Source organism: Heterocephalus glaber, unplaced genomic scaffold (genome assembly GCF_053883595.1).
Source record: "Heterocephalus glaber isolate CG9 unplaced genomic scaffold, H.glaber_assembly_v1.0 deba00000768, whole genome shotgun sequence".
In the NCBI taxonomy this organism is placed as follows: Eukaryota; Metazoa; Chordata; class Mammalia; order Rodentia; family Bathyergidae; genus Heterocephalus; species Heterocephalus glaber.
In genome coordinates, this window is record NW_028258162.1 from 13,254,874 (window position 1) to 13,325,814 (window position 70,941).

Below are 70,941 nucleotides of genomic sequence, written 5' to 3' on the forward strand. Positions count from 1 at the left end.
TTTGGAGTGTTGGTTTGGCATTCAAGAAGTTCCTAAGGTGCTCTTTGTCATGAAAGTATCTTATTTCTCCATCCATTTTGAAAGATAGTTTTGCAGGGTACATCAATCTGGGTTGGAGGCTGTTTTCTTTTAGGGCTTGGAATATGTCACTCCAAGCTGTTCTTGCCTTGATGGTTTGTGTTGAGAAGTCTGCTGTGATTCTGATGGGCTTTCCTTTGCATGTAATTTGTTTCTTTTCTCTAACTGCTTGTAGAACTTTGTTGTTCTGTTGAGTTTCTGGACTCTTAACAATTATATGCCTATGTGTAGATTTTTTTTGATCAAGGCTATTTGGAGTCCTATATGCCTCACTTATCTGTATGTCAAGCTCTTTCCCCCTGCTTGTGAAGTTTTCTGACATTATTTCTGTGAAGAGATCTTTATGCCATCTGCACGCTCTCCTGTTTCTTCATTGACTCCAATCAGTCTTATGTTGTTCTTCTTTGCATCATCTAGCAGCTGCTGGATTGATTTCTCATGTTTCTTTACAATTTTGAAGCAATTTTTCTTTCCCTGGTCTCACTAATTGCAATCTTATCTTCTATATCTGAAATTCTGTCCTCACATTGGCTCATTCTGCTGTGTAGACTTTTAATGGAGTTTTTCATCTCCTGGAAATCTATTTGCATCTGTTTTATGGATTCCATTTGTTTCCTATGTTGGGATTCCATCATGTTCCTGAGCTCCTCTCTAGATTTATTAATCATGCCTTGTCCGAGGGTCACAATTTCTCTTGTCATCTGAGAAATTATTTCTGATTTCATTTTTTCCAGATCCCCTTTTGTTGCCAGTTCAGTGGGTCCAGGTGGTTGAGTATCAGAGGGTTCCATCTCATTTCCATTTGGGGTTGCTGTAAGTGATCTGGAAGTCTGGTTTTGAGACTTATTTACGTGTTTTGTAATTTCGACTGGGGCGGGGGGCTGTTAGCGCCTGCGTGGATTACCTTCTCTGAGCTGGGAGAGGTGGGACAGGGGCTGGGAGCAGCAGTAGGGATGGTGGCCCAAAAGCCCTTTCCTGTGGGCTGGGAGCAGCGGGAGGGATGTTGGCCGGGAGGCCCCTGCCTCTGGTCCAAAAGCAGTGGGATGGTGGCTCAGATGCCCCTACCTCTGGGCCAGGAGCGGTGGGAGGGATGGAGACCCGGAAGCCCCTTCCTATGGGCCAGGAGCGGCGCGACAGTAGGTGGCCCAAAAACCCTTTCCTCTGGGCTGGGAGCAGCGGGAGGGATGGTGACTGAGAAGCCCCTTCCTCTGGACCAGGAGCAGTGCGATGGCGGATCAGAAGCCCCTACCGCTGGGCTGGGAGCAGTGGACTGCGTACCGTGGTCTGGTGGTCGGCTGTCCTCTGCGTCTTTGTAGTGTGGAACCAGGTGGCTGTACAGAGGAGTGGGGGTTGGGGGGTCCAGTGGATTGTTGCCGGAGCGTGGGCTGATTCGGGGTCTTCCGCATGACTCAGGACCTCTGCAGGGCATGCGCAGACCTGCCTATCTGCAGCAGGTGCTGATTAGGCATCTTCCATGCGACTCGGGACCTCAGCAGGGCGTGTGAAGACCTGCCTGTCTGCAGCGGGCTGATTCGGCATCTTCCGCATGACTTGGGACCTCGGCAGGGTGTGGGCAGACCTGCATGTCTGCAGCGGGCTGATTCGGCATCTTCTGCCTGACTGGGGACCTTGGCACAGCGTGTGCAGACCTGCCTGCCTGCAGCAGGCTGATTCGGCGTCTTCTGCACGACTAAGGACCTCAGTAGGGCATGCACAGACCTGCCGGTCTGTAGCAGGCTGATTCGGGGTCCTCCGCTTGACTGGGGACCTCGGTAGGGCGTGTGCAGACCTGCCTCTCTGCAGCGGGCTGATTCAGCATCTTCTGGACGACTAAGGACCTCGGTAGGGCATGCGCAGATCTACCTGTCTGCAGCAGGCACTGATTCGGCGTGTTCCGCGTGACTCCTGTATCGCCTTTCTACCAGATGGTGTGCACTCCACTTTTGAGCAGCGTGTAAAGTCAGGGGAGAGGACTTGCAGAACTGCTCCAGAAAGTGGCAGGGCAAAAGCACTCAAAATGAGAGGTAGTATTTAGAGGGGGATTCACGACAATGTGCCTTTCACTGTAGCAATTTTTAAAAAATGTAGCCATTCTGAACATTCACTGTATACTCACCTGTTTTATGTCTTCTGAGAATCATTTTCTCTGCCTCTGTGCGGGCAGCTGCCACACCTTAACTCTGCTGTGTATAACACAGGAGGCTGCGTTCGTGGTTTGGGACCACATAGTTCTCAGTAGGTTCAGTCTGCTCTTTGTGCAGATTCCCACTGGAACCCTTTAGGTGATTTGTATGTGAAAATCTGCTTAGTAAGTTGGACAGAGAATTGTCGACTAAAGATATTAATTAGGTAAATCATGTCATCAGCATCAAGATTCAAACAGTCATCTGCTTGTGAAATGGAAATCGTAAGAGTAAAGATTAAAGCCTGACGACCTGGACAGAGCCTTATTAGTGTAATTATACCTTAGACTCACTCATGTAAGGTAAATGTAAGCAGGTAATTACAGCTGAAACGGATGCAACTGTGACCTGTAAGGATGTATAGTGATTATGGTGGTCAGCCAGGTGGCATTTGCATCAAAGTTAGGAAAATTCTTCTGAAGCTTTCTCAGTGGGTAAAGCGCTTGCTTTTATCAAGTCCCAGAAGTATTTGTTGACACCATGAGAAAATGTGTATTAAGAAGCACGGCGCCTCTTCTTGGAAGTGAGAGGCCTGCGACCGCATTGGAAGTGGACTCTTGGGCAAGTCCCTGAGCCACCTCAGTTTACCTGTGGCACAAGAGTGCTGCATGTCATGGGTGCAGGCTCTGTTTCTGGAGAATTCTTGCTGATTTTCACCCAGTTTCTCCTTTGGCAACCTGCGCTTTCCTGAGAGCCGTTTAGCTCAGGGCTAAAGGATCAGGAGGTGGAACCCGATCCTCGTTCCCCAGCTTGTCCTCTGGGGGAATTACTGTCTTGTTCTAGGCTCATTCTTTTCTTTCCAACACACCAGCCCCTTATTTTGTTTTTCCCTTCCGGCAGTCTGTCCACCCGTGAACCTGACCCCGCCCCTTCCGAAAGGTGCAAGCCGAAGAAGCTCCCACAGCTGGTCATGGGGAAAGGAAGACCAGGGAGTGGCACAGGTAACCAGGCTGGCTTTGTGAGTCAGGGGCTCTAGGAGGACACAGTTCACTGTTATTCTGTGCCTTCCTATGGTTCATGGGATGTGAGCCAGGCAATTGGGAGAAATCTCTAGGAAAAAATTAAACAAAACACACAGTCCTGCTAAAAACATAGTCTTCTGGAGATTAAAAATGTAGTCATTGCTACTAAGCCAAGAGACCCATGAGGAAAGATCTTGGGCACCATGGCCAAGAGTGGCCTTTGCTTCCAAGCTGCTGAAGCAGTTACCAGCTGGGAATTGGTTAGTTTGGGTGACCTGGTGATTTGACATCTATTAAGAGGCCTTATGCAGGGTGAGAAGTAACAGCTAAGCACTCTGCTGAACACTGCTTATGTACCACCTTAGTCCTTAAACCACCTAATAAGTAGGACTTATGGTGTGCCGTACAGAGAGGAAAATGGATAATTGTATTATTTGCCTAATGTAGCAGAGCTGATGCATGGGAAAGCCACGTGTCAAACTTGGGTCCAATTCCAAGTCTGTGGTTCTTAACTACTGTCCTTCACACAGAGCAGCAGAGGAGAAGGCTTGGGAATGGCAGAGATTAGGTAATGAGAAAGGACTTTCTTGACAGCAGGCTCATGGCACAGTGTAATTACGAAGCTAACACAAATCGAGAGCTTTACTCATTTAATTCACATGACTTTTTGAGATGCACACCCTTGTTATTCTCTATTTTATAGATACAGAAACTGATCAAAGCCGTTACAGAAAGGCTTCTGCACTGTATCCTATGCGAACCACTGGGCATGTGTGGATATGAAAGTTTGTTTTAAATGAACTAATATTGAATTAGAGTCTTAGTTTCAGACTGAATTCTAATCTTAGTTTCTCCATTGCACTGGCCACTTTTCACATTCTCAGGAGCCACTAAATTGAACAGCTAAATAAACAGCTCCAATATAGACTGCTTCTGTATGCCCAGAAAATACTACTGGACCGTGTTCTCAGGTGATCAGTAAACTTCCCTTCTTTCTGAGCACACAGCTGTACCCCAGAACCCCCTGCAGTTGGGTGTGCCACAGGGCTGACTTCCTGTCCATGGGATGGAGGCAGAGGGGATCTATGCCTTCTCCAAGTCTGGACCATACACACCTCCCAGAGAGATGCTGGGATTTTCCTTCTCCACCACATGGATTCAGTTAAATATGGTAAACTGACAGCCACAAGTGGAAGATTCTAGAGCCAAAAACATAGAAGGAACGAGGGGCCCTGAAATACTGGCTGGAAGAAAGACATTTGCATGAAGAATCCCTGCTTTGAACGTGGTGTGGGCAAGGGATATGTTTATGCTGCGCTCATCAGCCGATATCCTGGTGTTTGGTTGTTACTATAGCTATCCTGCCAAGACGCAGTCACATCATCAGTGAACTTTGAAGCTGTGATTTGAACTTAAGACATTGAGAAGAAGAAATTTGCTGAAATCAGCAAGACAGACATGCAACACAAATGTGAGTTGACAAAGAATAGTTGGTGAAACTAGCAACTACAAAGTCAAGTACTTCTCTTTTCTTTCAGGATTAGAAAACTCAACAATAATAATAAAAATAGCAAAAATTATTCACATTTTTAATTCTATGTGCTGGAGAGCTATGCATTCCTGCATTTAATTCCTAACAACCATATGTAGTGAGTACTGTGTGTGCGTGCGTGTGTGTTGCTAGGGATCAAACCTAGGTTCTTAAGCATGTGAGACTAAGTTACCACCCCCAACCTGTAAGTACCATTCTAATCCCCATTTCATGAGGTACTAGCACTCAGCAAGTTTGGGTGACTTACCGTTTTCAAAAACTCTGATATTAGTGAGCAAACATGGAGTGTATGAGGGATTTTTCTGGCTGTGGCTGTTACAGTGCTGTTACATAGCACTCACTCGCAGGCAGGACAGAGGTCGGATGAAGCTGGACTCAGTGAATGGCCTATGGTGAGGACCAGGCCTTGCCTGCGTGAGAGCATGTGAGCAGCTGTGCAAGTGCCCTGTGTGGTTTGTGTGCACACGTGCACATGTGTGCTACAGTGTAACACGGAGTAAAGCTGGGTCAGTGCTGTCCACAGTGTGATTCTTTTCCACTCATTTGTTTTCTAAAGCTGTCAGTTAAAAATAAAACTTTAATATTAAATACATTCATTCCTGTATTCCCAAACTGAATTTTATAAAAATGACTAGAAGATTATTTTGTTAGAGGCTGCTCCACAGTTGTCATCTTGATAGAAATAGAAATTAAAAGAACGACTGAAAAGAGGCTGTTCTCCCTCTGGGTCTTTCAACCTAAAACATTATTCTTGCTCGTTTCTGTGCTGAGCAAACAGGGAACTAAATCAAAATGTTCCTCATCCAGGTGGTACAGCAGATCAGTCCAGAAAGCTTATGTGTCACACACAGAGCAAACCCTAACTCCAGCCATCTGCAGAACCAGTTTACTCATCCCAAAACACATCCCAATTATTGTGTTCCTTTTTCATGGCAGAATACACATTTCATGGATGAAGGCAAACAGAAGAATACTACTTTATCATCTTTTCATGGCTGAGAAAATAAAGAATGACCTAGAGAACATCCAAGGTCATTTTATCTTACATTTGAAACCATGAATGAAAATTGAAGTATGAACACAAGGACACACAACCACATACACATCATTCAACTAATCCCAATGCACAGAAATGTGGAAGGGAAAATCCCCAAACCCAGCAGCACTCGATGAGATATAAATTGAACCTATCAGAAGAACAAACAAGATCATATTAAATAGTGATCAGCATCAATTCCTCCTTGTAAGCGCAAACTTGCACTCCATTAATCATACTTTGTGATAATAATTCTTCACACTCAGCAAGTGAAAGTAATACATAAAAACACTAACGTACAAGAAAAGAGATTTGTTCTGTGCTTGGTAATGTATAGCTTTAAACAGCAACAATCAGAACAAAACATCTGTCCCAGATCTTCAAGAAAGGCTTTGAATAATGCATGTGATGCTGCTTTGTAAGTTAGAAAGAAGCAGTATGCAGGCGGTAGGATGTGGTACTTAAAATATATTATCTGTCTGGTGGGACTGACTAGCAGGGGAGAAGGAATCCTGCACTTCACAGGACTGACAATCATGCAAAGTGTAGAAAAATCTTGAGGGAATTATTTAAATTATAGTGAAATGGAGGAGCCACAACAGCATCAACCTATTCTCATAGATTCTAGAATCTATAGTAAACCTCTTGTGATTTGGAACTTAGCTTCTGGCTTTCATGAACGCTATATACAAAAAGCAAGCAAGGAAACAAAACACTCGGACTGATTGATAAACCAAGGAAGAATGAGGAGTGTGAGCTAAGGGTCGTTGGTGGCAAGAGCCAAGGCTGTCTGGGAGGGCAACCAGCCAGAAGTTCCATTCTGTCCAGAGGAGAGGAGACCTCCCACTGTGTCCTGATGACTCACAGGGCCACACTTGTTTCCTATCCTAAATCAGCAGATTTTAAAGAGAGATGAATTAGAAAAAGTAGAATATTTGTAAGAATAAGGAGCACTCTGTCATAGAACAGGCATGGCAGGGAGGCAGCCCACCGAGCAGATGGATGTTCAGGACATACACTGCATGGCCCCCAGCACTTTCTGCATGATGGAGCTGCCTGTGCATCCACCTATGCACCATGGCAGCCAGGGTAGCTGTGGGAGAGGGTGCATGCGGTAAGCGGGGAGCAACTGTTGAACTAAATTCCAGATTTCATTTAAGTTTTTAAATTTAAATAACCACATGGAACTAGTGGCTCCTATACTGGATAGCACAGATGCAGACATGTTATAATATTTTTGAAAATTACAAACAAATGTCACAGTTATTTACTTAAGAGTTTTCTGGAGCCCATAACATATCTAGTACTGTACAAAGCACTTGGCTTCCGAAATTCTGGCTCATGTCATCATACCGAACTGCAAACTTATTCCAAATAACTCACATTTTTACTCAGTGAGAAATCATTAGCATGAGCAGGCCAAATATTCTTTCATTTTTCTTAAATATTTCTGCCTGTCTTGATCAGAATCTCTAGAACCTCTAAGCTATTCAAAGACAAATATGTGATATTGTCATAGATGACTTTCATAAAGATTGGCAGAAAATAGAATACTTGCAGAGGTAACTTGACCTGATTTAAGGAGAAAGTTGTAGCGACTGAATGTACATAATTTTTAAGAAATCTCAACTGTTTGTACATGTTGGGATGAGAAAATTCAATGACTATTGTATTTCAGGCACCACTATACTTGCAAGAAATCATTTTACACGTTCTATTTATATAGTGCAATTTATTTTCTCTTTCTCCTCTCTCTTTAGCTTTCTGTGTGTGTGTGTGTGTGGTGTCTAGCTTCAAATGTCATGCTGGATTACATTTTTGGAATATCAAAATCATGTCTGTGGTCATTGCTTAAAAAGTCTTTGGCTACAAAGAGAATGTATTTTTATTTTCAGAAAACAACACTGAAAAATAGTTCACTAATACTGCTTTCAGGGTTTTTCACTTTGGCCCATTCGCATTCCTGTCAGAAATGACCCGCTGCGGGAGGAACGGCAGACACCTGCTGGGGACGCGGGGCCAGCAGCCTGTGGTGTGGAGCCGGCGGAGGTTTCCCCTTTCTGTCCTCGGAAGTTGAAACTAACCCTATCTCCAGCATGCAGAGACCGACAGGACAGGAAAACACACTTTTACCAGACATGGCTCTTGGGGTCAGGAGGGCTGCTTTGTTCTTGGAGCATAGGGACCCGGAAGGCACTTCGGGGGAGCCCAACACTGCTCCCAGCAGCCCTTTCCCTGCCTGAGTCAAGTCTGGTGCGATGCTAGAGTCCCGTCTGCTGCCACCAGCCGCCTTGTGCCGGTTTCTCTGATACCGGAGCCGAAGAGGCAAGGACATGTGGATTTAGCAGGCTTTGAGTGTAGCATTAATTAGTGAATACTATTTTATTTCTTTGTATGTATATGATATCATAGATAGATGGATGGATGGATGGATGATAGATAGATAGATGGTTTTGGGTTTCCCTGTGTCTGGCCCAAGGTGAGCATACAGATATTTATTGAGCGAGTGAATGTTCTAATTCACGGTAATATTATTACCAGATAAATTACCTGTCTCACTCCTTCACCTTCAGGGGCACATCTTTCTTTCTTCATAAGTTTGTTTCTTCATTCATAAAAATATTGCTTCTTAATGTCTTACCAGTGTTTGAAACCAAAATAGGATTTAATTAAGACCAATGTGTACTCTGTTTCTGATATCATTGACAGATTCTTCCTCTAACAATTACATGGGTATATAGGACAGGTATAGTGAGCCCCATCAGGCAGGCAAGAAATAAAGGGATTTAGTGCTCCCTAAAAGCACATAAGTTCCTGGTGCCAAGTAAAGGAGCTGTGATCCACGTGGTCTGCATCGTCCGCATCGTCTGGCTGGTGGTGTGGTCCACTCCAGCAGGTCTCAGACTCGGGGCAGTACAGCCAGGGCCCACGTCCTCACTGTTGCCCTTGTCCAAGGGAAGACTTAACCCATGCCACACTTTAGAGACCTAAAGGCTCTGGTGCCCCCTTTGCATAGCATAGAATCTTCTTGCCCTTTCCACATCCTTATCTTTAAAAATCACTCATAGTTTAAGTTGCCTAAAGAGCTCATTTAAACTATCATCAAATATAGAACATAGAGCAATTCCATATTTTCTAAAAGTTATGAAATGCATCTGTCACTAATACATCTTTCCTAAAGCCGCTGCAGTTTTTATTTATCTGGCTTAGTCGTGGGATTAGTTTCATCAGCTAATGGCAGGAATCATGACTTACTTTTCGTTTAGAACATATGGGCCCTGGATGAAAGAAACCCATGTATTTTCACTGAAGGTGAAATTTACATTTTTCATGGCAGGTAGTATTTTTACAGTATTAACTTTTCTGAAAATCATGCTTGCTTTTGCAATTTCAGGGGGTATGATTGCGTCCTTCTGATGACTGTCCCTGTTTTCTACAGTGTGCACTCCGTGTCAGCTCAGTGTGGGTGTGTGCGTCTGTGAGCTGGAGCTGTCCTGTGGGCACTGTGAACATTGCACGTGCATGTGCACACAGACACACACACACACACATGGGCCTTCTCTTGAATGAAGCAGCGCAGCCTTAGGGAGCGAGGGGTGTGTGCATGTGTGTGCGGGTGCAGGTGTAGAAAGCCGAGAGCTGAAATGAAATAAACATGGGAGCTGGGTCCCTGTGACACTCTTTTAGTCAAGATGGCCTTTTTGGAGGAGCAGCTTTCTGTATGTACTGAAAAAAAGTCACTGAAAGCGTATAGGACTCCGTCTGCTCTGCTCTGCATGTTGGCTCCCCCACTCGTATGCTGACACCTAGCACCCAGTGTGATGGTATCAGGAGGCAGGACTTAAAGAGGCAGTTTGATCTTTGGCAAAGCCCTCAGGAATGGAACAAGAACCCTTAGAAACAGGATCCCGGAGAAAAATCCTTTCCCCTTCCGTCCATCAGGTGAGCACACAGCCTGTTCTGAACTAGAAGGCAAGCCATTGTACACAGGAGTCTCCCGCTGGCCTTGGTCTGCACACCTTGGCCTCCAGGCTCCAGATTTGTAAGAAATAGTGTCCGTTGCTTACAGACAATGCAGACTATGCTGTTTTGTCACAGGAGCCCAAACGGACTAAGGTAGTGGCCACGGAAGGGAAGACTAGCAGGTGATTAAGGAGGTGGAATGACAGTTTGGCCGACCCTCACTTCACAGGCTCAGAACTCAGTGGAATTCCTCTTGCACTTGGCATTGAAGGCCACTGGTCTTGCATCTGTTTTCAGCTTTTAGGTTGGGTGAATTAAGATGAGGTCAGACTTCTCACTGATTTTGCAAGAGCAAGGAGCCCAGTCACTGTGGTTGGGGTCCGGCTTAGGAAGCTTTCCTCGGTGAGTTGCCAAGGGAGTTAGAGTTAATGGCTAGCAGCTGAAAAGTCCCCATATGGGTTTCTCCTAAGAGCACAGATCCATCTAAACACTGAGTGTGAGTTCTTCAGAGACAGCCAGAGTCTTGGGCTGAGTGACGGCTGTCCCTGGGGAGGGGGTCTCCAGGACCCACCACACGTACCCAGCAGAAAAACTCCACATCGTTATCACTGCTCATTATAGAGTCCTGTTTACTCTGTCTTTATGAAACTATTTTTCCAAATGTGTGTCTATCCAAGGTGGTAAAACGAGGTCTAGATTACATCCACAGCCTGGCCCTAGAAGGCATTTGAGTTTGTGAAAGGCCTCTGAGTCTAGCAGTTTCCAAATTCCCTTGTCAAGCCAAGTTCATTGCAATGCACTTAAAGTTCTCGTGTGTCCCCTGTGGGCCTTAATTCCCACCCCAGTGTGCTCTAAGCTCATGGAGCCTCTTGTTGTCAACCCTCTATAGATGCTCTACCTTTACGGCCTTCCACAGGGAGTACACCTTTCTGTCCATTTTAAATGACAGACTCTATTTGGTTCAACTTTGTTTGTAACTTACACCCTGCCTATTTTCAGAGTTAACTTGGTGTGGTCTTGTTTCTACTTCATTTTTGTCAGTGTTATTTTTCACAGCTTTCAAACTCAATGGCACTCGTGGTTTGGCTTTGTTGTTTTATGTTCATTTTTTTGAAACTTAAGGACTACAGTCTTATTCAATGGCTTTGGAAATCAGCTTCTCAGTACAAGTGCTTGTTTGTAAGATTGGAATAAGACTTTGACTGGGGAAGTTTCATGGGATAGAAGCCAAAAGCCAACTGGACTGTGAGATTCTTCATGTCAGCATCTGGAATCTAATCGTGTCTCTAGCCATGGAATAGACACAAACGGGAAGAATTACTCAGGAAGATCATTGGATCCAACAGCCCTAATCTTTTCCAGAGAATCTGCCCAGGCTCAGCAACAGGAATCAGCATTCAGAAAGCCCACTGGAGGCGCGTGAGGTTTTCCCTGTGTGCTTGCACCCTTGGAGAGTGGGTTGTGTGTCTGCAGCCTCGTCTGACAGAGCCCACCGCCCTTGGGCCCACCTCTTCACCAGTGCTCACCCAAGCTCTCTTAACTGCAAGGCTGGAGAACCATGCAGACTTTCTGGAAGTGTTTCAAAAGTGAGTCATGAGTCTTGATTTAGGAGATGTTTTCCATTCTAATCTCAGGACACAAATGAAGCTGCACACTGACAAACACAGACACAGGGCAGTCATATACACTCGATGAAGATCCAAAAACAGTTGGAAGGAAATGTAAAGACAAAATATAAATCAATATTTCCTTTAACTTGGGATTATTTTTTTATTGAACTATAGGGCAGTAATTTCAGAACTGAGAGATGTGATCAAAATGACAGTTTTACCTTGTTATTTAAGAAATAAGATGATAAAAAATTTTAAGTCTATCATTTCTTTGTTATTCCTCCCTAGGTACATCAGTACTAGAAATCAAATAAAATTTAATTCATTTTTAGGATAAAAGGCATTCTTATATTTTATGCATATTTCTTTAAACTCTTTATGTGCACATATATACACACCCACACATCAGTAATTCTCCATCAGTCAGAGGTAATTTTACTTCCTTGGGAAGTGCTTGGCAGTTTCCAGTGGTGTCCTCAGTTGTCAGAGTGGGAAAGGAGATGGCCTAGCGTTGTGATTCTGGAAGCCAGGGCTGCTGGGGAGCATGTAGGATGACCTCCACTGTAGGGCCTGACGAGCGCCTCCAGTGACATAGCACAAGGGGTGAGCCATTCTGACGTTTCCATGCATGTACTGTTACAGGTGTGCTAACATATACACACGTAGACCTCAGAGCACACACAGTCGTTGCTCCCCATGGTGGGGAGATTGGAAACACCATGAATTTGTCCACAGAACCACAAGCAAGTGCTCAATCTTACTTCCAAAATAGCAGGAACTAGAAATAGAAAAATAGAAGTTGTAGGTTTTCTGTTTTTCTTTTTATTTCAGTGAGGGTTTGGAAAGAGTCCTTATGCAAGTACTAGACTAGAATCACAGAATTCTCAACTGTGTCTTTACTTGCCAGTTGTATGGGGGCTCTTACCTTCTGAGCCTCAGAGGCTTCACTTTTATTTATTTATTATCAATGTAATTACTAAGAAGATTTTATTTCCACCTTTTATCATCTTTTATTTATTTTTATTAGTGCATGTTCTTCCTTGTGTGGAGTTAGTACATGTTCAGAACATGCTAATTCACTGTTAAAATGAGACAGAATGAACATACAATTCAAACACATATGGAAGCCACCTTTTAAACCCAAATGTCCTTGAAAAACAAAACGTGAGCACATATTTCAAATATATTTTTAAAGATGTACATATATGTACATCTGAGGATGGTTAAAGTCTGAGGATGGTTTAGAGACGTGATCCCCCCGGGAATAGGAACACAAACAGTTCCAGGGATTGCGCGAGTCACAGGGTGTCTGCACAGGATGCCAGGTGGAAAGCAGAGTGAGGTCAACATCCAAAGCAGGTGAGAGAAAGGCGGGAGAAGCAGGCCATTATTTGAAGTGGAGTGAGTCGGACGACAGAAACGGGGAGGAGAATGGGCTGGGAAATCTGACCGGGGCAGCTGATCTCGGGACCGCCAGGGCACGTCTGAGCCTGGGATACTTAAATTGCACACCTGCACACCCTTGTCAGACACGGCCACATTGTTAGGGAAAAGAGGCCTGCGCATCCATGGCTTCATTTCCATTCTCCGATGTATGCCTGGTGATCTCAAGGGCAGAGGAAGGAATGAAAAGATTGTTCTTCGCATATTGGACAATCAGAGAGAGACTGAGCCCAGATGGACTGGCCATTTATCAATTCACTCATTTGCATTCTTCATGCATCTCTCTATATTTACTGGAAACAATTTAAAGTTGTTTCTGGTAGTCAGCGGGATTACAGATGTAAGAAAACTATTAACCTTGTCCATTTGCCAATCCTCCCATTTGTCATTGCTCCATTTCGGTCCAGATGACCAATACTTACATCCAGAATATTTGCTGTGGGGTCATTTCAAATGTTCCATAAAAGAAAGCAGTTTTGCCACAACTCATGAAAACAGAAACTCGGCATCAATATTCAAGTGTTCAACCAAATAGTATTTTTTTCTGCTTTAAACCAGAAAGTTATATGATTTATTGAAATCTTCTCACTTTTCTGTAAGTGAGGAACAGCCATTCTATGTATTTGTTTTCTCATAAATCTGATTTGTAGCTGTCTCTCTGCCACATTCCTCAGGGAGAACAAATATCCCTAATTTAGGTAAATACACTAGCCTAGACTATGGTTTTAACCAGAATTGAAGGTAGACTGTTCTATATTATTATTCAAAAATTTGAACAGCGCACATAAAATACCCATGATAAAAACTGTACAGTGTGAATTAATTGACACACTTGTGTTTGATAGTGCACACATTGGTTTACAAATAAGGAAAATTACATTTCAAGGGATAGAGTCACGCAGGCCTACTACTAGCATGAATTTTTCAACAACCAAGAGTTGGTTAAAAAAAATGACAGAGTTGGACTTTCAAGGTGGTTCTGGCCATTCCTCATTTAACTAGGTTTCCTTCTTACATCTAGAGAGTAGGAAAGGATCATTTTCTTAACTGCGAATGTATTCCCATGGGGTGCCAGGTCGTAAGTCCCTTCCATGTTATCTTCGCAAAGTAAACCCTGGGAAAGCATCTCGTGAACAGGCTTATGACAGCCATAGGACTTAGGGGAAAATGATTGGTTTCCATGGGTTTGGAACAACAACCAAAGACATTTCCCGTGTCATCAAACAAATGAACAAAAGCAAAAAAACAGAAGAAGAAAACTAAAATATAGCGAATGATCATGCAAAAACTCGTCCAAAAGTGGACTTTAATTTGAAAAGATAAGATATAATTTGCTTCCCTTAGTGAAGGTTTTACCTCTTCAGCTGGGTCCCGTCACAGGTCTGTATAGAACTTTCTTCCAAGTGTGGAATATCAATTATTTATTTATCAATTATTTATTGATATTGCAGGAGAAAAGCCTGCCCTTTAGTGCATCTTTTGTGAGTAGGCAGAGAAGACTTTGGCTGAGGTGGTCTCATTGAAGAGATCCCTGGAAGATTTCACTCTGTCTGAATGTTTCCCATCTGATGCTTCAAAATCCATCCCTGTAATACCCAACCCAGTGAAGAGCTGGTGGGTCGCGTGACGTGCACGCGCAAGACCCTGCTTTTCTCACTAGCAGCCACCAAGACTGACAGCCCACAGGCGAGCCCTGGAATTTCAGGCTAGAAAGCTTTTGCTGCAAGACGCAGAAAGCTCCTGTTTTGAATGAGCTCATCAATAGCTCTGCTGACATATTGAAGGGGTACCTAGTGGGGGCTCACGAAAGGGTCCACTACAAAAGATTATTTCTGGGAGTGTCCTGTTTTTTCCTAGCATTTTTGGAAAACTTGATCCTGATCTACAGTATACATTTTGATTATTAAAAGTTATCTGTACCTCAGACAAAGGACTATCTAGAATATATATACAACTGAAAAAAATCAGACCCCTCCAAATTTAAAGACCCAAATCAAAAATGGGCATCTGAAATGAACAGAAATTTCTCAGACAAAGAAGTAAAAGCAGCAAATAAATATATGAAAAAAATGTTCAACATCACTGATCATTCGAGAGATGCAGATGAAAACAACACTGAGATTCCACCTCACCCCACAAAGAATGGTTGCTATCAAGAAATCAACCAATAACAAATGCTGGTGGGGTGTGGGGAGAAAGGAACCCTTCTCCATTGTTGGTGGGAGTGCAGACTGGTGCAACCTCTGTGGAAATCAGTATGGAGATATCTCAAAGAACTAGGCTTAGAGGTCCCATTTGGCACAGCTATTCCTCTGCTGGGTATCTTCCCAAAAGAATTAAAAGAATCATACCACAGTGATATATGTGCACCCATGTTTATAGCGGCACAGTTTGTGATAGCTAAAGCTTGGAAACAGCCCAAGTGCCCATCAACTGGAGACTGGATAAAGAAGATGTGTTTTTTTTTTATAAAATGAAGTACAACTCAGCCATAAAGAATGAAAAACTAGAGACATTTATAGCTAAATGGATGCATATTGAGGCCATACTCTTAAGTGAAATAAATAGGACAGGACACACATGTGTAAATACCGAATAGTCTCTCTAGTGTGAGAAACTGAGAGTGTAAATAAGGATACACACGGATGAAATGGCCTAATACATATTTCTTGGATTGTGTTCCCATCGCGTGTCATATGACTGTATCGAAATTTAAATTAGGGAGAAGCTTGGCTTATGTGGAGTCTGCTAGTTAACTGGAGTTTTTTTCCAGACCACTATTTGTTCAGTGTTGGTTTTGGGGATCTTTCTGAAACAAATCACAACCTCTGGTGTCTTGTTGGTGCTTGAGATGCTTTTTTAAGTTATATGGAAAAATGTTTAAGTGCTTTTCAGTTTTGTTTTGGTTGAGTTCTACTGTATTTGAATATTATTGTAGTTTTTTCCCCTTGCATTGTTCTTCTTTGAATGGTTTTAATTTTTGTATGTGTGTGTGTTTGATAATAAAGTTATTTTAAAATTTTTTTAAAAAGTTATATCTTCCCCAAAACTTCATGTAAGTCTGATTCTTTCTTCCACAGAATTATAATTTTTCATGTAGAATCCTGTTACAACCCGATGTTCCAAAATTATCATGATGAAATTGGTGTATATAAACATGTAAGCTTTGAACGAATGTATTTACATTATCTGGAATGAATAAAATAAAACCTTAAATGACTGGACTAAGCGAAAATGCCTCTTAATTTCCTACATATTCCTTTCCAAAAATAAAGCCCCAGAACATACAATTCATTATAAAGTTTAGTTGATCTGACTTGAATGGACATATTCCTTCTGAATGAAGACTGTGGCAACCTATGAGTCAGCACTTCACATGGTTAATTGAATGCCATTTAGCAGACAGTAGGGGACAGAATAACAGTGTCTCCCAATCACTCTGCCAGTCCAACCTGAAATCCATTTACAGAGCAGCCACGTGGGCTGGAGAATCAGCAGGTGGGGAAACCATCAGCCACCCAGTATCACTGCGCATCATCTGCTTCCTAACTACCCCGTAATCAGATCAGGGATAATTACTTCGATTTCTGTTATTGTTGCTCAGAATCCCTTAAAATCTTAGAACTATAATGTCGTAAAGGAATCTAAAGCTCATAAGATGGATGAGCCATTCTTATTTGAGGAATGTAAGAGAGTTTAAGTGACCTGGCCAAGATAAGGTCACATGGAGAGTTATTAGCAATATTTAAATTTATTATATTGCTAAATAATTAATATTCTTAATCCGGCACCAATATTTTAAGTGTAGAATATGTAGATGCAATTAGGTATTGGCCTGTGGACAAAGACTGCCAGTAACTTTGTTTCTCCAGCACATTTCCGTCTTATTGCGTGCTCTGTCCCGTTCTGCAAACTGTTACTTGTGCACTTACTTTTAATCAGTCCCTCTCCACCTCTGGACAGTGAGAACACATGTCGCAGGAGTATTCAGCAGCCTCCTCCTGAAGTAACTGGCCAGGCCTCTGCTCAGAACTCTGGCATGCACCTCTGTCTTTTCTTTAAATCGGCCCCGTCTGCCCGACAGAGCACTGAAATGTGCCAATGTGAACACCTGGGGCCCGCGGTCTGAGCCCGCCTGGGCCAGTCTCTCTGAGGCGCCCTGATCCTCAGATCCCTCGCTGTGCAGGCCGCTCCCGGGGGCCCAGACCCACTAATCTGTCAAGGGCTGCAGGAGCCGAAGGTGGGCAGGCGCAGCAGTGCCCATGCCACGAGGTCGCCGTCTCTCTACCCACCGCTGGGGAACCCCAGCCTGTCCCCTGGGTGGCGGGCAGGAAAGAGGAATTCGAATGACTGACCTTACCTTGTAAGAAGTACTACATCACAGGCATCCAGGTAAACCCGCTGAAGAAAATAATAGGCTAGAACTTGGGCGCCAGAAGTGACACAACTCTGACTCAGCCACAGAAACACCCCAATGGGCACGAGGTACAAGGCATTCCCAGTCCTGAAGGCCTCAGATGCCTCCTCCCTGGGCTGCCCTTGCTGTTCGGGTGACGCCATGACGCACACACGCAGTTGTGCTTCCTAGCAGGGACCTGTGCACTCCTGGCACGCACAGCGAGCTCCGAGACTTTGTCAATGCTTTGTCTCAAAGACACCCACAGATGGTTTTCTCACTCGGGGCTTCCCATGAGGTTGGGAAATGTAACACTTTCTGTAGCAAATACGTCAGCCACTCGGACGGTTTTGCAGGCTGTTGGCAGAAGGTAATTAAAGCAATGTCCAAGTGAAGAGGGAAACGCCTGTTGCTATTTTTAGAGTGTTTCCGAACAGACTCTGCTGCCTGGCCCGGCACAGCGAGCCTGACCTCGCTCCCCTCGCCTGCATTCATCAACAGCAATGCTGGCTGTGAGAAGCATTTTCTAATGGTTGGGCCCATGGCTCTTCTGGGTGCTGTGATACGTCTGTCCCGGCTGGGAAGTAAGGAATGTAGCTCAGAAACACTTGCTCCGGTGCGCCTGGCCTGAACCAGTTCTAGTGACTGTTTCCCTGCGTGTATGTTCGGCTTTCCCGTTCATATTTAATTAGTTTAACTTAAACTTTAATATTAGTCTTAGCCAGTAGGCAAACGCCAGTTGTCATAGTTAGACCTTGATTATTGAAAATATATTAATTTTTTGAATGTTGAGTTTTCCATGGTGGCTAGGATTTAATTTATTAAGCTGGCAGCCAACTTCCTAGCCTTTCTAGATGGATGAACAAAAGGTGTTATATCAGTATTGGAGTCGGAGAAGTGCAGATGCTGGACAATTGTGGAAAAGAGGCCAGCTGATAACAAATTCATCTGGATTTTTTTTTTTTAGAAAGGGACTCACCGTGCAGTTCAGATTGGCCTTGAACTCACTGTGTCTCCCAGGCTGACCTCGAAGGATCATGGTGATCCTCCTGCCTCAGCCTCCGGAGTGCTGGGATTACAGGTGTGCACACCACGCCCGGCTCCTCTGGGTTGTTAACCCTAAATTAGCTTGTGTTGGGACATTCCAAGAGGCCCTTTGAGGGTGAAGCACTAATTAGACACGGATACAAGTAGGCTTGATGGGGGTGGATACTGCCAAGTGCTTACATCTAGAGGGAGGGATGTAAACACCAGAAAGGAAGAGGGACTGAGAACCTTTTTCTGAGAAAGCTGGCTCACTTCTGGGGAGGTGGTGCAGACCACAGCTCCATAGGAGTGACACAGCCTTCCGGGAGCCTATTGTGAAGTCACACCCTTACCTTAATGTATTGTGATATAGGTGTGTGCATGCATGCACGTGTGTGTTGGATACAGACATTCCTCGTTTAGCAACCTACTTTTAATGACCGTTTGGACTTAGGGCTGAGGTGCATGCCCTGTTTGGACTTATCAGACTCAGACTTAAGACCATCTTCATTTTTGTACAGTTCTGTACATCCTGTTTACAGAGCCCAATGTCTGTTTTTGTACGGTACACCTTGTTTATGCAGCTCTGTAGTTTTTGCTGATCGTATTGTACGGTACAGCACATAATTTTATGTCCTGTTATACATCACAGTAGTGCATGCAAATAAAGTCATCAAGTTAGAGCTTCCTACGATCATTTCTTTGTTCTGAATACTGTAAAGTACGTACTACATCCAATTCCCTGTGGTGGGAACGAACTCTCTCATTAAATGGGGAAGGTCTGTACACAACCCTAAAGGACAAACACAGTTTGAGTAATGAGACATATTTGATGAGGAAATAGAAAGCGAATACATATTGCACTTTTGTCTCTGTAATTTCCCTTTTTTATAGCCTTAGCAAATTTGAGATGCGGAGTTCCTGGACAGCGGACATGTACGGCATACTGGCTTGTTGCGTTCGGTGGCTGCAGGGCCTGGTTCCTCAGGTTCCAGGCTTTCATGCAGGACACCTATGAACCCCAAATGCCAGTCCGGGTCACTTTCGCTGTGCGGAGACCATGTGTCTGGGGTGTTGCTCACTCTCCTTAAGTCAGTAATGACTCCCAGCTTCTCCTGACTCATTTCGTAGCAAGAATATGATCTATTGGAATTGGCAGAATTCTACAACTTCATTTGTGTTCCCCAGGGGCACAGGCTGGGAGCTATAAGTGCAATAGTTTTGAATATAAAACACGGTTGTACTTACATCTTTTAAATACATTCCCATAAAGTATCTGCCATTCTCTGTAAGTGCGCATGTAAGTAGACACTGCTGCTAACTCGGACAAAGCAGAGATGGCTGCAGTGGGGACAGAGCCCCTAAAGATGTGCAGGGAATTGAAGGCAGACTGGTCTTGAATGAAGATAGACAGCCTTAGGAGTTTGCTTAGAGTCATGGCTGGGCTGTAGAAGTTTCTCTGTTGGCACTGCCCTGTGTGTTTCCAGTTTGGGTTGTTGTCTGAGGCTGCTGAGAGTGTTGACTGTGACACTTCTCATCTCTGGCAGAGGAACTGAGGAGCTGGTGTCAGGCTGGGGTTGGGCAATCCTCGTGCTCCTGATGATCACAGCTTCTCTGCTCACAGGTGAGGGGAATACAAGGCCAGGATGACAGCGGGTTATCCCAAGCAGCATCTCCATTTAGAGATCCAACACTGAACACGGGTTGTTGGTGTCATCCTTGTGTCCATATAGTGCACGGAGTGTGGGTAGAACAGGCGGTGGAAGGGGCAGGTAGAGAGCAGCAGGTAGAGAATTCTGTTCTGAATTTTTTTCTTAGTTTATGCCTAGAAACGATGCCTGAAAGGCCCAAGCAGGGATGCACACAGAAGCACCACTGTGCTAGTGTTCAGGACCCTGTTTTGCAGCAAAGCAGCCCGGCTCCTGGGAGTCTCCTGCTCCATCTGTCCAGCTATTGGACTCCCTTCTCCCCCGTGGGCAGCCCATCTTCGTTCATAACTGGAAGAAATTACAAGTGTTGTGTAAACAATTACAAGTATTGTACAAACAATGAGCATGCTGGTTTGGTCAATCTATTTGTAAGAAAAACATGTGGGGTTTTATGGAAATGAGTTACAGCTCCAAGCTCCTGGCAGTCACAGACAGTTTCAGTGCAAAGCCCAGCTGATGCATCCCTGCTGTCCTGAGAGAGCAGTGTGTGCCATTACCAATGGAATTCCCATTTCATGTGCTAAGGATTTGCCAACTTACAGTGTCAGTAAAACTGTTTTCCCAAAGGATACTAGAAATGAACATGGCCACTTTCCCAGCAGTCCAGGGGCTCTTTGATAAACATTATGACGAGAGGACGTTCACTACTTCATTCCTAATTTTCACTGTACGTGGAAATGTCTCAGTCTACTGCCAGGTTCATCCGGAACTCCTAATACAATATAAACCTCTTTGATTTCCCGATCACTTGAGGGTGTGTCGATGGCAGGTGTCTCGGGGCAGTGGTTATGGTGTTCAGAAGCTGGCTTGCTGTGTGACCCGGGACAAACTTCACTGTGGCTCACAAGGCCCTGATGTGACAGAGTGCTATAAAGCAGGGAATAGTGTGCTTCCCGAACCGAAATACTGAGAAGCCATGAAACACGTATCGTTTGCTTTTGCATAATAGAACACAGACTCCAGTATCCAATATGATTCTTGCTGCACTGAGAGCTGAAGAACTGTTGAGCTGAGTACTTGAACACTGCCTGCTTTGAGTGACATATGTCCACAACATCACTCTGCATCAAAGTAGGAAACTATGATGAGAAAACTTTTAACTCTGTAGCTATGGGGAGTGGAACTACATGGGCCTCCTTGTAAACTTGAGGGTGGTTACTGAATAGAATCATTTGGATGCTTTTTAGAGAAGCACAGTTTTATTTTAGTTCTTTCTTGCTTTTAAAAATATTTTACTTAAACCAGGTGTGGTGGTGCACGCCTGTCCTCCCACAGGAGACTGAGGCAGGAGGATCACTGAGTTCCAGGCCAGCCTAGCTACATGGAGACATCCGGTAAAAAGAAAATAATCAATCAATCAATTTAAATATTTTACATTAAAGAAAAATACAATCCATGGTATTCCACTGTATTGGAAAAAGTCAGAGAATAACTGTAATTTTTTTATTTGAAATGAGCCCCTAAGCGTTCTATGCAAACAGAGTACCTTGAAGACTGCCCCTCCATCCCTCGCAGTGATTCTCACCTGGCTGGTTTTTAATTAATCATGCATTTGCTCAGTAAGTACTTACTGAGGTTCTCCTGTGTGCTGAATCGGTAGGGCATGGCCCTCAGTGCTGGTCTTTGAGATTATTGTGCCGGTGTGGATGGCAAAACAGAAGACCTCCAAGCCCAGGGCCGTGTCCGCCTAGGATCCCGGAAGCCCAGGCCTGCTGGACATGGGCGGGCTTAGGAGTGTGCGGGAAGCCCCAGGGCAGGGCCGGGAACTGGAGATGAGCGCGGGAGGCTGAGTCAGGCACCCTGTGGAGGGGTCCGAGCGCAGCAGGGTCTCGCGGGTCCCGAGGCCTCCTCTTCTATGCGGAAACCCTCACGCGCCTGCTCTGACTCTGACTGCCCAGAAGGGCTCGGGCATCTGCAGGGCCTGGTGGCTGACGCGGACCGCGGAGGGAACCAGGCCCCGGGATTACAGGCCCAGCCGAGATCTGGCCCCGGCTCGGGTGGGAAGGCCTGCGGCCTCCTTTCGGGAAATTCAGAACTTGATTTTTCAGGCCTCAGAGATTTAGGTAAGCAGGTGTTCATTTGAAGCAGGGTCCCCGGGTCTCAGCTGTGACTCGGCCGGACAGCGACTTACTTTGCTCACGTTGCATCTACAGCCTGTGGCGTCAACATGAACTTTAACGGATCTCTTCAATAAGTAAAGAAAGTAGTTTAATAGAAAGTTTTCTTTTTAAAGGAAAAAAAATTGAATTACACTGTTTCTTGACTCTAAATTAAATCAACTTTACTTGAGCAGAAACAATGTGCTATTTAACATCACAAAGACAGTTACTGCTTAGAAGAATCTTCCCATCTTGGCCGGCAGCGAGGTGGCTCAGACCTGTAACCCCAGCACTGGGGAGGCTGAGACAAGACAATCTCTGGCAGTTAGAGGGCACCGGGCTACGAAATGCATTCAAGGCCAGCCTGAACTACATAGAGACTCTGTCCAAAAACCCCCCAAAACAAAAAAACTTCATTTTCAAGCAATTAATATAGGTAGAAGGAGATCTTGAATCAAAGTTTAATTCCAAGAAATGAGTTGTGTGATTATCTGTTATTTCAGTTACTTACCTTTTTAATGTGTGCCTCCATTCTGAAACTGTAATTGTGGTCTACAGGTAAGTAATGAGCTGTACATTTTTCCATTTTTACTTGGTTGTCTGTTGGAAATGATATAGAATGCATCCCCTAATTCGGAGGGAAGTTCTCTAGTTTAATCTAGTAATAGGCTCTAGGAACTGCACTTTCTGATAAATTTAGAAAAAACAACAATATTAAAATCACTGAAAGTAAATCATTTCTAGTTTATTTTTTAAAAAGGAAACCACTTAGACCAATTTCTAGTTTGTAATAATTCAAAGCCAGGGTTTCCTGTGCCATTGCTCATTTTTTAAAAATATTAAAAGATTCTGGTGAATTCTTTCATTATTTATTTTGGTTTTTTGAGACAAGGTCTCGCTGTGTAGTTCAGATAGGCCTTGAACTCGCTATGGAATCCCAGGCTGGCCTCAAACTCCTGGCAATCCTCCTACCTCAGCCTCCCAAGTGCTGGGATTACAGGTGTGGCCACCACACCTGGCGATGATTTATTTTGTGCCCTATTTTTACCCCACATTAATTAGAGCACCCACATTTTAATTTGTAAGATGTGACATAGGACCATTAACTTCATCAACTCCCTGTAACACCCCCATAAGTAGATAGACCATTTTGTGATTTGTTTGTATTTTCAGGGTAAGAGAATTATTAAATTTTAATCGCCTTTCACTTGGAGCTGCTTGTGCTGTCAAATCGAATCACTCCTGCATGTGGCTGGCTGTGTAGGGTATTTTGGTGTGGGTCTGCAAGAGGCCTGAGAATCAAGTTGTAGAGATTATTAGAGAGCTGGAAAGGACCACCTGACTTGAATCCAAATATTACCACTTTATTCTTTTCCCTTGGAGGTTTCCAGTAAATTGTTAAACTCCCGGTAAGTTGATAAAATTGTGCTGAATATGACTTTTCCTACCAGGAAACTGCTGAATTTAATTAAATAAGGGTCCACTGGGATAGTTATGCTCCCTGCTTCATGATCTGAATCTGATGCCCAATATTAGAAAATCGTATCTCTACACTTTTAGGAAGCCGAGCCAAACATGCTTGGAGGACCTTATGGATCTGTGGTTCAAAGGATTTCATGTTAGCTAAGCGTTGAGTTAGCCAGGAGAGGTGGTGCTGGAGGACACTCCCCTAGTGAACTCAGCCCCAGTGGGAACTTGAGAGGGACATTCCTGCCTGCAAGGAGGGTTGGAAATCAGGCTGAAAGGCAGCGCTGTGCTGATGAACCATCACTCAGAAACTTTATGAGCTTCATATAGATTTTCACATTATGCAACCTAGCTGGTGGGGATCAAGTTCTCAGGTTAACATATTGTAATAAGTAGAATTATTGTTTCTGATTCTGTGTTGAAACAGAATGTTGATATCAGCAGTTGTTGCAGGAGTCCGGGAGTGGACAGGGAAGGTGTGCACTTGGAGAGGCAGGCCCTTGCTTTTCATCTTTCTTACACTCCCTGAGAGGACTTCTCAGTTGGAATTTGAGTGATAGGAGTGGCAGGACAGTCTCTGGCCTGGCCGCTGTGCTGTGGACAGCTGTGCCATCCCTCTCTGGTGTGGAGCACCCACTTTTTAGGGAAGCAGAGGGGTGGGTAGTGGGTTAATCAGTCCTGAGTTATTGTGTATCACTGTGAGATTTACTCCGCCAAGTTTCTGGAGTCCTGTCTTAGCACCCTTAGGCATGATCCTGTAGGCTATTATCTAGCTCGATGTTCCAAAAGTTCCATCACTCTTCAGCTGCAATCTGTTTAATAGATAGTGTTAACTTCCACCTTCCTGGTCTTCACATGCAATTATAAAAGGTATGGCGAACTGTTACCAGCCAGGCACTGGCTGATGCATTACACCTTAATGCACATTAAGTTTATATACATTAACATTATTAAGTTTTACGAGAATCCTACTGAGCAAGCGGAATGTTGATTCCCACTCTGTACATAAGAAAACTGCCATGCAAAGAGTTGGAGCAGCTTGCCAAAAGCCGCAGTGCTGCATGTGGCAGGGCAGGTTTGACATGTGCAGGGCTTGAGCCATCTTCCTCTAAGCGTTGCTGCAGACCCATCCTGAGCCATCAGTGCGCCAGGTCCTGGTGAAAGGGGCCCCTTGTGACCTGTGCTGAAGCTGCCAAACCGTGGAGCATCATTTCCGGGCCCTTCCATGGATGGTTCATGTCTCTAATAGTGAAAGATCCAGACGGTTGCTACCGTAAAACCCCAAACCCATCAAAGCACAAGACCTCTTAGATATTTAAAATGTAGACAAGGGCTTAGAAATTTCCTTCTGATGCTACAGAAGAGGTGATGGAGGCCCGGAGAACAGAATAACTGCTTCACAGGCACACAGTCTGTGCCAGAGCCGGATCAGCAATCTCACCCCAAGCACCTCACAGAACGGGAGCATCTCGGGCTCCGCCAGATCCTAGGGCAGCACAATTCCCACAGCTGTGCCGGGCGGGTGCGGGTTTCTGCAGAGGGCCAGCTGTCAGATGGAGGCGGGAATCAGATGGAGTAAGGGAACGTGCTGAGAGGACCTAGGCAGAGGGAGACTCCCAGGAAGCTGGGCACCTGAGCGGCCCTGATAGCAAGGCCCAGCCTGGCTCCTTGTCCAGTTGGATGAGGTCTCCTGCAACCCGCCCCCGGTGCTGGACAGTCCTCTGAAGAGCTGCCCCTGGAGCGCGGGGCGTCGCCTATCCGTTAGGTCAGCACCCTGCCTGGGCCGTGCGCACTGCACTGACTCCAGACAGCCGCCTGCAGACCCCAGGGGAAATCAGGGTTCCCTGGAAAGTGGACACCTGACGCGGAAACCGGACGCCGGGTGTGTCACTAAAGTCACCCACCCCCTGGGTGAATGGGGCTCACTGGCTGACCAAGAACTAAAACCCCCTTTGTTCAAAGACAGTAAGCCTGCGTTTTGTTTTCTCATAGGTTCCCGTGCCTCCTTCTTAAAATGGAGACTCCAATTTGCTTTTCAGGCCCTGTTCAGATTTCCTCACTCTTCCCTGCGGAGAGACTTTCCAGACCTGCTCTTGTGTTTCCTTCTTCTGTAAGGCGTACACACGCACCCAGGGGGTAGCTAGGCATTGTTTCACTGAAACAGATTTAAACTGTTACTTGTGATTAGTTTCATCAGATGAATTTAATTTCTCCCTGTGCTGTTGACTCTTCCCAATGTTTGCTTTCCAGTAAATGGAAGTAACGCTGAGTAAGAAGATAACCTCTGGATGATCAGTCTCACTTGAAGAAGGAAAGAGTCTGTTCAAGTTAGAGAGCTGGGTGCACGATCACGTGGAAACGTCAGGATCGATTAGCTCTTCCTGGTGGAGACAGGAACAAAGTGTCTGCGTAGAGGAGCTGTCACTCTTAGATTACCACTGAGAGGAAGAATGTTGGAAGGTATTCACAGGGAGGCTTCAGTATGTGTGACAGGCCATGGTTTAAAATTGTTAGAATACACACATGCACACACACACAAGTCCTTCTGTCTTCCAGGATTTGGAATATTTTTTACATAATTGTGGGTATAGCAGCATCACACATATTTATGGGGCATCTTCCATAAAACAATATCCTTAAGAGTGTAACTATTGTAACTCTTGCCCACTGTTAACATTCTCTGAAATTCTATTTGTGCTTTCATTAGTTTTAATGAACAGCCGTTTGTTGCTGATAATATTGATGCTGCTCCTGAAATGTTGTGTTATTTTAAGAGACTCCCATCTTCCACGTGGGCTTGGAAGGATCTGCTCAGCCAAGAATGTACCAGTGAAAGCCACACTTCGCTCTTCTCAGTTTGAGTCCAGATGGTTACGTTTATGGACTAGGTAGTGTTTCAATTATGTGCTGTGATTTAATTTATTTTATTTTAAATGTGTGATGAAACTAATTATTATTTTTTGTATATCCTTTTATTATTACATTTTAGGTGTACAATATAATGACATTCATCACTGAGAATATGCACCTTTATATAATCTATCTTGGTTCTTATTTTTTCCACATTCCCCTGCCCTCCCTTCAACCCCTCCATCCCTCCCTATTTACAGAGACTTTGTTTCCATTCTTTCATTTTCTCCTATTAATTCCGTTCCCTACTTTTCTATTCCCTAGCCCTCCCACTTCCCCTTCCCCTTTGCCCCTTTTCTTCCTATTTCACATTATCTATTATACCTTTTAGTCCTTATTTACACTTTTAGTTTCTCACACTAGAGAAACTATTCAGTATTTACACATGTATCCTATTTATTTCACTTAAGAGTATGGCCTCAATGTGCATCCATTTAGCAATAAATGTCTCTAATTTCTCGTTTTTAATGGTTGAGCAGTACTCCATTTTATAAAAAAACCCCACATTTTCTTTATCCAGTCTTCAGTTAACGGTGATTTGGGCTGTTTCCAAGTTTTAGCTATTACAAACTGTGCTGCTATGAACATGGGCACACATATATCACTGTGGTAGGATTCTTTTAATTCTTTGGGGAAGATCCCCAGCAGGGGAATAGCTGGGTCCAATGGGACCTCTAGCCCTAGTTCTTTGAGGTATCTCCATACTGATTTCCACCGTGGTTGCACCAGTCTGCACTCCCACCAGCAGTGGAGCAGGGTTCCTCTTTCCCCACAGCCCTGCCAACATTTGTTGTTGGTTGATTTCATGATAGCAGCATTTCTTTCTGGGGTGAGGTAGAATCTCAGCATTGTTTTCATTTGCATCTCTCGAATGAACAGTGATGTTGAACATGTTTTCATATTTTTATTTTCTATTTCTACTTCTTTGAGAAATGTCTGTTCATTTCAGATGCCCATTTTTGGATTGGGTCTTTAAATTTGGGAGGTCTGATCTATTTAAGTTCTTTATAGATTTGAGATAGTAGACCTTTATCTGAGGAAGAGCAGGTGAAGATTTTTTCCCACATTGTGGGTTGTCTCTTCACACTGCTGGTGGTTTCTCTTGCCGTACAGAAGCTTTTTCGTAAGAAGAGATCCCACTTGATTGTTTGTGCTAGTTCACAGACAACTGAGGTTTTGTTCCTAAAATCTTTGCCTACACCAATGTCTTCAAGGGTTCTACCTAACCTCTGTTCCAACTGGTTCAGTGTTTCTGTTTTTATATTTAGGTCTTTCATCCATTTTGATTTTAGATTAGTGCATGGTGGGAGATATAGGTTTAGTTTTAGTCTTTGGCAAGTTGAAACCCAATTTCTCCAGCACCATTTATTAAAGAGGCTATCTTTCCTCCAGTGAGGGTGTTTGGCTCCTTTGTCAAAGATGAGGTAGCTGAGGATGTCTGGAGTTGTTTCTGCATCTTCTAATCTGTTCCACTGGTCCTCAGGTCTGTTTCTTTGCCAGTACCATGCTGCTTTTATCACAGTAGCTTTGTAGTATAGTTTCAAGTTGGAGGTTGTAATACCCCCCTGCCATGTCTCTGTTACCTAGAATTGCTTTTGCTAGTCTGGGTCTCTTCTTGTTCCAAATGAATTTTTGGATTGTTTTCTCAAGGTCTATGAAGCATGCTGCTGGGATTTCAAATGGGATTACACTGAATCTACATAGCAATTTTGGAAGTACGGCCATTTTCACTATGTTGATCCTTCCTACCCAAGAACAAGGGATGTCTTTCCATATTCTGATATGCCCTTCAATATCTTTTTTCAAAGTGCTATAATTTTCAGAGAAGTGGTCTTGGATTTGTTTTGTTAGGTTGATTCCTAGGTATTTCAGTTTTTTAGATGCTATTGTGAAAGGAATTGTTTGCCCTATTTCTCTCTCAGTGACTCTGTTGATGTACTAATTATTTAAGACAATAAGAACTCAGAATGTATGTCTAAGGTGCTAAAAGTTAAAGCTCTTTAAATGTGCGTGCATGTGTCTATGTACATATTTCTGTCAGAATATTTTGAGGTTACTGTTGAAACCTGTGTGTGCACAGCATATTATCAAACAAAAAGTTAAACATTTTCTCTAGGTGAATTATTGAAATCTAAACAAAATCAGCTTCATCAGAAATCTACTTTCAAGAAAGAAAATCTTTAAAAATCGTGATCGAATTCTTATATAATTCAACAAAATTATACATAGTCCATCATAGAAATGTATAACAAGGTGACTTTACTCATTGATCATTATTTTGAGAAAGTGACAATGCTATGCAAATGAGTAAAAACAAGTCAATTTTTCGATCATTTTGCTTCAGAAAGGATGTCTCAAGGTCTTCAGATGTTTGTCAGTGTTTCACCCTATTATTTTGCAAAGTACAATCTCTTAATCATTTCTAAGCTGACATACAATTTTTTCTCACAAGCTTAAAAAGTTGCAAACAATGCAAATATTAGTTAACTATAGTATAGACAAATAAAAATTAAACCATGAAATTGCTCTCTTAAGTGCAGTCAGTGAGATAATAATAAGAGTGATTTAACACTGTATATTATTAAAGGAAAATATACAAACTCTTCAATTGGGGTTGGGGATTTAGCTCAGTGGTTTCACCGCCTGCTGCGCAAGCGCAAGGACCCGAGTTCAATCCCCGGTACCAAAAACAAAAAAAGCCAAACAACAAAAAAAACCTCCTTAATTGTAGGAAACTGGATATTGTTCCATTTTCTCTTTGAACTTGTATTTCATTTTTATTCCTCTGTAGGTCTTATCTTAATAGCATATCTTTAATATTTTTTCAGTTTTATTATTCCTTCTGTGATGAAAATATGCAAATTAAAAATAAAATATTTAAATATGACCATGTAGCTCTAAATGTTGCATTTCTCAATATTGAATTCTCATACAATTATATTTTTACAAAACTAATCAAAATAGCACATACATTACCCAGTCTTATATTCAGCAAATGAAAAGTAAAATTTAATTAGAAATTCATATCCAAACGAAATATATGGAAATTTTTTTTCTGTTAGGGTTAGTTTATATGTCTGTGGGAAATTACTACTTAATGGGTAGAATGAAATGAGGATAGGACTAAATCTATTGTTAGTGGGGTTTTTTTTGAGGTACATTCTGAGAAAATATGGAATATTGTAGAATTTCATCAAAGTGTTTAAAAGTTTCCTCACCAGATGAAATATAGCAATGATCTGTTATTTTAACAATGTCATCTATCAGGCTGAGGAAGGGACATCACAAGTTCGAGTCCAGACTGGGAAATTTAGTAATTTGCTAAGATCAAGTCTCAAAATCAAAGATCAAAAGGGCTGGGGCCGCGGCTCGCTGTGGAGGTCCTGGCTCAGCCCTCAGTAAGGGGAGAAAGCAGTCAGCCCAGCGTGGGGGGTGCAGTGCATAAGCTCAAGCCCCAGTGCCCAAAACAATTCTTTCAAAACCAGATTACTGAAACCGTGTGACTTAAAAAGGAAAAATGCTTATCTGGTCATGAGATTACTGTAAGAATGTTCCTATCGCCAGCTCTTTGTATATTTGCTTATCTGTCCTTATGGGACGTACTTGATCTCGATCTTTTCTGTGATTTTACAGGGCCTGAAAAGGTGCACTGCATCTTCCTCCTTTTCCCCACCTCCCAAGTCTTTTCCTCTTCCTCACACTCCTCTTCTGCTCTGCATGTTGGGCTCCGCTTGATGTTTTCCTAAAACATTTTAGGTCATTTAATACAGCATTGCCTCTCTCAAGCACACGGCAGGCCAACAAGAGAATCACTTTCTAATCTGTATACAAAGACGCCCACTGGTGTCCTTGTCGATAAATTCCAACAGTGCTTCAATGATGTTTAATCTTCACTTTTAAAACATTTTATTCTATTTATAATTTAATGTGCAAATCAATTTGTTGGTTTTGATCAAAGGGGAGATTCTCGGTCCATTCGCAGCATGTGGCCTTTTGAAACTACTGTTAAAAGCTCTGCCTTGGGAATCAGCCATTCGCCTAAATCCCACTGAATGAGCCACAGGACCGTCCTATGGGGATGTGAGCATCACAGCAACTGGAGGCCTCTGGTAACCAGGCTTTCTGCAGAGGCCTCCATTGGTGGCACGGAGTTTGTGCATTTGCACTGCTGTGGGCCGGCACAAGGAATGGCAATCCCATGCTCAGAAGGAAGATGACTTGAAAGGTTGCGCTTCCTCTTGGGGATTGGAAAAGCACTTGACACCTGCCCTTCTTTGGTCCGAAGTCTGTCCCAACAACAGGGTCTGAGAAGGAGTGTTCCCCTCAGTTTGGACAATCTTTGTTCCTTGAATTGCACCTTAATTTAGAAATGAGTGTGTCTGCATTTTTGTTTGTCTTCTTATTCAAAGAGATATGGACTTGATAAAAGTTACCTGTCTGGGGGCAATTTACATCTTTCAAGAGCCATAAAACTGCAAAGTGGAAAGAGAAATTAAACTTACTTTGTAGGGGCTGGGGGTGAGCTCAGTGGTAAGGCGTTTGCTCAGCATTTGTGAGGCTGCGGGTTTGATACCTGGTATTGTAAAAATGTCAATACATAAAGAAGTAAATGAATGAATAATAAATAAGTTAACTCCATTTTCCCTCATACATTTTTTACACTTTACTCATTCAAGACTTTTGAAAGTGATATATTGCATAATCATAATTACTTTCATAAGATAGGTGCATCACATTTTGTAGAGCCTGAAACATATATTTTTGAGGCCCCTCTAGAAACATTAAAAAATAATGAGTGGAAAATTAGTATAAAATGAAATTTTATTCAGAAAGAGGAAAGAAATACAATTGCAAACTTTATTAAGTTATACAAATATGACAATATTAAAACAACTCATAAAATGAGTATAATCTCATTTGAATAAGCTACCTAACCCAACTCTGGAACATTTAGAAAAATTTGTATCATAGCCAATTATTAGCTTTTCAAGTGAAAAGATTTCTTATATCATTGTTTATAAAATGGTTAAAAACATTTAGTTTCTTCTTTAACATGCTTCATAGAATGTCTATTTTATTTTTAGTGCTGAGGATCAAACCCAGGGCCTTGTGCACACTAGATCCTCTGAGCTGTATCTTCAGCCCTGTTATTTGAATGTTTTTAAATAATTGAAATAAATTCTTATAGTTTTACAACTTATTACTGGAAATGATATGTAAATTTATGAGTGTGTAGTAAAATTTGTGAAGACCTCTATCAAGAAATTAAACTCTATGAAAAATATCAGTTACCTGTTATAAAAATAAATAAATTATGAGGTTATGGGGTGTTTCAAATTTTTCTTTTTGGGTTTACTTTACTTATGATTGATGGAGTTGATTGATGAGCTTCATTAACTAGTTTGTCAAAAATGTTCCATTTCTAGTGGCACAGTTTATATTTGATACCAACTTAATCAGTGCCAACATTTTGTGTCAAATCAGCAAGAATTCAAAAGGTTTTGCAATTTGTTTAGATTATATATTTCTCTCTGTATTAGTATTATCAAAAAACTCAAAAGCCTTTACCTGGCTTCTGCCTAAATTTTATTTCTTAACTTTAAGAAGTTATTGCTTTTGGTATAAGCTGAAAAAATATTTACTACAGTTTATTCTCAATGTCTGAATAAGTATTCTACTTTCTATATATACCTTTTTGGTTCATATTCAATTCAATTTTTGCCTCTGTTTCTTTCATTTACTATATAACAAATACATTTTTTTTTTTTGGTACCAGGGATCGAACTCGGGTCTTCTGCTTGTGAGGCAGGCAGCAGAACCACTGAGCTAAATCCCCGGCTATAACAAATACATTTTAAAGTGATTGAAACATGCCTATTATAAGTATGCAAGTGAGGAGCTTGTAACTTGCTTCCTTGGAAATTTCTAAAACTCCCTTTTAAGCTAGAGCTACATATTCAAGTTTCATCTATCTTTTAGATCAACTTGTTGTAGCTCATGTTTGAGTTCCTTTGCTGAGTCCCTAAATTGTATTTCAGAGCCCTTAAACTATCATGGAAATCAGGTGCAAACACTGTACCGCATAGACCATTTTGTGAGAATAAAGGAAAAGCCAACTTTTTATGTAGATTTAATCTGAGGCCATGACTCTGAAAAGAAAACATAAAACTTGTAAAATGCTGAAGAATTCAATTTCATAACTTGTTACTTTTCCCAGTAACATTAGAGAACTGAGCTGGGCACAGCGTAGCCCGGCGCAGGGTGTCATGCCATCGGGCTGTTGGCACGCCTGAGGGAGCGGGAGGGAGCAGGAGGCCGGGCACCGCTGGCCCTGGCTGCTGGGGCTCACACAGTCTAGGAGCTGTGGCCTTGAGCACACAGCTGAGCTGGGATCAGGCCCACATCTCCCCTGCTGTCATCGCCTGAGGATCACGGGGGTTGAGGTTAATATATCATTCTTACTCCGCTCAGGCTGCCACGGCGAAATGCCGTAGACCCCGTAGCTAAACCGGCAGAAGTGCGTTTGCTCTCCCTTTTGAGTGCTGGAATGAATGTCCAAGATCAAAGCGCTGTGTGATTTGCTTCCTGGCGAGGACTCTCTTCCTGGTTTGCAGACAGCTGCCTTTCCCCATGTCTTCACGTGGTGGAAGGAGAGAGAACTCTGCCAGCTCAGAGTTCCACTCATAAGCTCTCGTTAGTTTCTGACTCCAGAGGGTCAGGCAGGGAGTGAAGGCTTCAGCATAGCAACTTGGGGAAACACGATTCAGTCCACAGTACCAGGTACATCGTAAGTGTCCGCAGAAGAAAATTCTAAAAGCCAAACTAAAAATTCTTTATGTTCTGAAAAATTGATTAAAATTTATTATGACTGTTAGAAAAAAAATGTGTACATACTCACACACTCTCCGTGCAAAGCACACTCAACCCATTGCCTCTGCGTGTCTCATCAGTGTTGTTCTGTGAGCTCAGCTTCTTCGACTGAGTTGCTCTTGAGCTGAAGACCGATGAGCTGAAGACATGGCATAATGGTGGGGTGGCACCAAACAATCACCACGCACCGTCCATGCACAGCCAGGCCCCTGCGAGACACTGCTTCTTATAAATTCCGAAATCCCAAGAATGAGAGCACTTCCTCAAGTGAAGTTCAAGATGTGTGAGTGGTTCTCCATGATGCCTGCCTCTGTCTTCTTGGCTTTTAGCTTTGCAGATTCCTCCTTTGACCCATGAAATGCAGCCAGTGCTTCCAGCTGAGTAGTTGCAGCCTCTCTATGGGTGGAGAACATCTATTTCCAGTGCATTTGAGACTCTTGGTTTTAGCCTGATCCCTCAGTATCTCTGCAATTTCTCACTGACTGTGTGCTCCCCACTTCTACTGCCAAAATCTGAAATAATTATTGAGTGCTGCATAAAAATTTCCTCAGGGCTTAGTGGGTCAGTGTTGCAATATGCACTTATTATTTTTTGAGGGTAGATTAACTAAGTTGAGGGCCTCCAGAAATTACAGTTCAGGATGTCGGCTGGGGCTTTAGCCTCTGACGCTGGGCTGGGGATGGAGGATGAGCCCTGAACAGCAGCTCATTCACATCGTGGGTAAAGTTTTGCTGTCGGTAGTAGCAGGACTCAGTCCCTCTCCACTGGCTGCTTGACTGTCCTTGAGATATGGTAGCTGCTCTTCCCCAGAGTGCACCATCCGAGAGGGCAACCTGGAAGTAGCAAGGTTGTCCTGGCCTCCCTTCAGAACTCACACAGCATCACTACTACCATATTCTATGCATGAGAAACAAGTGATTAATTCCAGCCCACTTTCAAGGGAAGGAGAAACTAGGCTTCAACTTTCCATGGATACATTTCAAAGAAATGTTATACATATTTCCAAACTACCACATAGTAGCTAAACATTACTGGGATGTAAGAGCCTACACAACACATAAGTCTAGAGGTGGCTCCAAATTCAGTTCTGTTCTGAGCAGAAACATCAGTCCACTTTCTGTGATTCTCACGGGTTTGCCTAACCCCGGGAATAATTTTTGTTTCCCTTACAGTGATGAAATGCCTGCAAAGTCTCCAGGAGCCACATTTGCATTCTATGCTATCCAGTGGAAGAGAAAGAACATATCTGAAGGAGCTTTCAGTAAGACTGGATTAAAATAAAACTTGGCCAGAAATAGAATGATGCTTAATTATCTCTAATCAGGATACATGTGCCATATCTCCAGTGAGAAATACACAAACTATTGACTCTATTATCACATGATCACACTTAGGGGATTTATTAATAAGATCAAAGCATGACTCAAGTCTTAATTTTTAACCTGAAAATGCAGACAGCTCAACGGTTATTTCCTATGTTGTAAGGGTACACCATTTCAATATGCTAATAGTAGATTGTAAGATCTACTGATACAGCTCCAGTCTATAGGAGAGCCCAGCACACAGCGGGTCCTGAATGAAGAGGTGTTGGAGTAACCAAAGAGGATGAAGGAAGTGGTTGATATACGTATTATGGAACAAAAAGCAGGACCAATACTCGAGTAAGCTGTGGGATATTGATGTTGATCAGCCTGCAGGGTCTCTCCAGTCCTGGCGTTGTCTTGGCTCTGGTCACGGTTCGGTTCTTCTCAATCTCAGTTCCACCTCTTCCTCCCTCCAGGCCCCGGGACCCCTTAACTTCCTGGAGCAATTTATACAGGCACTTCCTTTTCTGCAGTGGAAGGGAGTAAGGGTATATGTTGGCACACACTGCCAAATGCCAAGAAATTCTATCTGTGTCTTCTGCCATACACCACAGGAAGTACAAAAAATTTGCACCTCCTCAGCATTTTCTGGACTTCAGCAGCAAGCTATTGTGTGTTGATGACTTCATGCTGATGGATCTCTATTTTAATGAATCCACTAAAATTATGTAAGTGATGGATATTTTTCAAAGAAAAATTTAAAGAAATAAAATATGCGCTGAAAGCACATCAGTAATGGAGAACACCATTAGGCCCTTTTAACTGTGTGCATTCTGAGGCCTCCACCTTTGCATGACATACACAGCACAACCTTTCACTTGTCAGATGGGGCAGGAACCCTGTGTCAGCAGGCTCGATGAGGCTAGGCAGGGACGCGCTCACAGTAGGCGATTTGGTGGCAGGGCTGCCCCAGCAAACACTGTGGGCTGGGTGGCACAAGCAACAGAAGTTTATTATCCCACAGTTCAAGGAATTACAAGTCCAGAGTCACTGTTGCAGATTGGCTTATTCTGAGGCCGTCTTTGCATGTGGTACACACAGGCGTCTTCTCCCTGTCTTCATGTCATCATTTCTTTATATGTCATTGTGTCCTAATCTCTTCTTATGAGATCATCAGTTTCTTGGGTTAGGGGCTACCCTGTTAACTTCATTTTACTTTAGTAAAGATCTTATCTCGAAACTCTGAAGTATTGGGGAGCAGGGTTGTACTGAGTGAATTTGGGGGAACAAGATTCAGCCCATTATACCATGGCTTTAAATCATGTTTCCTTGAGAACACGAAGCACTACTGCCCCTGGGACCCTAGTGTGCTCACTCTGGGAGGGTGTGTGATTTTAGCAAGCATGCTGTTACATGTCCTAAATAGACAAGGGGCAAAGTGACTTGCTACAAACATCAGTTTTTACTCAAACAAATGAAGTTCAGCAGGCAGAACAGGCTATGGGAAAAATTCCTCCCCAGTAGAAGAGAATGTCTTAGAAAAACAGCTCTGTGAGGTTCTTCCCACCTGAGAGATATAGAAAATATACTTGATTCTTTTCTCCAAATGTTGAGGTCCTCAAATTTTGAGTGTTTTTCAATTGGCCAGTGATATGAAATCCCTTCATATCAAGGAAAACAATGTCTTGTGCTTAATATTGAATTCTTTGCAAGATAAGAAAAATTATTAGAATGGGTGGAACACATCTAATCCCTTTTCCATCCTTCCAGATTATTTGGTAAGATATGTGGGCAGGGTGTTGGGACATTCAAGCTGGAGAACAGATTTTAGCTCTGATAAAATTGTACACATTACAATGGTTTTGAGCTTGTGCAAACTCAGTTTAAAAACCTTATTTTCTGAAATAGCATGTTGTAAATATCAGTCAAATTCAGCCCAGCCGAGTGTCTATTTTGTCTGGAAACTGGTTTCTCTTCTTTCTCTTCTTAGGAAACGCAGAATGCTGGCTTACCACTTTGTACTCTTGATCCATTAATGCTCTTCTACTCATGCCTTGCAGCCCAGAGAACGGAACCAGAAGCTCATGAGTGCTGGGTCCTGAGCAGCCACTCAGGGTTTCTCCTGTTTAAGTGTCAGGTTGCCCCACAGTCTGCTTGGGGAAAATACTAGAAGAATATTTTAGAACATTTAAAGCTTTGATTGGGAACTAAATTTTAAATAACATCATTTTTATATATATATGTATATCTTCTATTTTTAACAACATGCCCTTGTAGTAAGTAGCAATTCATTTAAAAGTGAACTCACATGACAGATTCCAAACATAGGTTTTCAAAATCATTCTTAGACATTTTGACTTGGAAACAGATAATTTCTTTCCAGGATTTTTAAGCTTTTCCATGTGATATGTGATTTTACAACATCTAAATAACCTGGATCAAAAGAAGATCAATATTTAAATCTACACATCCATTCTCCAGATTGTCACACTACATTTTAAGCTTTTTTTGTTTTTTAAGAAATGAATTGCAGTGGAGAGTCTTACTAGATATTTGGATTTGTTCCTCTGAAGACTTATGTAAGAGTTCATGTTGGGAATTTACAGGGACAGCCTCTGGGTTAGCAGCAACATTGAAATCTGTCAAACAAGAGCAGCTGGAAAACCATAATTACAAGTGAAACTGTTTTTTCTTCCAGTCTCTACTTTTGTTTCTGTTCTTATCCCTGCATTTTAATTAAGAGCTGTATAGCTTATACTCACATCATCTATTCCACTGTCCCTGTGATAATGTTCTCGGATTTGGTTTATGAGATTAACCTGCATTTACCCAACACGTTGGAAGGGTTTTAGCCTAGCTTTTCTTAAACTCTACTATTAACTTGGATTGTGAAACTTGGCTTGGTCCAGTGAATCCATGCTAAGGTCTGAACGGTGCCAAAGCTACAAGAGCTCAAAGCATAGAGAATATTTCATTTTTAAAGATCAGTTTCATAAGAATGACAGCTTAGTATGTGGTGAGTAAACACGGCCCTAATAAGTAATTACTATCCATTCTATATTATACAGGTAGAAACAATGATTCACCCGCTTTTAGGATGTGCTCGGTATCCGAGGAGATAATTGTTAGAAGAAAACATTAAAGGGAGATACTGCTTTGCGCTGCATGGGAATAAGCACCCGCTTGGTTGGAACTCAGTCCATCCCGACAACACACAGCAGGCACCCGCAGGTATCTGCTGGCGGAAGGCTGCTGAAGGAAGAGCCATGAGAAATTCACTGTTGCGCTTTCCAGTTCCAAGCTGCGAGTCATCGCCACACGGAGAGCAGTATGCTCACTGACAACTTCTGCTGCAAGCGTCCTGAGGAGATAGTTACAGAATCACCGGGAATCTCGCACAGCTTTGCTGCTTAAGCCAGAGGGGCAGCGGGGGCACCCGGCAGTGGTTTGGGTGACTGTCGCAGTGTGTCAAGGGCTCAGTCTCCGGCTGAGGCACCACCCAGAGCCCACCGGGCGCAGGTTAGGTCTTTGGAGGCTGTGGCCTTGAAAGAGTTTCTGTGCCCCGCGGCCTGTCTACGCGCTTGGCCAGGACGTGCTTCCCGGCTGTGCGCCCGAAGGCAGCAGAGCCAAGTAGCCGTGGGCGCAGCCCCCGAACCCATGGACAATCGGTTTTCCTCTTCCAGTCGCTTTATCCTGGCGTTTATTACGTTAAAGGAGCACTGACCACATCTACACTCGATTGGAAGCCCAGTATGTAATCGGCAGTGGGCACCAATCCCTCACAGCACCCATGCCGCTCCCGCAGGGACTCCTCTGCTGGGCTTCCGCTTTTCTTTACCTGCAGACGCCGCGCGAAGTCACCCAGCCTCATCAAGGCTCGGTGCGCCCAGCAGCAGGCGGGAGGGCGGGAAGAAGAACAGCGGATGTGATGAAGGCGTCAGCGCGGGCTCATATTCAGATGCAAAATCACCGCACCTGCCGAGGAGCATGAAATGGTATCGGTGGGTGCCACGTGCAGAGCAAGCGCTGCTGCTTTCCCGCCGCCTCTCTCTGGGTGTGGCTTCTCACTGATCCGGCGCTGTCACCCCAGCAGCCCTGCGACAGCCTCCGGGGGGCGGTGACCGAACCCCACTCTTTACCATTCTGTGCACTCCCGCTGGCCCGATCTTCCCTCAGGAGCTGCACTCGTCTGCCTCCTCGTCAAACATCTTTAACCACTCTGTTCATCACGCTGCATTGATTTGTGGCTCCACGCTGGCCCCTCCGTGTCCTAGGAAAGCCACTCTGCCGTTCTGAGGAGGACGGTCCTTGATGGAAGAGAGCCTAGTTTTTCCTGGACTGGTCTGACACTGACTCGGGAGGGCCTAACACGCAGTACACATTCCTGTCTGCTCTTCGCATCTGGCAAGATCGGGTCAGATTAGTACCTCAGCCCCGAATGTCTCTGAGACCTGACATCAGCTCTTAGCTGTCATGTTGCTCACTGAGTTCTTAATCCTTAAACTACTTTATCATACTGGCCTGGATGACACTTTACTCATTGTTTTGTGGATGTTGGCCCCAGAATGCAATATAATATAAGTAATTCCTTACAGAGCAAAGACCATTTATTTTGTTTCTTTATTGTCACTGATGGAGACAACCAAACAAAACAAAAACCAGAATGAAATGAAAAAGAGCCAGAAAGATTCCGTAAATGCTTGGTTTGGCATTCATACATGATAGCTAACCAATCTTCCACTAATATTATCAATAACCTGGAACATTCCAAATTCAATAATGGGAAAGCCAAAAGAAATTGAAATAAACATCTTAATTTCATAGCCTTATTTCAGATTTTTGAAGGTATGCAAATAATATGATACTGTGTCATAATGGTATGGATTTCCAGGAGGGATAACCATTACCAGGCTAAGACACAACTTCTATCCTATTACAGCTCTATCACATAGCTGTCAAGAAATCCAGGAAACAGATGGCTGTTCCTTTACTGCAAGAAGGAAAACTTTTTTCTCTTCTTTTTATATACAAGGCTCTATTAAAGCAGGCAACTATAAAAAGTCATAGATAGTCTTATTTTCTAATGGTTAGTTACATTTTAATTGGTGTTGACACAAAACTGAATATGGCCCTATTTTCATAGGAGGGGAGCCACATTCTATTTGGGCATCTTTGATGGTGTTGGGTAAGAGCTGCAGGAGCATTATGCCTTCATCTATGTCTACTATTTTACAAAGTTTCCCTGAAAAACAAGATGGCTTTTGAAAGGAACCACCCACAGGCAAAACCAAGCTTGAGAGCTCCTAGCATATGCATACTAAGAGAACTTCCCCCAGTGCTTTGGAGCAGAAAAACTGGAGAGAGGAGCCTGGGAGAGAGAGTGGGTGAATGAGGAAAGATGGGCCGTGCTCTCTGATTTGATCAGGACTCCTTAGTGGGTCTCTCCATCATTTGGCTAGATGCTATGCGCCAGATCCTACTTCTGTACGGGATCAGCTGAGCTGGCTAATGAGTACTGCAAATGATGAATGCAGCGAATGAGGATCAGCAGATTTGATCCTACCACTACATTCATACTAATCATGAGTTTGTTGAAGGGACTTTATGTTTGTCCTGTTTCCCTGTAATGGGGAAAATCCATTACTATGGCCCCAGTCTGGATAGACTGGCTCTGTGTGATTCATGTGGCAGCCCTAAGTAAGTATGAATGTCTATAGGTGTTCCGGATCTCTGCAAAGTTAGAAGAGCTTTGCCTAGGGTCTTGTGTGATCTCTATTCTAATCCATTATTTGCTTCCGTTTAATGCTCTGGGTAGCAGAGAAGGTGGTTATGTGTCCTTGTGACTACAGGTGGAAATCTTAACCTTATTACCTTTGTGTATTCATAAAAGCATGAGTGTGAGTCACTGTCAAAAATTAAGAGGAATGGAACTTACTATGTAATCCAAACACTCACACTGTTTTAATGTAGTGACGACATTTTGTGGGAAATTGTATGAATGAAAATAACCTTTTTCCTTTGAACAGTCTGTGTAAGAGTCCAAATGTTTGCACTGTCACATCTCACACATCAGCATCAGCATTTTAAGGAGAGATTTTATCCCTATTTATAGGCATTATTAATCTCGTTGTGCAAACAATGAGCCTGAAATTTGGAGCTATTCGTGAGCATCTCAATAGCTAACACTTAGTACTTACGTGCAAGGTGCTATTCTGAATGCTTGCAGGCAGCGATGAACATTCTCCTCAGATGAAACCACCAGGTAAGTCCTGGTCTTTCCATTTGGAGGATGAGGGATTGAAGCACAGAGTGTCGAAGCACAAGCCTAATATCTGTTGCTCAGTTATTCTCTCTTCAAGGCCTATGTCTCGACGACTCTGCTGTATTCTGCTGTTATTCTTATTCTGTACCTGCTGCTTAATTACACTTGTCTGTTAACACGTACGCCATCCCTTTATAGAATTTGAACTACTTGAGGGAGATCATTTATTCCACTCACACAATGTCCCAGCACAAATCTAGTATTAAAATGTATTTACTTGAATAAAATAAAATAACTTCATTAAAACTGTAAAAATAACTAATTTCTGAAGATTGTTTACTTGTGAGCCTTTTTGGCTTAAATGTGTTTTCAAGGATTATTTTTTGCCTACAATGGAAGGTCACAGTGTTTCCTGAACAACGTATTCCTGGTATCAATTTCAGCTGTGAGCATGCATCATTTTCTTAAAACGCTCAAGAGCAGGTCCACTACACTTCCCTCACTGCACAGTGTAACACTGTCGATCTCAGAAATTCCTTTTGGTTGTTGCCTCAGTTCTCAAACCATAGTCAGGAACTTCTAGGCCTAAAGAATTGAGAGTTACTTGGTTCTTTAAGGATTTATGACTGTTCTAAAAGGTTTCTAAAAATTTTATAAAGCATTTATTGCTCAATTGATTTAAGTTTATTAATTGTAAGAAAGAAATACATCTATGTTTAAGAACTACTTTTACATAAACATCTATTTATGTGTAGTTTTAGGTATTAAAACTCAGGAACAAACCCATGGCCAGAATGACCCTCTTGACAGGTGGCTCAGTCACCCACGGATCCCACGAGCTCCACGGCCAGGACAGCATCAGCTCTGCACCCACCGTCAGGCAGAGAGGAGGGTGGCATGGTGTGTGGCCCTGCGGCCCCCTGCAGTTCCCGTGCTGCTCAGCGGCCGGATGGAGCCCTCGTGGCCTGGGTTCTTCCCACCCCCGGCTCTGGGGTTGTGAGCCTCCTGGTTCACAGTCACTTGCTGGGCACTGGGCTGGGGTGGCTGCCTTTGACCAGTGCCCCAGCCTCAGCCGTTCTCGGCTGGTATCAGCCACCCCCACCCCACATGGCTGGGCTCCTGGGCAGGACTGGACTAAATTCTCCTACCCAGCTGACAATTTCTCTGACACTTGGTGTTCTTTCCCACTCAGGACTCGTGGTCATCATCTCTGCGTCGGGCACTGGCTGCTCCACCTCGAGTGGATTCCTGTGTCAATGATTCCTGGGTCCCAGCTTCTCTTGCAGAGCTTCTGCTGTCCTTATGCGAGCAGGTCTCAGCCTAGCACTGGGCCCTGCATCACCTTGTGTTTCCAGGAGGAAAAGCCGCGGCAGCTGCAGTCCACAGGGCCTCACTCCGGGTGTGTGACAAACATTCGGCACCTTTCACTATATACAGAGGCTGCAGCTACGTCTGTAAATGTTGCAAGATCTTGTGCACTTACGTTGGCAATCAAAAACATCTGGATTATAACCACAAAACTGCTTCTCGCCGTCAAATCTGCGGACTGAAAAAGTGTAGCAAAATGACTCTTTCTAGGGGTGTAACTTGCTCCCACATTTTTGGAATACAATTTGCTCACACAGATAAAAATCTTCACAAGGCTGTCCATTCAATAGTACAATTACATTTCTTGGCATTAGGCCTATGAATACAGTCAAATTCGCAAAATTTTATAATAGTTATTACTGAAAAAAGAAATAAAAAACCAAAAATTATTGGTGAAATAAATCCCATTATATTTGTGCAATGCACAATTATCTAATCATTACAATGATCATCTTCTCTAGGTCTGTATTCATTGCCATGTGATGATATTCATAGTATAATCTTATCAGTAAAAGGAGATAATAAATATGAAGGAATACATCCCATTTCTATGAGAACGACTTCGCTACCGGAAGCCAATGTACAGCACGGGAGGAGCCGTTCATATCACACTGGGGTTAATTGCAGTGCCATTCATTTATGTTAACTGTATCTATCTGATCTCTCTACATCTCTCCTCTCTATACTTTTATTTTCTGATTATTTATCTGTGTCACTGTGGTTTCTGAGAGCAGGACTCCAAGGAAAGCTATGGGATCATTTTTCAGCTGAAATCTTCCCAATGCCCCGAGATCACTGCTGTTCTAATCCCCATCCTACAAATGAGGCTCTGGGAGTTGATCTTGCAGGTACATAAAATCGCTGACTGGTGAAGCTGGCGTGTGACTCCTGGCCATCTTGTGTGATCATGAATTCTTCTCATAATCAGAAAGAGAAAGGATAAAATATTCTTACTTCACTCAAAAAGAATAAAAGGCAACGTTTCTCTCCAGTCTTCACCTTGGATGGTGCTTACCCTCTTTATTCTTAGAATACTGAACGGAAGCAAATGCAGAATCAGCAAGGGAGTGCCCTGGGTTTTGCTTTTCCTCCCTTGCACTGAGTCTAGGGTGTTTGGTCGTTAACTTTCTAGTTATTAAATATCTAAGAATGGAACAGTCTTTCATCAGAAGGGATGATAGTTGCCTTTTGTTTCTCCGCTTACGGAATACGTGTTCCCAGAAAGCGTCTTCCCAACTCTACCCGCGGGCATATGGCAGAGCCGGCCTGCGGCCCTAACGGCAGAGCGAAGGGAACGACGTGGCCGCGCTCATGATGTGTGAGCGGCGTGTGGGCCGCTCTGGCTCCGACGCTGTGCAGATCTCCTGGTCGCGGAGGCCGCTGGCTGACCGGCGCGTGGCTGCTCTGCAGTGGCCATCTGCTCCCGATCTCTCCAACCTCGCGCACACACTGGCAGATGCAGGGGAGAGACGTTTCCTTTCCTTCGTGAGCTTTATCACCCTTGAACGGATGATACCCACATAAACACACAGAAATACACGTAAATAGGATCTTGCTGCTCCTCCTAGAGAGGCGGACGAGTCCCAGCTTCATTCCCACTTGAAACTGAATGGAGTCCAGGTGTCTCCCTGGGGCGCACACAGCTCACGATGCAGCCGGGATGGAAACTATGCTTACCTCCTACCCGCCCCTCGGGACGAGTCTCTGTCGGGTGCACAAAGTTACAGGAGGCAGCAAAGTCAAAGCCTTAGCGATGAGCCAGACAGGAGGGGAACGGGAGGGAAACTGGGCTTCTGTAGGGAGCGTGGAACAATCACACACACACACACACACACACACGGGCACATGAGTGTGCAAGGCCAGGAGACCAGGAAACATGTGCAGGACAAGTCCACCTACAGGATAAACCAACTGCATTTTTAAGGCTGCATAATATTCCACACATGGAATGCTATGCCATCTTAAAAATGCAGTTCTATCATTTACCACAATATCAATGAGCCCTGGGGATTGGTACCGAGTGAGACACCCTGGGCACAAAGAAACAAATACTGAGGTGTTCTGGCAGTAGACAGCTCACAGAGACAGGAGGCAGCCCGGCGGTCACCAGAGGCTGCAGAAGGCAAGGGGAGCCACTGTCTAACGGGCCCATGCTTCGCTCTGGGGGGCGAGTGCTGCACACACCGTGTGCTTCTCCTGCTTCTGAGGCTTGCGAAGATTCAAGGGCAAAAGCAGGCAGCCAGGGCCAACGCAGCTCTCCCGAGGCGGGGCTGCGGGGCACAGCACGCAGCCCTTGCTGAGCGCGTCCTTCTGCACCCAGGGCCACCAGTGCCTTTGGTCCCCGGTGGCCGGCCGAGGCCACCTGAGGTCCCCCCTGTGCCGCATCTCCTGCAGCTCCGGCCGCAGGAAGACCTCAGCAGCATTTTCGGAAGAGGTTAAGTGCATGCTCAGCTTCATGCTGTTTGCAAGACTTTCTTCGCATTCCTCTAATACAAAGTGTGTGCTCACTGTGTGTGCTCACTGTGTGTGAACATTGTGTGTGGCTCGGGTGTACGCATGATTGAGTGACGGGTTAAGCTAGGGTCGTCCTGGTAGGGTGTGTTATACAACGCTGTGATGGAAATAATGTTCAGTTACAAAGAAATATTGCATATAATTATCTGTAATAAAAATGCATTACTTGGCTGTCTTCAAACAAAAACAAACCATTGTGAATGTACGCAATGTCTCTGAACTTTTAAAATGGTTGAAATAGTAAATTTTATGTTGTGTGCATTGCTCCACAACTTTTTTAAAAAGAGAGTAAATTTGGGGAACGGTAGAAAACTAGCTTCCCACACCCCGTGTTAGAGACAGCAGCTCGCAGGTCCCAGCTGGACCGCCCTTTGGTTTGCTCTGCATTCAGGGGACAGTACTTGCTGGGCCCCTGGCCGGCCGCCCTGGGAGCGCTGGGCCATGGATGGCACCCCCAGATGCATGCAGGGAAACAGCTCTGCTGCTCATCCATGGTGGCGCCACTGCAGTGTCTGCGCTAGAGACCATTACCACAGAGCCTTCTCCGGAGCGCCAGGCCCTGCCACCAGCCCTTCCTTGGCGAACCTGTTCCCACTTGATCCTCTGCTCTGGATTCTGCTCCTGACTGGTGACGCCACTTTCTCTTGCTGCTCCTCCAGCATTACCATCAAATGTCAGGAGCCTTGGGCAGGTCCTATTTGACTTTATAGCCCCTGCACCACGGGGGATCAGAGCTCCCTGCTACATTTCCTCTGTCCAGAGGACAGATTATATATTGATTATTAATAAGTACTGTTGTGGAGTCCAAAAAGGTAAAATTCCCCGTTTATCCTAGAATGAGTCATTAAATTGTAGGTCCTAACATTGGCCATTTGAAAATGCCAGGAAGTACGCAGGGCCAGGAGCCCCAGATGGACTTGTGCCTCCCACTAAATTCTCAGGTTTGAGTTTAATGAAAGCATCACCCAAGAGCTAAAGGTAGGTGATGGTGAAACACAAGCTTGGATTTTTTTATTGGGAAGGAGACCAGAAGTTCTGAACAATTGTTCAACTCAAACAATGCATTGCTACACTGAATCACGGTACACACATGCACATACACTTTCGTTGGCCACAGCACCACTGTTTGCAGCCTCAGGGTGAAGTCTGAGTCAAATGTGGCCTGTGGTGACAGCTGGCCTCCTCTTCAGGACATCACTGACAGCAACGTAGTCTGTGCAAAGGGGGCGAAGGCTCAAGCCAGGAAGCCAGGCGGTGAAGGGTACGTGAACGGCTACACCTCCATCGTGAGGCTGAGCAGAAATAAAGGCTCCACACAAAGGCAGCACCTTGAAGAATGGAATTCTGTAACCGGGTGTGCCTGCAGGGCAGCGGACGAATAATACCTCCGGATGGTCATAAGAAGTGGCCCTAACTTCTGCTTGTAACACTGTCTGAATAAACTTCCAGGCAAATTGGAAATAATCATTGAATTTGTAGTAATATACTGACAGAAGTAAACACAAGCTCTCTTTAGAAAAATATACCTCAAATGTGAGCTTTACATAATTTCTACGGAGGCAAGTTTCAAGGACTATGAGCTCATAGCTAAAAGTTACAACACTTCAACAGCGAATGAGTAGAAGCAGCAGATATGATGGACTGTAGAATCAACAGTGCAAATGCTTAGATAATGGAGCTATCAGATGGAGTATGATAGGATAGGCTGGGATAGGAATTTAATAAAGTTTTAAGTAAGTATAAAAGGGAACTAAAATTTATGTCATAAAATAATAAATTCTCTAAAAAACAGTGAAACCTTTGTTATTATTAGGTTTCTTGATGATGACCGTTCTCTCTGGAGTAAGATGGAATCTCAGTGTCGTTTTAATGTGGATTTCTCTAAAGGCCAGTGATGTTGCGCATTTCTCCAAGTATTTATTTGCCACTTACAAGTCTTGTTCTGTGGAGTGTCTATTCATTTCACTTGCCCATTTTTTGATTGGGTGTTTTATTTTAGTGGGTCTAATTTCTTTGAGTTCTTTATATATTCTAGATACGAGTCCTCTATCTGAGGAATCACTGGCAAAATTTTTTCCCCATTCTATAGATTGTCTTTTCACTCTGTTCATTGTTTATTTGCTGCAGAGAAGCTTTTTAATTTAATATAATTCCTAATAAATGCTGGAGAGGCTGCAGGGAAAAGGAACTCTTCTACAATGTTGGTAGGAATGTGAAGTAGTGCAAACACTGTGGAGATCTGTGTGAAGAATCTTCAAAAAACTAAAACTAGAAATTTCATTTGACTCAGCTATTCCTCTTCTAGATGTCTTCCTGAAAGAGTTGAAGACATCATATCACAGAAATATATGCATACTGATGTTTGTAGCAGCATAATTCATAACAGTTAAGTCTAGGAAGAGGCCCATATATCCATCAACAGATGAATGATAAGGAAAATATGCTATTTATGCACCATGGAGTACTACATTGCTATCAAGAAAGGTAAACCTGGGTCATTCATAGGAAAATGGATGCAGCTTAAGACCGTAATGTTAGGACAAGTAAATCAGACACACAAGATAAAATATTACATTGTTTGTCTTATATAAGAAACCCAGAGAAAAATACAGAGCAAAGTGAAAGCTGGATAATAGGAAGTAGGAAGAAGGCTGTTCTCACAGAGGAAGGGGGTCCAGAGCTGGAGGGAGGGGAGGGATAAGGGATGAACGGAAGGAACCGTGACGTGTGCTGTGTGGGCACCAATCCACGCAAGGAAAGTCAACACCACGTGCTGCAAACAGGTGCAGCACAAGGAAGGGGATCAAAGGGTGGTGAAGAGGGACCGAAGGGAAGAAACAAGCGGATGAAGAAGAAATTAAGATGTGCTCTGGACAAGTAAATACTACGTACCATACACATGTACTAATAAACTAAATTTTTTTTGGCTCTTTTCAGTTTATTGCATGTAGGAGTTACACTAGTCCAAGGGAGAGTGGACCCCAAATGGTTACATTATACAAGCCGTGAGGCTTTTAAACTCATGACCAGGGACAGAAGGGACATTCTACTCATTGCAAGGAAATCTTCACTTAAACTTTAATGAGCCACAAGCACTTAAAACCCATGAACCTTCAGCTGATTGTCCTTAGCCAGTCCAGTCTCTACCAGGAACTGGTATATGTTCTTGTCTTGGTCACCCTGGAGCTGGAGTACTTCTCCATATTCTGGATGCTCGATTACAGTACCATTGCAGGCAAATTTCTTCTTAAACGCCTTCACCAGTTTCTTTTTATCATAGTCATCAGCGATCCCTTGGACAGTGGTAAGGGTCTTCCTGCCGTTTCTCTGTTGGATTCTTATATGGATATAATCCTCAGTGGTGGCAGGAAGCAGGTCATCACCCCTACTTGCATCAGCAAAGGTGTCGAAAGAGTGGAGGTTCCGGATAGCGGACATATGATACGATTCCTTTTCTCCGGTGGAAATGGCCTGCGGAAGGCGGCTGCTGGAGAAGGTGGGTGGAGGGTACGGATCGCCGAGAAGCAGGGGGCTCAAGGGGGCGGCAGCTGAGTCCTCAGCGGCAGCTCAGTGACTGGGGCTAAACTAAAATTTTAAAAAATTAAAAATTCAAAAAGTCAAATTTGAGTTGAAAAGTGAATGTCAAATTTCTGAAAATAAGTAAAATAGCATACATTTAAAAAAATCTAGTGTTCGATTGCAAATTACACAGTTCAGGAGGCAGTTAGTGCATTGGAAAACAATATAACTTACAGTAACCTAAAAAGTAGAGCTGACAAAAAGGAATTCAAATCTTATGGTGAAGAATGTGGGGAGCTCCAACACTTATCTATTCAAAACCGGAGAGGGAAAGGGACAGTGGCCGGATTAGCCTGTGAGACCTTTTTCCAGATCTGCTCAAAGAGACTGGCTCTGCAGTCTGAAACGCCTGTGTCAAGGAGAATGCAGGAAAAAATCCACAGAGCAAGTATTCAAGCTGAAATTTCAAAAAAAATTTACTGAAAACTCTCCGTGAGAAATCAGGATTGTCCTCAAAGGTGCAGCAAAAAGGGTTGAGGTTACTGCTCAGTTGTAATAAGGACGATCAGGAAACAGTGGAAATCATTTCCTACCTGCATCGAAAAACATCAATAATCTACCCAATTGAATCCTCATTAAAGCCATGTTTAATAATGATTATGAAGGCATACAGAGCACGTGCCATCAACAAAACCTGAATAAAATAAAAAGTTGATTTATAGAATTTTAAAAGTTGGAACTAAAACAGAACAAAAAATACTACAGATAATATTCTTAGGCCTTTAGATTGTATTGGGAGAGGGAAAGATGTGATTCAACTGGGACTTCTTTGTGAAAACCAAAAGAGAGCTCTAAATATTAAAATAAATAAGAAATGTAAATCAAGCACAGAAGAAATCTAAAAAGGGAGAAGGAGAAGGAACAAAAAGTAGTCAAAAGATGTCAAAAAGGAGGAAAGTGGGAAAAACAGGAGGCGCAAAAGAAAGTCATAAGATAAACCCAAATGTACCAAAGCTCCCTCACGTTGAGATTGACGGACGGAAGCCCAGGCTGCTGGTCAGGAAGCGGGGAGGGGCCGCTGCCCCTCTCTGGGGAGCCCCAGGCGCGGCCCTGCCTGCTCCCCACCCCTGCTGCCAGCCGCCTGCTCCGCAGCCAGTTCCTCCCTGCGCCCCACGCACCGGAAGCTGGGTGTGCTCTTTGCCCCAGTGCCTTTGTCCTTGCTCAGTTCTGCTGGGCGGCAGGAAGCCCGGGAATCCCTCAGCTCAGGAAAGGCCACAGGTGAAAGAAAAGAGTGCCGGACAGGGAAGTTTGCGGCGTGTGTACCTGTAACCCCAGCACGCTGGGAGGCTGAGGGAGGAGGGTTAAAGGTTTGACACAGGCCCGGGGAATTTAGAAATTTAGGGAGATCCTGTCGCAAAATAAAAATACTGAAAGTGGGCCAGGAGGGAACTCCATCCGTGAGGGCTCTGGGCTCATCCCCAGCACACGCGTGGGGAGGATGCTGTGCCGTCAGTTAGCAGGGTTCCCCGCGGCATGAGAGGCAGACACAGCCCCAGTTCCCCTCCCCGCGGGGGCGAATTCGGGACCCACCCCAGGGACGTCTGAGACCAAGCACGGCTCCGAGCCCGCCTGCAGCCCTGGCCCGGAGACACCCAGGCTCTCCTGGGTGTGAATATTTTGCCCCGAGGGTGAGTGGCATCATGGGGGACAGGACAGGGAAGGCCACGGTCTCGGAGCGGCTCAGAATAACATGCAGCTTAAAATTTAGGGGTTGTGCATTTCTGTGATTCCTCATTTAGTGCTTTGGGCTGGTGGCTGACCATGGAAAACTGAAACTGGAAAGAGAAAACGAGGGTCGTGGAGACCAGTGGAGACCAGGCATTCTGGTTTCAACGTGTACATTGTCATCCTACAGTGAAAAACTCTAGCTGATTGGGATTCAAAGGGACATCCAAATCATAACAACTTAATTTGGTAGTTAAAATATTTTTCTTTTCATAAACTATGTTATCAACTGTTTATGTTATGAACTGATACATAGATATATTTCTTGTAAAAATAAATACATATATATGCATGTTATATATATACACTGACAGAAATATGTACCAAACAAATAGTAAAAGAAAGCTTACGTATACTGTTATTATGAAGAAAAGAAAATTAAGAGCGGAAATCATAAGATAAATCATGAAGAGGGACATTATATAATATAAACATTTTAACTTTCTCAAGGAGAATATACTTAAATTTAATTTCTCAAGAAGAATTTAAATTTAATAATACAATTTCAAAAACAACTATTGGCAAAACAGAGAGAAACTGACAGATTAAACCATTTTGTTAGATTTTTTAAAAATGTGCTTGCTCTACTTTCTAGCTCCATAATACTGGGCTATTACTTGAGCTCTCTATGATTCATAATGGTAAATGGTGAAGTAAGATGGATACTGCTCAGTGTTTCAAGTAAGGTACAGTGATGAGGCACCTAGCAAAGTATCTTGCATGCAGGAAATATTCTAGAAAATTAAATATTATTACTGGCACCATAACATTCTTTGATAAGAACATAGGGCAATTGTACAGAAAAACAACTTTAATTGCACTATACAGTTATAAAAAGCATGAAAAACTTGGAAGGGTAGTGGGGATGGAATGGGATATCTGAAAATAATTTAAGTGGTCCCAAATAGAATATAATAACTTTTTCATTTTAAGTTGCTTCTATGACCACAAAAAAAGAAAATATGAAAAAATGTGGAAAACAAACAAAAGTCTATTTGATAGTAGAGTTCATTGCTCTAATTTGCCTTGAAGGCAAAACATATTGCAACAAAATTCATCTTTCTCAGTCTCTAAATTCTTCAAATTTTATATTTCAATATCTTCACTGCTATGAAATCCAAATTTTATTTCCTGCCTGAGTAATATTCTGAAACTAACTCACCATTAGGTGTTGATTCATTACTCTGCAGTTTTGTAAATCTATGTGAACATGTAAAAAACAAAGAGGAAAACCGGAAATACAGCATCACCAAGGGGAAATAAAGCGCACCTCTCTCTTGGATAGTGTGGTCCATGTGGTCCAACTGTGGGCACTGCTCAGTGGGGAGGCATTCGGCTGGTCACTGGGTACCACTGACAGTGTGAGCATGTCCTTCCACACAGGTACCCAGACTCTTCTGCATCTACGCCGACTGTCTCCAGGACCACAGGAGTCAAAAGGAGCCCATGCATTTTTTATTTAGTTACATGTGACTGTCTGGCTTAGGAACCAATATCTTCAGTGTCACTTGAGTTCAGATGGTTTCTAAGTCTCTGTGAAAACTTCAGGCACACACGAGAATGCGACCTTACTCTTGGGTTTGCCAGCTGATAACCCTACTGCTTTACGAAAAGAAAGTGGTTGTGCATTTTTTAAGGCGTACGTGGTTGCTCTAAAGCCGAGCCATAAAACTGCACTATCTAAAGGAAGAAACAGTTTGTTTTGCCCTTTTTATTGCCAGCTAAATGCCAGAAGACTTTTAAAGTAACAGCAACCAGTGCAAAGGAGAACAGAAATCTAATAAAAACTTTTATGATCTTAAAATAAACCTACTGCTTTTTCCTGTTCCATAGTTTTACAAAACTTTCTATACCTTTTGGCATTAGAAGCTACATGTAATGGTTCTGCTCTGCAGATGCCGGCAAGGCACCGTATAAAATTATGGCAGTAGGAATAGAGATGCTCTACGACCAAGCAGGGAAACAGACAACTTCCACAGAGAAAACAGTTGGTGCTATTTCACTTTCAGGAAGCAACATTTATTATAAGAGAAAATAGTACAATCAAATGTGTCCTTTATTATGCCCAAAGAAACCTTTTAAAAATAGTATTGAGGTAGTTCTTATTTTTCAGAAGAGCCATTGCTTATACCTGCTTCCATCTGATTTAACTTCAGAGCAACATTTAGCCCTTTCCATGACTTAACTGAGATCACACATGAGAACCAACCTGGAAGCTGGGCTGTCTCTCAATCTCCGGCCTCCTAGATTCTGAGTCCATTGATCTGGGGCATGCTTGGACTTTTCCTCCTGTAGTTTTCAGGGTTCTCCAGGTGATCCTGCAGATAACCAAGGCTGAGAATCACACCCTTAGAACGAGAGCAACTGCAATCAGTCTGCCTAGTTGGGAACAGGGTGTAGGAAACTGCCCAGGAGTGACACGGACGGTCGCCCAGGAGAAGGTGGCATCATGGTTGCTCCATGCAGTGCTAATCCTGTTGCCCTGATTTTGAGCAACTGCAAAGCTACTCTGGACCACAAGCCTGCTTCTCCCTCTCCTTGGATACTCCACATTTTACTGGAAGGGAACAGAATAGTTGTGGTTTGGGAACAGCACGATAAGAGAAGGACATTTTGAACATTTTGGTATCCAGCATCTTTCCATGTCCAACTCTGGCACACACCCAGGCGAGTCAGTGCTGGTCCCCAGGTGCGAGTCAGTGGCTTTGTTCTGCTTGTGCTGCCTTCTTCTGTTTGTTTTCTCCTGTGCACCTCCACAGCTTCTTTTGTGTCTCAACCATCTTGCATTGCTTATGTTAGTGAGGTCAAGAGGCAGGAGGGGCACTCAGGGCTGGGTAGGGTGGGACAGGGCCGGTGGGGTCCGGAGGAGGCCGCCTGCTGAGCAGGGAGGTTGAGTGCAGACCAGCTGGCTGCCGGAAGCAGGGTGTATGCGTGATTTACTCTTGGAGTTCCCAACATCCGGCAGAGCTAGGAAAATCAAACTGACTAGAAATGGGAATTATTCTAATTTAAATCTTGATGGAATACAAAATTTATCCCTGAATACATCTGGGAAAAATTCATGTAAGGATTGAAAATTAACTTGGAATGGAAAGAACTGATCTCTTTAGTGAAAAAAAAAAATTATTAATATAAAAGATTCTATTTCCTTTGTAAACTTTATCCAGTGGAATAATAAGTTTTAGTGACTTATTTACTATAACTTAGTTATAACAATATATAATAAATAATTGGTGATAATTTACTGTAAGTGGAACAGTGTTTTATTATATGCTAATAGGTAGTTTATATTATCATAAGTGTAACAATTTCTAAATCAGAATAATAAAGTGCAAATAATTAACAGAACCTGAACCCCAAGTGAAGAAAGTGAGGAGAAACGGGTAGCAATGATAGCTACAATGTCGGGGGGCTGCACGGTGCCTTGTCCCACCGTCACTGGTGTATTCATCTGGGCAGGGTCTTTACCTGGCTGCAGGCGGTCGCACTACATCTGGTGTGAGGCGCATGATAAGGAAGAAACGAATCTACTCCCTGTCCTTAGGGTGCTCATCAGCTCGTGGAGGATAGATATTAAGAGCGACCCCCCAGACACAGTACCATGCGTTGTGTCGGACGCTACAGAGGAAAAGGACACAGCAAATGAGAAGTCCCAAACTAAAGCCCTATTTTCATTCAAGTGCTCCGAGGAGATTCTTTAAGGAGGTGACTTTTAAACTAAGCCTTGAATGTTGCGCAGGGGCGATTTTGGCTACGAAAGAAAGGGGTGCATGCTAGTGAAGAGGAAGGAGGTGCCGGCTGCAATGAGACAGAGATGTTTCACAGAGAGGACCGACGCACAGCCAGGCGCACATGCACAGCCCGGCACACGCACACTGGTCGTGTGCACAGAGCGTGGGGTCCCATGTTGGGGTCAGGCTCCACCAGCCCTGCCTCCTGAAGACAGGATGAACCCTGAGTGCGCAGGGCCACGACTTCCAAACACAGGAGCCCACATCATGGAGAGTCTCGGAAACCCGGTGCACTTTGATCTTGGCGACCTCAGAGTCCATTCCAGAACATTTTCCTGGAGTACTTCCTTGCGCTTGCGTAATGTGGTCCGCAAGGGAATCCTTCCTGGGGTGGACTGGGGGGCAGAGCAGGCTCTGGGGCGCACAGGAGGGTTTCTGCAGCTGCAGGGCAGACTTTGCTCTCCCTGGAGAAGGAGGACGACATATTTATGCTGTGACTTTTAATGCTGCTTGTGGAGATATCGGATAGCCAGGAGTCAAAGGAAACATGTTGGCTCTTTTTCTGCAAATGGTCTTTCTAGTTCTGATGGCAAACAGAGGACGGTCTGCAATCACCGACCCGCTTTCCTGTGATTTCTGCACAAGCATTGGAAAGTCATGCATTCTTCTAAGGGTTTTGAACTGTGCTCTTTCCACAGTGGGGAGATCCTGCCATTCTGAGAATACTGCCACGATCTATGATTGCGGTGTAAAAATGCAGCTGCTTCCTTCCCCGGGCAGGGTGGGGGATCACTTCAGTTACTTCAGTGGCTCAGTTAAACTGCACATGCTCCCCTGGCCAGGCCATATTCCCCACTTTGTTTTCTTATTGGTGGTGGTGTATGAATTTGTCTTTTTGAACAGCTTTGGGCTTTGTCTGGATTCCGCTAACTCAGTCTTATCTTACCCCAATTTCACAAGTAATTCTTTAGCTGTGAAAGTCTCCCTTGGCCTTCGCAATTCTCCTGCTCTCTCCAAGCCCTTTTGGTGAATTCATTCCTAACGCCCGCGTGTGGGTTATTTCTAGTTGAAACTATCGGGAGTATTTCAAAATGTGTTGGAGCTTTTAACTTTCTGGTGCCAACTCCAAGCTGGATGTTGATTCCTGGGAAATGGCACAGTCACAGAGCTTCCTCCAGATCTGTCTGTCTCGCAAAAGTGACTTTCTCTTGTCAGGACCGGAAACCCTGTGAGTCACAGGGCTAGCCACCACATCTTTGGGGTGTTGCTATGATCCTTGATGTGCACTGCAGTTAGCTCACGTCTTGCTCAAGGATACAGTTCCCTGGTGCAGAGCAAAGTTGGGCTGCAATTGCCTAGTGCAAACCAGTCCTAAGCTAGAGGTCATTAGCTTAGGTTAAGCAGTCTTTGCAGTCTCTGGCTAAGAAGTGAAGGCACCAGAAAAAGGAGAGTGGACACTAACAGTTGAACAACCTCGCACGTGTGTGGTGAAAGACAGCAGGATGGGCATTAGCTGGGGACGCTTCAGATAAACTGACTCTCAGGCCCTGCCCTGGCCACTCAGTCAGAAATCGCAGGAACAAGATCTCTCGGGGACTCATACACACAATGAAGTCCGCTGGTTTAACGCACCTCAAGAAATCCTCATTTTTCTGGAACTGCCTAGCAGGCAGCCACATGATTCCTTCTGAGGAGATGGTGCCAGTTAGGGCTGGGTGGGGAGTGCAACAGCCGTGCCAGAGGAACAAGGCCTTCGAGCGGTGGGAGGGAGCTCCCTCCTCCGGGGAGAGGCCCATGGGCTCCCTCTCCCAGCCCCAGGGAAATGCTCCACCGTGGAGCCACCACGCCACTGGGAACTGTGCTGTCCTATGGTGTTGTCGATGGATGAACAGAGTTCGAGAACAAATGACTAAACGAGGAAGACTGTAAGAGAAGTCTGACGGCAAAAGGAGAAGCTGAGAGTTGGCTCAGTGCTGAGCCAGGTCCAGTGAGGACAGCTCGGCATCAGGCCTCCCTGCCTGGCCAGGGCGGTGACACAGGCCATGGGAGAGGTTGGGTCTCTCCACCACGGCCAAGTTCCGTTGCCAGCGTTTGGGTTCTTCACAGCCTCTCTGCCTGGGGTGCCAGGTGGAAGGATCCACCATTAGTGGTTTGGGAAAGACAATGTTCAGAGGTAGTGACAGTTTCGGAAGCTTGGGGTGTTTATTCCTGATCTTAAGCCAAATGCTTTAAATGGATCTTTGTCGTCTGTCTACATAATTGTAAGTGCACATACACATTTGACTTTTAAAAAACCTAAGTGAGAATTTTTGAAAAGAGGCATTTTGCTTGAAAGGCATGTCATCTGATCTTGGAAGAAGGGTGGTTAAGAACTGGGGAAGAATGTGTGTTTCTGTTCTGGGATGTGTGCTCCCCACTGTCACATGATAAAGCACATCAGGGCTCAGGGGCTGTGCCTCCAGCTGCCAGTCAGCTCTTTTGGTCTGCTCTCTTTGTCCTCTGGCGACTTGGCTGAGGTTGGAAGAGAGGCCGCAGTCTGTGAATTTTTTATCACATTACTGTCTCCTTGAGCAATCTAGGTTAAAAAACAAAGTATCTTTTCCCTTAAAGTTTTTAAATACCAATTTTATCCCCTTTTTAATTAGAAAGAAAGAGGGGGAAAGAAAGACATTTTTCTTAGCTGTTTAATACTTGTTTCCACTGGCCAAATGGAATTCAGTCATGCTTCATCAAACTGTGATTCTTCTTCCAGGCTACTGAGTGCAGTTATTAGAGTTGAAGAGGAAAAATATAAACTTGAAAGGGAATCTATTTGTCCCTAGAAATCATCTCTCATCTGAAGGCACTTAGATGAATGGCCAACTTGAGATGCTGCCTTCAGCAATGTTCCATTTTCTCTTGGAAAATAGCTTTACTTTCACTTCAGAAGGGTGTGGCTCTGTGGGTATCAAATCCTTGGAATTAATATTGTGGGTTTTCTTCCTGGCTTGACCATAGTGATCTGAACAACTCACTTTCTGGTACCGTCTGTAAAATGTGCCCACATCCACACATGTCCTTCAGTGCTGTGGGCCCCATGTTTTTGCCTCCAAAAACGTGCATGTTGGAACTTGATTCAGACGGTGATTGTACCAGGATGTGAGGCTGCCTTTGATGAGTCATTGGGCCATAAAAGTGGAGTCCTTGTGGGTGATATTCATGGCTTTTAAAAGAGACCCCAAAGTGATCCACCACTCCTTCCACCATGTAAGGACATAGCAAGAAGCCACCACCTGTAAGCCAGGAGAAACATGCTCATCGGATATTGAATAATCCAGTGTTTTGATCTTGGACTACTTAACTTTTGGAACTGTGAGAAATAAATGCATTTTATTTATAAATCCAGTCCATGGTATTTGTTATGGCAGCCCAAATGGGAAAAGATAGTCATCAAATCGGCAGCAGCATCCACACCAGCAATGACAGAGTGATTTACGTCATGTGCCCCATCAGGATGCCATTGAGCCAGAATTTCCACTCACTCTTTGAGCATCTCCCCTGGGTGGGTCCTAGCTCCTCAGCTGCCTCAAGAAAAAAGCCCACAGCCAGTGCTGAACCCCATTTTGTAGATTTAGCCAAGTCAAAGGTCAGAGTCAAATGAGGCAGCTTGTGAACAGTGTGGCTCCCGAGAGAGTAGCCAGGTGCTTCAGACACGCTGAGTGTGTGTGTGTGTGTGTGTAAGGGGGCACTGTGAGCATGGGAGGCAAGGCTCAACAGACATGGTCTTAGTTTTAATCACAAACTCTTCTCAGGTTATTTCATAGGCGATAGCAGGAAAATATAGACATGTAAAGCCTACCTGCATGGGAGTCTGACTGAAACTTTCTTATCTGAGTGTTACTCGTACGTAAACATTAGATATCAGAGTGAGTTAGGTTGGTCTCAGTGAACTATAAATAAAAGCACTTTCAGTTAAAATGGCCCAGGATGGTGAATTCTTTTTTAAGAATATATCATTTTATTATTTCATACTCCTACTAATTTGAACATGTAAAGCTTTGATGATTGTATCCTGTATTTTCTTTACATTAATATAGTACAAGTATTTTTCCTAATTCCTTTGGTAACTTGACAATCTATATTCATATTACTGGACTGGGTAATGCGCTGTGGCTAAAAATACTGTTCTATAATTAATAAGAGGCAGTATCGACTGACCAAAAGCCATGAGCTTCGGAATAAGAAAGATGTAGGCTAAAATCCTGCCATTTTCTATTTACATGAGCTTTTATAGATTTTTTTTTTAAGGGGCTTGAAAATACAACTAGGAAGATCCACCTCATGGGTAGATGTGAGTATGTTGTAGGTAAGTGAAAGAAAAATGCTGGATAATGAGGAAAATATCAAATGATGACTAATGCAAGACATGAAATGCCGGAGGGGACAGAACATTCTGGGATTATAAACAGGTAAACACGCTGCTTTGTAGGTAATGTATCAGGGTGGTTTGTGCCACTGTTTTATCACTGTGGCGTACCCTGCCATACAAGACTCCATTCGCAAGGGCATCTTCAACATTTCCTTGTGATCTGCATTAATGCTGTTCAGGGTTTAATGGATCAACAAATCTGGAATGTTCCCAGTTGTCCCTGGATTCATGCTTCTGGGCGTTTCTACTTTTCCTTCCTGGCAGCCCCAGGGCACTCAGAGATGCAGAGGCGCTGCCTGCCTGGCATCTGATGGACTGGGTAGAAGGCTCTGTCGGGGGCATTTGGTCAGAGGCCAAGTGGAACCGAATGTCTATTCCTTCCCTTCCAGCCTCATCCCATGCAGCTCATAGAGAACAAACACAAAGCCATTCAAGAGGACAGGCCACCTGTCCTGTCAGGTCCTGCCCTGAGTAGTCAGTCCCAGCCGTTCTGGACTGGTTACGGCCTGAGCAGATCCTGAGAGATGGAAGCCCTTTAGAAACTCTCTGAGGTGAAGAGTCATGCCCACTTCCCGGCTGATTGCTGGCTCCTCCGTGGCTATTTCATTACAGAACTGGCCTAGCAGTGAAGGTCCGTCTCAGACACAAGGTCTCCTAGGAGAGAGACGCCTACAGTGCCACACTGTTATTCAAACCCTATATCCATCGCTCAGCTCCGGACTCCCAATTTCCAGTCCGAAAACTGAAGATAGCAGCACTCAGCACAGACTTCTACTTAGAAGAAATGAACCCATGGGGCGGGGTGGGAGGAGCAGGTGTTGCTAGCTTCTGTTTTTCCTTGCCTTATCTAGCTTATTCCTGCATGCTCCCTTCTTCCCTCTCCCTGAGAACCTACCCCATCCTCTCATGTTTTCACTGCTACAGGGTGCATTCAGAATCATTCCTGGTTTGTCCTGAGAACCTTGGAGAGACTCAAGTTTCCTCTAATAGTTCGTACTGTTTTGACCAATGTGCATGTTGATCCTCCTCCCAACACCTTCCTGACAGGTGTTAGGGCTTCCCTCCTCTCCATAGCTTTGACCTTTGCCTTCCTTTGGAGGCGCCTCAGTGGACACACCCAGGCCTCCTCCTTACGGGAACTACTGTCTGCGTTTCTCTCGGGAATCCCCCTTCTGATGATACCTTCCCGAAACGCTTCCCTTCCCCCTTGCTGATGTCTCCGTCTGTGAACACACCAGCCAGCCTTTGGTCACCTCTAGTGCATCCACCCTGTCTTGTTCAAGCTCTGAACATAAAGTTACAATAAAACATTTGCTCCCATTATTTCTGTCAGTTTTTCTATTCCCTCAGCAAATCCTTACTGAATGATAATCTTGTTCCAAATGATCTCTTTCTGCTTCCATGTCTTCCACCTTCACATTCGCTTGCACAGTTTCCTGTCCTGACTTTAGTCAACCATTATACCCATATTTTATGAAACCTAAGGCAATATCAATAATAAAGCGCACCATTATGACAGTATGCATCTCATAGCATGGAAAAATGCTGCCAATTAAAGTAGCAAAATGCCATCCATTGCCAGATGCATTCTGCTTTCGGGGTTGTTAAAATGTGAAAATATATGCATTTTGCCATACACAAAGCCATGGTATCTTGTAGATCAACGCACAGATCCCCAGTCTCCCTCTCCTTCAGATATTAAATTTCTTGAAATAGAGTGAGCCCTCAAGCCCTGGCTTCTTACTTCCCAAGTGTCCCTTGGCCCTCTACCACCGCATCCCTCCTCTAATGGAGCGTCTCCCTCAGGCTCAAGCCACTGTATGACTGCGGAGCCTGAGGCGCCGTCACGCTCCGCCCCTCCGGAGGCTGGGGCACAGGGTGGTCCCACTGCCCCCTTCCGTGCCCTCTGTCTCCCTCTCCTTCGGAGACCATGGACCCCTGGCTCTTTATGACACAACCTTTCTCGGTTTTCCGATGACTTGATTTTCTCTTGCAAATCACTTACCCGCTTCTGTTCTTCACCACTTCATCGTCTGTGCTCGCTGTCCGACTCTCTCCTCTGTGTGAAGCCCCTCAAATCAGATTTGTCCCCGGAGTTTCCCTCAGCAGCTCCGAGGAGGACACCACGTCGCTGATCCGGACACCGAGGCCCCATGGCCACTTCCCGGACGGCCTGGGGCGCGTGGCCGGGCGCTATGTCCCCCTTCGCCCTGCGGCCTTTGCCGCCCGCGCCTGACACCCTGCCTCTCCGCGCGTCATAAACGTGCTCTCTGTGCCCAGCCTGAAGCAGGCCTTGCTAATGCGACCGGCTGGACCGCAACGCCAGGCTCGAGCTTCTGCGGTGCTTCTGCCTGCATCAGGAGCAACCCCGCGGCCGGTGGTCAGGTCAGATCGCTAAGCCTCTCTCTCCTGCCCCTCCTCTCCTCCTTCCACCCGGCCAGATTGCCTCCCGCAGTCTCAAAGATGCCACAGACCTGCCACTTCAAGGCCCTAGCCAGGAATAAGATCCTTCTTCCAGCTTCCCTCCTGGCTCGTTTCTTCAGTCCTGTTTTCTCTTAAAGCATCTTATCGTCATGTCTCCTTTCCTCTGCTTTATTATTTCCTGTCACGAGTGCTGCCATGTAACACACCACACACTGACTTGCTCAGGATCGCTTTCCCCATTTAGATGTTCAGCTGCAGGAGACTTTGCCTGTTCAGCTTCCTGGTGTATTTACAGCACCCAAGATGACCCCTGGCACCTAGTAGGTGCTTGGTAAATATTCCTCAGTATGTTGACTAAATCTATTTTAACCCTGCACTGCCCCTTCCCCCCTGGAATAAAGAAAATATGTCTCATCTGCTCCCTGGGTCTCATCTGTTCTAAATTTATATTTCCAGCTTAGTCTGTCTTTGGAGAGAAGCTAGGAAAGATCTCAAATCCACTCTGATCCTCTGATTCCAAACTAGAACCACAGGAATTTCATGCCAAAAGCACCCTTCTCCTCTCACTGCCTTAATCCCCCCAGATGTCACCACTGGGACAGACGTATTCTCATCATCACAACTTAGAATGCCTTTTACCAGTAGTTACGAGTGAACAGGGAGAAGAATCTTTATGGAACTGTCCATGTCTCTCCTTGAGACTCTGTGGTCCTGTGTCTCCCGCATGGCCTCAGCCTGAGACACCCGCTTCCCCTTGGAGAAATGTGGCTTCATGGTCGCGGCTGAGTTTTAATTCATGTGCTCTGTAGACCTAACCTAGGAAAGTCTGAGAAACATACTCAGAGATGGGAGCTTGGCACGGGGAGGATGGTGCATGCACACTGTGCTTTGTGTCTGTCCCAAGCATAAACGACTTGTGTCTTAGCTGCTTACGACGTTTTTAGTAGCCCGGTGTGTGGCTTCCTGTATCCACTGTACTGTGTCACAGAAGGCCCAGTCACATGCACGGACATTGTTGGCACTCTCCATGTGGGTGTTTCTGGGTGGAATCCCCATTTGGCCATGGACCGAGTAAAGCAACTGTCCTCCCTGGGGTGTCCCTCATCTAGTGGAGAGAGGGCCTGCTGGAGCTAAGTGGCCACCCCTTCTCCAAAGAAACAAAATAACAAAGCAAACAAGAAAAGAGCTCTGGCTGCCTGATGCCTTCAGCTGGGGCGTTGCTCATTTTCTGCCTTTGGCCTGAAACGGAAACACCGACCCTCCTGAGCCTTGAGGAACTGACATCATCGACTTTCCTAGTTCTCAGTGTGTTGGGCTTGGACGAAGACTAAAGAATGAGCTCCCCTGAGCCAGCTGACTGCAGATCTTAGAACCTCTCAGCCTCCATCACTGAGCCAGTTCCTTATCAGGAATCTATGTGCCTGGCCTATTGGATCGGGTTTTTTGGAAAACCATCAGTAACATACCTGGTCTACCTCATGAAGTGTTTGGAAATAGAAAATATGCATTAGTTATCTCTGTAGCCTCCAGGCCTGGCACGGGAAATGCGGATACTTCGGCACATCTGCAGCACAGTGTGAGCAGCAGATAGGGTTCCAGTATTTAGAATCCAACTGCCTAGATTCAAATATTGGCCTTGCTACTTTAAGCTGTGTGAGTTTTAGGGAATTTACTGCGCCTTCCTGGGTCTTTATTTCTTCTTCTGAGAAATGAGCATAATGATGGTCCTTGTTTCACAAAGTTGTCCTCAGTAATGTGTGGATAAATACACCAGCACTCAGGAAGTAGGGCCCACAGGGAGGCTTCAGGATGTGTCCATTGCTGCCCTCAGGCACAGTGCAGCAACTGGAGGTGGGGCCTGCAATGCTGTGGTCCATACCATGGTGTGGCTCCTCTGTCCTCATTCCTGGGAGGATCTTAGATGATGTCCTAGCCCTGGGGTGTCCTCTGAGGCTCCACAGTCCGTGTAAGAGAACAGATGATCAGAGTTGGGTGCTTAGTATGCAGTGTAAAGCATCAGCTCAGAAAGAACCAGCGGACACTACCAAGTGAGATAATGAATGGATGGATTTGCTAAATTCTTGGTTTGTGTTTTAAAAGTCGGGGTAATTGCACCTCATTCTCTGTGGATGCAACAATTAAATAGTTGCACTGAGTAATTATCACAGAGCTTGGTACACTGCAGGACCTGAATGGTGACTGCCACCATTTTTGTTATTTTTAGTGATCTGATCTTCATTTCTTGATTCTCGTTTTCATCCCTGATCATCTTTGGCTTACATTCATAACTTCCTTAAATCATTTAAAAATTAGAAGTAGTAATTATAATTTAAAAAATTAGATTAGATTAAGGGTTCAGAAATATGGTCAGTGTTGAAAATTTGAATATATACACATTTTCAAAATTAAAACTTCATAAAGAATTCGCCCTTTGAATCTGTAAGCTTTCAGACACTGGGCCTCACGTCTGATCTTAAGTAATGAATTAGAGAAAAAATCTGAGGTTTCCTCTTCAATAACTAAACCTGCCCTCCTCGTTCCATGGAGAGTTATCTCGACCTTTTTATTATAGGAAAAGATCTACGAATAAAAACTTTTTAGGGCACGTATAGTTAAATAGCGAAGCAACTTGAAAACACAAAATTCTGATGTGTTAAGTACTGCTGAGTGGAAAGTAGTCCTCTGCACATGCCTTGACATTTCAGAATAGGGAAACTAACTCAGACAAAACAAGTTGTCTTTGGAAAATACGTTGAGCTGTCCAGTTCCCTGAGTGGATGGAAAGACATCGGCCCTTTCCCACTCATCCACTCTCGGTGTGAGACAGATTTGGACCCCGTCCCTGGAGTTGGTGGGCAAACCCCACATTAAGGCAGTGGTCACCAAGGTCAAGGTGTTTTCAGCAAGAATATCTGCCAGGCTTGCTGACGCCTCCGTACATAGCCCAGAGGCCCCAGCTGGGCTCTGGAAGATGATCCTTCAAGGACTTCAGAGACCAACTTAACGGAGGCTCTTAAGTGTGAAAATGACCTCTACTCAGAGCTAACAAGATGTGTCTCCGAAAAGAGTCTGGGAGAACTCCAGAGCAAGACGGAGGGGCGGTCTGTGCCCAAGCCACACCTGCTGATGCGTCCTGCTCACCTGTCCCCAGTGCTGAGAGTGTGGATGGTGATACCGTAGCCTGGCTAATCAATTCCTCTGCTGCCCCTGTTTTCTCACAACAAAATGGCTAGAGGACTCAGGAAGTGTTCTGTGTGGCATCTGTAGCGTAGTGCTCTTCTGACACGTAACAGTGAAATAAGGTGTTCTACTGGTCTGCATCAGGTATTCTTAGGGTCTTAATAGAAACAATGCCAAAGAATCCTGTGGAGAAATTCCAGAGTCATGTACTTCTTTGCCCACACTTCCCGCCAGACATCCATTTGATGGTGTGTGTGTGCGTGTGAGTGTGTGTGTGCGTGTGTGGATGACAGGGGAATTTTAAGCATCTTTAAATTTCTTTATGTTTCATTCTTTGATAGAGCACTTACACGGAACAGCAGCCATCTGTTAACAATGTCCCACTGCTCTCCGCAGAGCAGAGAAACAAAACAGGAAATCTTTGCATTCACGAGAAAGGTTTTATTATCATGATGTCTGCATTTCTGAAAGCTGATGTATTGTCTTTCGTCGTGTCTTCTATGAAACCTGTCACTCAGCATATGGCATTCTGTTCATAATATTTAAATTCTGACAATACCAATCCTTAGCTTTTTATAGAAAGCTGGCTTTGATTTTAGAGAAAACCTGGCTGTGAAGATACCATTCTGGGAGTTTTAAATTTTACTATTTCGAAAAGGTTTTCAATTTTTTTTCACATTTGAAATGGTTTTATTCCTCCAATAAACTCGCCATTCACTAGGACCCAATCAAAAAAACCTAGAAGTATTTGGAAAACAGGCTTGCAAATAAACCCAAAGAGATCAGAAATGTGTGTGGATATGAAAGGATTGGAAATAACAAAATCCATATGCTCAGTTTGTAAACCTGTTTGTATCAGGAAAGAATCACTAAAGTTATCCAAATTTACCTTCTTTCCTCTCCCTTCCTTACCTTCAAATGGGCATCTCTGGTATATAAATCTGAAGTAACTGATTGTGTCTTTCTTGTTGACTTCTTATCCATTTACTGAATTCATTTCCACAGTAAAATTTAGAGGACTCCTCTGGTTTAAAAACAAGAAACAGTGAACAATGATTAAGCTACCTCATTAATTCCAGAATTTCAATAAAAAAAGACTACATATAACAGTAAGAAGTTTGTCTTTATGTTTACATTAAGATATAAAATACTGTAAATTCCGACAGAAATTCTTAGTTTTCATTCAAAGAAAACTTAAATCATTACTAACTTTTGTTAGACTTGTTAAGTGATTTTGTAAGTATTAACTCCCCAAGGAGAACTGAGGCTCCAATTGGTCATTTTTTAATTTTATGTGGCTTCCTGGAGGTCAAAGACACGGAAGAGTTTACATTTCTGAGCTTTACTAACTCTACAATCACAGAGGCATTCTAAGTGTCCAAGTCAAGAGGATGGGCGAGTACGTGGATCTCTCCAGTCTGATTGGAAGTGGGTTTTCTGTTCCTACTTCCTTCCTTCTCATGCCACTACAGAAGGGATAGTAAATATATGTTTCTATGTGGTCTTTTGTCTGGTTCCTTGGGCAGCAGATCCTGAGAGATGGATTTCATCCTTTGCCCCAGTGGCCTCCAGATCAAAGCCATGGTGGTTCAAGGAAGTAATAAAGCAGAAGGAAGTGGGATTCGGGGCAAAGATGAAGTTGAACTGGAGTTGGTCACAACAAAGAGCTGTCCTGACTTGAGGCTTTGCACCCGAGCACTGACTCCTCGTGGGTGTGGACTGGCCCAGATAGGCAACACGGGTCAGCCCGTAGCCTTCTGCAGCTGAGGGGTCAGAGACCAAACTGACCTAATAGGTCTGCAGGCTTCAGAGAATGCGCGTGCTAGCTGTCCGTCAACACTGGGACAAAATGGCTGAGAAAACCAGCGCAAAGGAGGAGAGCTTTGGCTCGCTTGTGTAGGAGGTTCCAGCTGGTGGCCAGCTGGTGGAAGTCAAGCTGCTCACCTTTTGACAGTCAGGAAGCAGAGCGAGCCCTGCACTCTCTGGCCTCCTCCTTCCTCTGCTCTGCTCCACCCCGACGCCAGCCCATCGGACAGTGCTGCCTGCACTTGGACTGGGTGTTACTGCTTAATTTGCTCTCTCACATGCCAGATATCTCTGGAAATGCCCTCACACACACACCCGGAAGCCTGTCTTACTAACTTCCAAAGCATTCCCTGATCCAAGTTGACCTCAAGATTAACCATCAGAATGGGATCCCTGTAGTTCACCACAAATTCTGTACACACATACATGTGTGTGCAAGTCTGGGCATGCTCGCATGTGTGCTTTACAAAAGTGATCCTTGTATAGATTATTTATGCTACTGCATACTATGACTGTTTCTACAAGAAGGGAAGTGAAGATGATCAAATGTGCTATGGACATTTTAAGCTGTCCCCGGAGCCATGTGCCTTGAGTGTGCTATCATTAGCTCCTGCTGGACCAAGGCTCTTCGCACCCCCTGTGTAAGCTGCTGCTGGGCTTGCAGCAGCTCAGTGTAGCAATTCATTACATGCTCATGGCAATGACGGATGCTGCTGGAATGAAGTTGTAGGAAGAAGAACACTTTATCTCAGCATGGAGAATATTAATAATAATTCGCAGTGCACTGGTTCTCTGGCAATAGCAGCTCTCGGTGGGGATGTGAACTGATCTACCTTTGGCCTCTCTCGCACCCCTGGATGTTCTGGGGCTCGGCCCTTTCTCCTATCTTGGGCATCAGACACGCAATGACTCACGTCTTGAAGTGTAATCCTTTCTCCAACTTTTACTCTGGAAGCGTGGGCTGCCTCAGCAGACGGCAATGGGCAATTCAGTCCCTGTCCATCACCAGCAGACAGTTTAATTTGTTTCCCCAAAATCCTTTTGTCTTACCTCTAACTCTTCAGTAATAACTATATCTTTGTAGTCCTCTGACATGCTTTGTCCCTGTCATGAAGACCAAGTGAAAATGTGCAGGTTTGAGAGATTCTTTGTGTCCCGTGGAAGGTCAGGTTTTACTCCCTCCTGGGATCCTAAGATAGTTTTATAATTAGTTGAATTTCATCACTGACAAATAGACATATAAATCCTTTATAAGGACAAATATACTATAATCAAAGGATAACTTGTAAAGCTTCAGAAATGGTTTTGAAATAATCACATTTTTTTGCAAAAGTAAAAAATATTCAAAACAAATTAAACATTTGACCTGAAGCCAGCTTTGCAAAATCTTGAGGCCCTTCCACTGGTAGCCTGGGCTTCAGTCCCAGTTCTGCCCATTCTGGGACTGTCACCCTGGGTATGGACACTAATGGAGCTTTCTAGATTTCAATTTCTAAAGGACCAAAAAAGAAATCATAAGAGCCGCTACATTATCAGGTCATTGTAGTGCTTATGTGAACTAATGAACATGAAGTGTTGAGAAGATTACTTGGCCTAGAATAGGTACTGCCAAATATTAGCTAATTTGAATTAACTATTCTAAGATAAAAACAGCTATACATTTTCACAAGAGCTTTAAGACCTATTACATACTTCATAACTATTCAAAGTTTTTATTACTTTGAGTATCTCCTTGACAGCATAGATTAAAATAAACATAGAAGGATTTCTTCAGTATTATATCTCCATCATAATATATATTATATCTCCACAGCAAACATCCTTTGGATAAGGAATGAAAATAACAAAATGCTTTGATTTTCCTGGGATCACATGGCTTCTAAGAGTCAGCTTCCTAAACCTAACTTTGACTGTAAAGTCACTTTATCAGGTGACCTTTAGTAAGCCAAGGCTGAATAAAAGAATATTCAGAGACCTCTGATTCTTGGGACAGAATCAATATCTTATCCTCTATCTTATTTCCCAAGCCCCCTCATAAAAATGAAGAAGGAGACGAAGGAGAAGGAAGAGGAAGAGGAGGAGGAGGAGAGAAGGAAGAAGAAGAAAAGAAAAATGAACAAAGCTGTTAACTTGAAATGCCCTTCATGGCATTAAGTCACATTAAACATTATATAATTTGGTAAATTAAACACTGTACTTCTTCTGTCCTTTCTGTGAAAGCAGGGAATGCACCATTATGAAGGATTCCTGACCTTTCATGTACGTGTTTTCTTACTGCTGTTGTTTGTGACATCAGCAAAATGTGTACTAACTACTGCATATGGTGCATACTGGGAGAAATAGCATCCTTATCCCAGACTTCTCTGGGCTTTTGCTTTTACATGGTACTACATCATTATGAGGAGAAAATTAGTTATTTTAGGAACTAGCGCTCCTGGTTCTTACTCCGTGCATTTTGCTGACGTTGGCCTTCAGATCCAGGTGGGGTCCAGGTGGGGTCCAGGGTATTAGCCCCAACTTTCTGCCCTGAGCCTCCCTCGGTGATGAGCCTGCAGTCCCAGGGGCCAATCCACAGCAATCCTCGGTCTATGGCTGAAATTACTTGGAATATGGAGCACATTTTTGTCGGGATGTGTAGTTCCATGAAGAGCGAAGAACAGCCTTGCCATGCTTGGTCGTCTGTGTCACCCAATGAGAGAAAGTTTAGGGGAACAAAGACAGAAGCCTTTCCTGTTCGAGGTCTGTCTGAAACTCAAAACATTAAATTTGCTCAAAGTATGTGAGTGACAACAGGCTGGCTTTTCTTTCATCTTTCTTAAGATTGACAGAGATAGATTTCTATTACTTATGACCAAAAGGAGGGACCATGTGGCTTAAGTGATGCTTTCTCTCTTCAAATCCTTTTATATTTAGGGCTTGAGGGGCCTGACATTCACAGGAAGAATTAAGCAAGACGTCGTCATTATAACAACTTCTCCAGAGCTTTTGATCCTTCTTCATTCTTTCATTTCTTTAAATGTGATGGAGAGATATACTTTGGAGGAGATACATCTACCTCATAAATGAAGGCTTGCTTCTTGGCCTTTTGGCTAAGATCAAATGGATAAATGAAGGGCAAAGGGCTCAACGCCTTAGCAGGAAGTAGTTTTCCTTTAAATATCTTTGTTTATTGAAAATTCTTGACGAGCCCCTTACATCTTCCCATAAATTTGGCTAAATGGTGAGAGTTCTGTCTGTTATGTGGCCTTGGTTCATTTCTTGTATTTGTGTAGTTTCTCTTTTTTGTATTGGGGAAACTGCAAAATCGAATATTCTTGGGCCTGTTATGGCTGATGATCACTAGGTTTGTTGAGGGTTGGAGAGGACGTACCGAGGAGCACTGCATTTCCCCTCTGCCTGGTCTATTCAGCGTCTGACCTGCTTACCCATCGTTTTCTATCCTCTATCACCTACCTGCACCCATCCCTCCCTCCCTTCTTCAGAAGAACTGACCAAGAGATCGGTGAGAAGCACACAAGAAAAAAATGAAGGAGCCTCAGGTGTCACCATGGGGAGACAATCCGGATTATTTCCCCCATACAGTCTAATAAAAGATGAAGTCATTTCCCCACACAGAGCTGAAGTCTGAGAAGCTACGGTGAGCCCATGTCTGTGGTGACTGCAGTCATTGTTTGAAGATGACCTAGACCAGCTCTGGAAACCGGCGGATGTGTCAGCACCTGAGAGGGGCAGTGGAGGAGAGGAGAGGAGAGCACATTGCCGAGAAAAGCTGCTTACAAAAGTCACCACTGGACAGATAAACAGTAAGCAAATCTGCCCTTGTTCCCCACCCTAAGGAGAAAGCATTGTATCTTCTCCATTCATATAAGGTGTTCTCGCTGGAAGTATGGAGTACATGTCTTTAATCTGTTGAGAAGGTTCTGTTCTACTTCTAGTCTCCTGAGAGCTTTTACCATGAACAGCTGTGGAATTTAGTCCAATACTTTTTCTCCAACTAGTGACGGGATCACATGACTTTTTCCTTTTCTCTGTTAAAATGATGACTTTTGGGGGTGGATCTTCCAATGCTGAACCAACACTGGCATCCCTATAACAAAATCACTTTCTACATCCTGCCAGATCTGACTTCTAATAGTTTGTTTTGTTAAACAAATTTCTATCTATGTTCATACTTTTTTCTTCTATTATCTTTATCCAGTTTTAGGATCAGCACAATGTTGACTTCCTAAAATGAGGGGAGAAGTGTTCCTTCTTTTTTCTGCTTTAATGGTTTGATATAATTGATCAGTTAAAATGTTTATGAGTCTGCTGTTGTCATATAAGTAGGTTTTCAAGCTAGGAATATACTTTCTTTAATAGGTGCTATTCAAATTTTATATTTCCTCCAGAGTTAGTTTCATTAATTTGTCTTCCAAGGTACTTCTTAGAAGTTGTCAAATTTATTTCAAAGAAGATTTTTGAAATATGCTTTCTCTATCTGTTTAAATTCTGTAAAATCTGTAGTAATGTCTCCTAGATCTTAATATTGTAATTTAAGAAATGTATAATTGATATTTTGTAATAGGAAGAAAAGGTCTAAAGGAGCAGGGGAAGTGGGAGGGGTAAGGGAAAGGAAAGAAGGGAAAAGAAAAAATATGAGAAAAGGAAAAAAATGGAAACAAGGTCTTTGCAAATAGGGAAGGGTGGAGGGGGTGAAGGGAGAGCAGGGGAAGGGGAAAAACATAAGAACCGAGAGACTCATGCAATGGTACAAGATCCCAATGATGAATGTAACTGTATTTTATACTGAAAATGTACCAATAAACTTAATGGGCGGGAAAAAAAAGCCATCATTGCTCATGGCTCCTAGAGTCCCCAGAGAGACCGAATGCCTTCCTGGCTAGAAGAATACACACTGAGAAATGTAATTGTCTTTTTCCTCTTAGGGGTCCAATTCTATGAGTCTTGGCAATGGTATGTGTTCATGTACCCAAAGCCCAAATAAGATAAAAGACCTTTGGATTTCCCCAGAAAGTCCCCCAAGGTCTACCCAAGCACTGCTCTCACTGTGTCTAGATTTCATGTCAAAGAATCATACGATATGTACTTTTTGTCTGGCTCCTTTCGTTTAAAGTAATATGCTTAAGATTCAGCAAGGGGGTTGTGTGCATGTGGTTGATTTGCTTTGTTGCTGGGTGAGTTTCCGGTGTGTAGCTGGCCTGCAGTCTGCCTGTCCAGTTACCTCTCGGTGGACATTACCCAGGTGGTTTCATGCTGGGCCTGTGAAACACGTGTTCGGGACATAATCAAGTCTCTCTGGAGTGTATTCCATGCTGTGAGTGCTCATGGCCAGGCAC

The 70,941-nt window shown here is 43.9% G+C and overlaps 1 pseudogene across 2 annotated transcripts; it reads right to left on the reverse strand.

Annotated features, from left to right (window-relative positions):
• Positions 1–47,596: 47,596 nt before the first annotated feature.
• On the reverse strand, positions 47,597–60,720 carry LOC101719890 (eukaryotic translation initiation factor 1 pseudogene; annotated as a pseudogene). Of its 2 annotated transcripts, XR_015449630.1 has the most exons (3): positions 60,201–60,720; positions 52,266–52,374; positions 47,597–48,337 (listed from the first exon to the last, which is right to left on the reverse strand). The product of XR_015449630.1 is annotated as a eukaryotic translation initiation factor 1 pseudogene, transcript variant X1 (transcript). The 2 variants fall into 2 exon arrangements; XR_015449631.1 differs by lacking the exon at positions 52,266–52,374.
• Positions 60,721–70,941: the final 10,221 nt, after the last annotated feature.